Consider the following 72,089-nt stretch of genomic DNA (forward strand, 5'->3'; position numbering starts at 1 on the left):
TCTCGTTACTGGCAAGTCACTTTACTCGTACCGTAATGCATGATCCCGTGACCAAACACTTGGTCACATTGAGCTCATTATGATGATGCATTACCGAGTGGGCCCAGAGATACCTCTCCGTCATACGGAGTGACAAATCCTAGTCTCGATTCGTGCCAACCCAACAGACACTTTCGGAGATACCCGTAGTGCACCTTTATAGCCACCCAGTTATGTTGTGACGTTTGGCACACCCAAAGCACTCCTATGGTATCCGGGAGTTGCACAATCTCATGGTCTAAGGAAATGATACTTGACATTTGGAAAAGCTCTAGCAAACGAACTACACGATCTTTGTGCTATGCTTAGGATTGGGTCTTGTCCATCACATCATTCTCCTAATGATGTGATCCCGTTATCAATGACATCCAATGTCCATAGTCAGGAAACCATGACTATCTGTTGATCAACGAGCTAGTCAACTAGAGGCTCACTAGGGACATGTTGTGGTCTATGTATTCACACATGTATTACGATTTCCGGATAACACAATTATAGCATGAACAATTGACAATTATCATGAACAAGGAAATATAATAATAACCATTTTATTATTGCCTCTAGGGCATATTTCCAACAAGTTCATCGTTCTTGATTCAACCTATTATGAATGAAACATGTTTGCAATGACAATTAGAGATTATAGTTGCTCATGCCATGCTTAATTAGCTAGGAGTTTATAATGGTTTACCGTGCGTGCCAACATGCTATTAAAATGGTTGTGATGTGGTATGATAGGGTGGTATCCTCCTTTGAACGATTCGAGTGGCTTGACTTGGCACATGTTCACGCATGTAGTTGAAACGAAATCAACATAGCCTCCACGATATTTATGTTCATGGTGAACTATATCCTACTCATGCTTGCACTCAGTGTTGATTAATTTTAATGCATGTTCATGACTGTTGCCGCTCTCTAGTGGTCGCTTCCCAGTCTCTTTCTAGCCTTCACTTGTACTAAGCGGGAATATTGCTTGTGCATCCACTTCCATAAACCCCAAAGTTATTCCATATGAGTCCACCATACCTTCCTATAGGCGGTATCTACCTGCCGTTCCAAGTAAATTTGTATGTGCCAAACTCTAAACCTTCAAATGAAATTCTGTTTTGTATGCTCGAATAGCTCATGTATCAACTAGGGTTGTCTATATCTTCCATGCTAGGTGGGTTATTCTCACGATGAGTGGACTTCGCTCCTCATTCACGAGAAAATGGCCGGTAATCGGGATGCCCAGTCCCATGCTCAAATCAAAATAATTGCAAACAAAACTCCCCCAGGACTGTTGTTAGTTGGAGGCACCCGTTGTTTCGGACAAGCCAAGGATTGATGTTTGTTGGTGGTGGGGGAGTATAAACTTTACCATTCTATTTGGGAACCGCCTATAATGTGTGTAGCATGGAAGATATCAAGATCTCTTGGTTGTTATGTTGACAATGAAAGTATGCCGCTCAAAATATTATTTATCTCTATTTCAAAACTCGAGCTCTCGCACCTCTACAAATCCCTGCTTCCTACTGCGAAGGGCCTATCTTTTTACTTTTATGTTGAGTCATCATCCTCTTATTAAAAAGCACCAGTTGGAGAACACCGCTATCATTTGCATGCATTGCTATTAATTTACATTGAGTATGACTGTGACTGGATCTCTTTTACAATGAATTACGATGCCTAGTCAGTCCTTGATCTTCACAGGTGCTCTGCATTTATGTTTTGCGGTCTCAGAAAGGGCTAGCGAGATACCATCTTGTTATATCATATTATGATTGTTTTGAGAAAGTGTTGTCATCCGAGATTCATTATTATTGCTCGCTAGTTGATTATGCCATTGATATGAGTACACATGAGACCTAAATGTTATTGTGAATATGGTTCGTTCCTAATCTTTGCTGAAAACTTGAATGTTGGCTTTACATATTTGCAACAACAAGATCAAACAGAGTTTGTAAAAGTTTTTCTTTATCACTTTCAATTTGTCAACTGAATTGCTTGAGGACAAGCAAAGGTTTAAGCTTGGGGGAGTTGAGACGTCTCCAACGTATCTACTTTTCCAAACACTTTTGCCCTTGTTTTGGACTCTAACTTGCATGATTTGAATGGAGCTGATACGTCTCCGTCGTATCTACTTTTCCAAACACTTTTGCCCCTGTTTTGGACTGTAACTTGTATGATTTGAATGGAACTAACCCGGACTGACGCTGTTTTCAGCAGACTTTCCATGGTGTTATTTATGTGCAGAAACAAAAGTTCTCGGAATGACCCGAAACTCCACGGAACATATTTTTGGAAAATATTAAAAATACTGGAAGAAGAATCCACGTCAGGGGGCCCACACCCTGTCCACGAGGGTGGGGGCGCGCCCCCTGCCTCGTGGGCCCCCTGACGCTCCACCAACCTCAACTCCAACTCCATATATTCGTGTTCGGGGAGAAAAAAATCAGACAGAAGGATTCATCGCGTTTTACGATATGGAGCCGCCGCCAAGCCCTAAAACCTCTCGGGAGGGCTGATCTGGAGTCCGTTCGGGGCTTCGGAGAGGGGAATCCGTAGCCATCGTCATCATCAACCATCCTCCATCACCAATTTCATGATGCTCACTGCCGTGCGTGAGTAATTCCATCATAGGCTTGCTGGACGGTGATGGGTTGGATGAGATTTATCATGTAATCAAGTTAGTTTTGTTAGGGTTTGATCCCTAGTATCCACTATGTTCTGAGATTGATGTTGCTATGACTTTGCTATGCTTAATGCTTGTCACTAGGGCGCGAGTGCCATGATTTCAGATCTGAACCTATTATGTTTTCATGAATATATGTGAGTTCTTGATCCTATCTTGCAAGTCTATAGTCACCTACTATGTGTTATGATCCGGCAACCCCGAAGTGACAATAATCGGGACCACTCCCGATGATGACCGTAGTTTGAGGAGTTCATGTATTCACTATGTGTTAATGCTTTGGTCCGGTACTCTATTAAAAGGAGGCCTTAATATCCCTTAGTTTCCGTTAGGACCCCGCTGCCACGGGAGGGTAGGACAAAAGATGTCATGCAAGTTCTTTTCCATAAGCACGTATGACTATATTCGGAATACATGCCTACATTACATTGATGAATTGGAGCTAGTTCTGTGTCACCCTATGTTATGACTGTTACATGATCAACCGCATCCGGCATAATTCTCCATCACCGATCCAATGCCTATGAGCTTTTCACATATTGTTCTTCGCTTATTTACTTTTCCGTTGCTACTGTTACAATCACTACAAAACCCAAAAATATTACTTTTGCTATCGTTACCGTTACTTCCATATTACTTTGCTACTAAATACCTTGCTGCAGATACTAAGTTATCCAGGTGTTGTTGAATTGACAACTCAACTGCTAATACTTGAGAATATTCTTTGGCTCCCCTTGTGTCGAATCAATAAATTTGGGTTGAATACTCTACCCTCGAAAACTGTTGCGATCCCCTATACTTGTGGGTTATCAAGACTATTTTCTGGCGCCGTTGCCGGGGAGTATAGCTCTATTCTTTGAGTCACTTGGGATTTATATCTGCTGGTCACTATGAAGAACTTGAAAGACGAGAAAACAAAAATTTATCCCTCAACTACGAGTGGAGGTAAGGAACTGCCATCTAGCTCTGCACTTGATTCACCTTCTGTTTTAAGTAAGCTTGCGACACCTAAACCTGCTTCTGCTATTCATTCTGATATGTCGCATGTTGTTGATGATGCCACTTCTGCTATGCATGATACTTATGATGAAACTACTTCTATGCTTGATACTACTGTGCCACTCGGTGAATTTCTTGATGAACAACTTGCTAGGGCTAGAGAGAATGAAATTATTGAAACTGATAATATTAAAGATAGTGATGATGAAGACTCTCCCCTAATAAATATGAATTACCTGTTGTGCCTGAGGGTTATGTTCTGGATGAATAATCTGCTAGGGCCATTTTACCTTGCAATGATAGAAGTGATCTTAAGAAGTTATTAGCTAAATGGAAGCAACAATCTCTTAATGCTAGAATGAAACCTGACCCTGCTTTTGCTACTTCACCTATCTGTGTTACTGATAAGGATTATGAATTCTCTGTTGATCCTGATATAATTACTTTGGTTGAATCTGATCCTTTTTATGGCTATGAATCTGAAACTGTTGTGGCACATCTTACTAAATTAAATGATATAGCCACCCTGTTCACTAATGATGGGAGAACTCGCTACCTTTACATCCTTAAAATATTTCCGTTCTCATTAAAGGGTGATGCTAAGATATGGTTTAATTCTCTTGATCCTGGTTGTGTGCGTAGTCCCCAGGATATGATTTATTACTTCTCTGCTAAATATTTCCCTGCTCATAAGAAACAAGCTGCTTTAAGGGATATATACAATTTTGTGCAAATTGAAGAAGAGAGTCTCCCACAAGCTTGAGGGAGGCTTCTCCAATTACTTAATGCTTTGCTTGATCATCCTCTCAAGAAAAATGAAAAACTTGATATCTTTTATAATGGACTAACCGATGCTTCCAAAGATTACCTGGATAGTTGTGCTGGTTCTATTTTCAGGGAAAGAACACCGGATGAAGCTGAGATTCTATTGAATAATATGTTGACAAATGAAAATAATTGGACACTTCCTAAGCCAACTCCTTAGCCTATTCCTAAACCAACTCCGAAGAAGAGGGGTGTTCTATTTCTCAGTCCTGAAGATATGCAAGAGGCAAAGAAATCTATGAAAGAAAAAGGTATTAAAGCTGAAGATGTTAAGAATTTACCTCCTATTGAAGAAATACATTGTCTTAATTTACCGCCTGTTGAAGAAATATATGATCCTAATCCATTACCTATTAAAGAAACTCATGGTCTTGATAACCCGACACAGGTAGTAAAGGTAAATCCTCTCTATAGATTTGATGAAGGTGATATTCCTCACTATAAGTCTGCTAGACAATGCTTAGAAGAATTTGATAATTTTATTGTCAAACAAGAAAACTTCAATGCTTATTTTGGTAGACAATTGAAATACACTTCCGATACGCTTGAACACTTGGGGTGATTATATGTCTAGAGTTAAAGGTGAACTTATACTCATTAGTAAACATGCTTCTATGGTTACCACTCAAGTGGAACAAGTACTTAAAGCTCAAAATGATTTGCTCAATGAATTAAATAGTAAGAATAATGATTATGCTATTAGAGTGGCTACTAGAACTGGTAAAATGACTCAGGAACCTTTGTATCCTGAAGGCCACCCTAAGAGAACTGAGCAGGATTCTCAGAGAAATAATTTAGATGCACCTAGTCCTTCTAAAAAGAAGAAAAAGAAAAATGATAGGACTTTGCATGCTTCTAGTGAACCTATTGCTAAAACACCTGAGAATCCAAATGATATTTCTATTTCTGATGCTGAAACACAATCTGGTAATGAACATGAACCTAATGAAAATGTTAATGATAATGTTCATGATGATGCTCAACCTGGTAATGATAATGATGTAGAAATTGAACCTGCTGTTGATCTTGATAACCCACAATCAAAGAATCAATGTTATGATAAGAGAGACTTTGTTGCTAGGAAACATGGTAAAGAAAGAGAACCATGGGTTCAGAAACCCATGCCTTTTCCTCCCAAACCATCCAAGAAAAAGGATGATGAGGATTTTGAGCGCTTTGCTGAAATGATTATACCTATCTTCTTGCGTATGCGTTTGACTGATATGCTCAAAATGAATCCTTATGCTAAGTATATGAAAGAAATTGTTACTAATAAAAGAAAGATACCGGAAGCTGAAATTTCCACCATGCTTGCTAATTATACTTTTAAGGGGTGGAATACCTAAGAAACTTGGAGATCCAGGAGTACCAACTATACCATGCTCCATTAAAAGAAACTATGTTAAAACCGCTTTGTGTGATCTTGGAGCCGGTGTTAGTTTTATGCCTCTCTCTTTATATCGTAGACTTTATTTGAATAAGTTGACACCTACTGAAATATCTTTGCAAATGGCTGGTAAATCAACTGCTATACCCGTTGGTATTTGTGAGGATGTGCCTGTTGTGGTTGCAAACGTTACTATTTTAACGGACTTTGTTATTCTTGATATTCCCGAGGACGATAGTATGTCTATTATTCTTGGAAGACCTTTTTTTAATACTGCAGGGGCTGTTATTGATTGCAACAAAGGCAATGTCACTTTTCATGTTAATGGTAATGAGCATACGGTACACTTTCCGAGGAAACAACCTCAAGTCCACAGTATCAATTCTATTGGAAAAAATCCATCGATTATTTTTGGAGGCTTTGAATTTCCTCTTCCTACTGTCAAGAAGAAATATGATATTCTTATTATTGGGGATGTGCATATCCCCATTGAGGTAACATAGTTTTATTCGAAATTTCTCCGGCTCCATGTTATTCAGAATGGGTTTGTTAACAAGACTTGATCAACCTTGTTAGTGGATTCCTTTTGATGAGCATGAGATGGATGAAACTAGAAGGCACAACCTTCTGTACCCTCTCTCTACTTTCTGTTATTTAGTTGAAATAAAGTAAAAATAGTATTTTCCTGTCTATTTTCTGAATTATCCGTGCAATATAAAAATACCCCAAAAATAAAAGTTCTCCAAATGCCCTGCCAATTTAATATGATTTTTTTGGAATATTTGAGAATATCTGGAACTGAGAACACATCAGGGGGAGCAAGCACCTGGCCACGAGGGTCCAGGGCGCGCCCACCCCTATAGGGCGCGCCCCCTGCCTCGTGGGCCCACGGTGGCTCCCCTCCACTTATTCCTGCACCCACACACTTCTTCTTCCTCCCAAAAAAATCACCATCCAGCTCAAGCACGAGTTCTAGGTCATTTTGCTGTGATTTTCGATCTCCTTGCTCAAAGCACCTCTCAGAAAACTGCTTGGGGGATTGTTCCTTGGTATGTGACTCCTCCATTGGTCCAATTAGTTTTTGTTCTAGTGCTTTATTCGTTGCAAATTTGTGCTGCCTAGGTGACCATGTTCTTGAGCTTGCATGTCAAATTTATATGGTTGCAAGTAGTTCTAATGCATGATATAGGCTCTAGGAACTTGTAGGGGTAGTTGCTATCAATTTTGTTGAGCTTGGTTCACTTTTATTTGAAGTTACTAAAAATTTCAGAATTTTTCAGAAAATAATGAATAGATTTTTGAGGGGCTCATCGAGCCGAAGCTCGAAGGAAAAGCAAAGTGAAGAAGCACAGAGGCCCAAATATAATTTGCCTCGCACCGCAGAGGTCCAGCCGTGTGAATGGCCTTCCAATGATTTCTTGAGAGCAGCCGGGATTCATGATGATTTTTATGAATTGGCTGAGAATGCAGGCCTCACCGACTTCCTCCACGACCAACGCGAACAGTATCTCTTACTCACCAATACTTTTGTGCAAAACTTCTACTATTATCCTAAGGAATCACCTCCTTCAGTAGAGTTTCATTTATATGATGTGGTTAAGAAGATGCCACTAGATGAATTTTGCAAGGTTTGCAAAATACCTTTCGAGGGTAGTTTAGAGGAACCACATCGTAAAGATGTGGATGGGTTTATTGACACTATTACTGTAGGGGGAACTAGGAAGGTTTCCGATGCAAGAATCACTAGCATACATTTTCCTGTTTTACGCTACTTTGCCATATTTGCTAGACGTTGCTTAATTGGTCGCGGAAACTGCGGAAACCTTAGTGTTCCTGATATTATCATTTTGTTCCATGGTTTATTCTGTGATAACACTGTTAGTATGGGCGGTATTATTGCTAAACGGTTAAGTTTGAACCGTACAAAGGGCCCCATCTTTGGAGATATTTACGCTTCACGCCTTGCTGCACATTATAACATACCTATTAGGCACTATGAAAAAGAAGAAAAATTGCTGCCCACTGCTTATTTAGATTATAAGAGTATGGTAGCGCATGACTTTATTGTTAAGAATAGGGAAGGGGCGCTTAAATACAAATTGTTCTTTGATAAACATCACCCTGAGACTATTACCTTGCCTGCTCCCTCCTTGTTTAATTTACTGCAGGTCCGTATCTCGTTCCGTTGGCAGCCATTCACGCCTATCGGAACCCTACACCAGCCACGGAGCCGGAACCACAATTTGAACCTCCACGACAGTCTAATTACCAGTGGGATCCGGGATGATTGCCAACCAGTGGCAATCAGGGTCTTCTTCATCTCAGTACGACCCCAGCTACAACTATGGATATCCGCCAGGCCATCCGTGGCAATAAACCAACTTAGCCCAAAGGCCTAAGCTTGGGGGAGTACGTATTTCTCACCGACATTACATTCATGTTCACACACTCATTGCTAGATGTCGGTGCTCATACTTTTTCACTGTAATATCCTTGCTAGTTTATTTTTCTTGCTTTCTTCTTGTGTGATTGATAAACCTTAAGAAAAACCCAAAAAATTAGTTGTAGCTTTAGCTAGTTTACTTTCTTGCTGTAGTAGTAATAATTAAAAAGAAAACCCAAAAAGATTTCTCGTTCTTCTTTTGCTTGTTGGGAGCTTTCCCGTGTAAATAGTTTTTATTTCTTTTCTTTGGGGGTCGATAGGAGAAGACCATACTTAAATTGTTGAAGTGGCTCTTATATGCTTTGTTGTTGATTTAACCAAGAGCCCATATTGCCTTGTCTTCTCCTGTTTATTGAATGCTCGCAGATTCCAGCTTAGTCCAATGCACGTGCACTCTTATTATTATTCACATCGCTCGGTCGTGCAAGTGAAAGGCAATTATGACGATATATGATGGACTGATTGAGATGAGAGAAGCTGGTATGAACTCGACCTCTCTTGTTTTTGTAAATATGATTAGTTCATTGTTCCTAATTCAGCCTATTATGAATAAACATGTTTGCAATGACAATTAGAGATCATAGTTGCTTATGCCATGCTTGATTAGCTATGAGTTATAATGGTTTACCTTGTGTGCCAGCATGCTATTAAAATGGTTGTGATGTGGTATAGTGGGGTGGTATCCTCCTTTGAATGATTTAAATGACTCGACTTGGCACATGTTCACACATGTAGTTGAAACAAATCAACATAGCCTTCACGATATTTATGTTCATGGTGGATTATATCCTGCTCATGCTTGCACTCAATGTTTATTAATTTTAATGCATGTTCATGACTGTTGCCGCTCTCTAGTTGGTCGCTTCCCAGTCTTTTGCTAGCCTTCACTTGTACTAAGCAGGAATACTGCTTGTGCATCCAATCCCTTAAACCCCAAAGTTATTCCATATGAGTCCACTATACCTTCCTATATGCGGTATCTACCTGTCGTTCCAAGTAAATTTGTATGTGCCAAACTCCAAACCTTCAAATGAAATTCTGTTTTGTATGCTCGAATAGCTCATATATCAACTAGGGTTGTTCGTATCTTCCATGCTAGGCGGGTTATTCTCAAGAGGAGTGGACTCCGCTCCTCACTCACGAGAAAATGGCTGGTCACCGGGATGCCCAGTCCCATGCTTTATGCAAACTAAATCAAAATAATTGCAAACAAAACTCCCCCAGGGCTGTTGCTAGTTGGAGGCACTCGTTGTTTCGAGCAAGCCATGGATTGATGCTTGTTGGTGGAGGGGGAGTATAAACTTTACCATTCTGTTTGAGAACCGCCTATAATGTGTGTAGCATGGAAGATATCGCCATCTCTTGGTTGTTATGTTGACAATGAAAGTATGCCGCTCAAAATATTATTTATCTCTATTTCAAAATCGAGCTCTGGCACCTCTACAAATCCCTGCTTCCCTCCACGAAGGGCCTATCTATTTACTTTTATGTTGAGTCATCACCCTCTTATTAAAAAGCACTAGCTGGAGAGCGCTGTTGTCATTTGCATCCATTACTATTAATTTACATTGGGTATGACTATGATTGGATCTCTTTTACCATGAATTACAATGTCTAGTTAGTCCTTGATCTTTAAAGGTGCTCTGCATTTATGTTTTGCGGTCTCAGAAAGGGCTAGCGAGATACCATCCTATTATATCATATCATGATTGTTTTGAGAAAGTGTTGTCATCCGAGATTTATTACTATTGCTCGTTAGTTGATTATGCCATTGATATGAGTAAACATGAGACCTAAGAGTTATTGTGAATGTGGTTAGTCATAATCTTTGCTGAAAACTTGAATGCTGGCTTTACATATTTACAACAACAAGAGCAAACAGAGTTTGTAAAAGTTTTTCTTTATCACTTTCAGTTTGTCAACTGAATTGCTTGAGGACAAGCAAAGGTTTAAGCTTGGGGGAGTTGATACGTCTCCGTCGTATCTACTTTCCCAAACACTTTTGCCCTTGTTTTCGACTCTAAATTGTATGATTTGAATGGAACTAACCCGGACTGACGCTGTTTTCAGCACACTTTCCATGGTGTTATTTATGTGCAGAAACAAAAGCTCTCGGAATGACCTGAAACTCCACGGAACATATTTTTGGAAATTATTAAAAATACTGGAAGAAGAATCCACGTTAGGGGGCCCACACCCTGTCCACGAGGGTGGGGGGCACGCCCCTGCCTCGTGGGCCCCCTAACGCTGCACCGACCTCAACTCCAACTCCATATATTCGTGTTCGGGGAGAAAAAATTAGAGAGAAGGATTCATCGCGTTTTACGATACGGAGCCGCCGCCAAGCCCTAAAACCTCTCGGGAGGGTTGATCTGGAGTCCGTTCGGGGCTCCGGAGAGGGGAATCCGTCGCCATCGTCATCATCAACTATCCTCCATCACCAATTTCATGATGGTCACCGTCGTGCGTGAGTAATTCCATCGTAGGCTTGCTGGACGGTGATGGGTTGGATGAGATTTATGATGTAATCGAGTTAGTTTTGTTAGGGTTTGATCCCTAGTATCCACTATGTTCTGAGATTGATGTTGCTATGACTTTGCTATGCTTAATGCTTGTCACTAGGGCCCGAGTGCCATGATTTCAGATCTGAACCTATTATGTTTTCATGAATATATGTGAGTTCTTGATCCTATCTTGCAAGTCTATAGTCACCTACTATGTGTTATGATCCGGCAACCCCGAAGTGACAATAATCGAGACCACTCCCGGTGATGACCGTAGTTTGAGGAGTTAATGTATTCACTATGTGTTAATGCTTTGGTCCGGTACTCTATTAAAAGGAGGCCTTAATATCCCTTAGTTTCCATTATGACCCCGCTGCCACGGGAGGGTAGGACAAAAGATGTCATGCAAGTTCTTTTCCATAAGCACGTATGACTATATTCGGAATACATGCCTACATTACATTGATGAATTGGAGCTAGTTCTGTGTCACCCTATGTTATGACTGTTACATGATGAACCGCATCCGGCATAATTCTCCATCACCGATCCAATGCCTACGAGCTTTTCACATATTGTTCCTCGCTTATTTACTTTTCCGTTGCTACTGTTACAATCACTACAAAACCGAAAAATATTACTTTTGCTATCGTTACCGTTACTTCCATATTACTTTGCTACTAAATACCTTGCTGCAGATACTGAGTTATCCAGGTGTGGTTGAATTGACAACTCAACTGCTAATACTTGAGAATATTCTTTGGCTCCCCTTGTGTCGAATCAATAAATTTGGGTTGAATACTCTACCCTCGAAAACTGTTGCGATCCCCTATACTTGTGGGTTATTAGGAGCTAACCCGGACTGACGCTGTTTTCAGCAGAATTGCCATGGTGTTATTTTTGTGGAGAAACAAAAGTTCTCGGAATGACCTGAAACTCTATGGAACATATTTTTGGAAAATATTAAAAATACTGGAAGAAGAATCCACATTAGGGGGCCCACACCTTGTCCACGAGGGTGGGGGCGCACCGCCTACCTCGTGGGCCCCCTGACGCTCCACCGACCTCAACTCCAACTCCATATATTCGTGTTCGGGGAGAAAAAAAATCAGAGAGAAGGATTCATCGCGTTTTACGATACGGAGCCGCCGCCAAGCCCTAAAACCTCTCGGGAGGGCTGATCTGGAGTCCGTTCAGGGCTCCGGAGAGGGGAATCCGTCGCCATCGTCATCATCAACCATCCTCCATCACCAATTTCATGATGCTCATCACCGTGCGTGAGTAATTCCATCGTAGGCTTGCTGGACGGTGATGGGTTGGATGAGATTTATCATGTAATCGAGTTAGTTTTGTTAGGGTTTGATCCCTAGTATCCACTATGTTCTGAGATTGGTGTTGCTATGACTTTGCTATGCTTAATGCTTGTCACTAGGGCCCGAGTGCCATGATTTCAGATCTGAACCTATTATGTTTTCATGAATATATGTGAGTTCTTGATCCTATCTTGCAAGTCTATAGTCACCTACTATGTGTTATGATCCGGCAACCCCGAAGTGACAATAATCGGGACCACTCCCGGTGATGACCGTAGTTTGAGGAGTTAATGTATTCACTATGTGTTAATGCTTTGGTCCGGTACTCTATTAAAAGGAGGCCTTAATATCCCTTAGTTTCCATTATGACCCCGCTGCCACGGGAGGGTAGGACAAAAGATGTCATGCAAGTTCTTTTCCATAAGCATGTATGTTTATATTCGGAATACATGCCTACATTACATTGATGAATTGGAGCTAGTTCTGTGTCACCCTATGTTATGACTGTTACATGATGAACCGCATCCGGCATAATTCTCCATCACCGATCCAATGCCTACGAGCTTTTCACATATTGTTCTTCGCTTATTTACTTTTCCGTTGCTACTGTTACAATCACTACAAAACCCAAAAATATTACTTTTGCTATCGTTACCGTTACTTCCATATTACTTTGCTACTAAATACCTTGCTGCAGATACTGAGTTATCCAGGTGTGGTTGAATTGACAACTCAACTGCTAATACTTGAGAATATTCTTTGGCTCCCCTTGTGTCGAATCAATAAATTTGGGTTGAATACTCTACCCTCGAAAACTGTTGCGATCCCCTATACTTGTGGGTTATTAGGAGCTAACCCGGACTGACGCTGTTTTCAGCAAAATTGCCATGGTGTTATTTTTGTGCAGAAATAAAAGTTCTCGGAATGCACTGAAACTTTACGGAGAATATTTTTGGAATAAATAAAAAATACTGGCGAAAGAAGCAACATCAGGGGCCCCACACCCTATCCACGAGGGTGCAGGGCGCGCCCCCCTGCCTCGTGGGCCCCCTGAGACTCCACCGACCTCAACTCCAACTCCATATATCCACGTTCGGGGAGAAAAAAATCAGGGAGAAGGATTCATCGCATTTTACGATACGGAGCCACCGCCAAGCCCTAATCTTCCTCGGGAGGGCTAATTTGGAGTCCGTTCGGGGCTCCGGAGAGGGGAATCCGTCGTCGTTGTCATCATCAACCATCCTCCATCACCAATTTCATGATGCTCACCGCCGTGCGTGAGTAATTCCATCGTAGGCTTGCTAGACGGTGATGGGTTGGATGAGATTTATCATGTAACCGAGTTAGTTTTGTTAGGGATTGATCCCTAGTATCGATTGTGTTCTGAGATTGATGTTGCGATGACTTTTCTATGCTTAATGCTTGTCACTAGGGCCCGAGTGCCATGATTTCAGATCTGAACCTATTATGTTTTCATGAATATATGTGAGTTCTTGATCCTATCTTGCAAGTCTATAGTCACCTACTATGTGTTATGATCCGGCAACCCCGAAGTGACAATAATCGGGCCCACTCCCGGCGATGACCATAGTTTGAGGAGTTAATGTATTCACTATGTGTTAATGCTTTGGTCCGGTACTCTATTAAAAGGAGGCCTTAATATCCCTTAGTTTCCATTATGACCCCGCTGCCATGGGAGGGTAGGACAAAAGATGTCATGCAAGTTCTTTTCCATAAGCACGTATGACTATATTCGGAATACATGCCTACATTACATTGATGAATTGGAGCTAGTTCTGTGTCACCCTATGTTATGACTGTTACATGATGAACCGCATCCGGCATAATTCTCCATCACCGATCCAATGCCTACGAGCTTTTCACATATTGTTCTTCGCTTATTTACTTTTCCGTTGCTACTGTTACAATCACTACAAAACCCAAAAATATTACTTTTGCTATCGTTACCGTTACTTCCATATTACTTTGCTACTAAATACCTTGCTGCAGATACTAAGTTATCCAGGTGTGGTTGAATTGACAACTCAACTGCTAATACTTGAGACTATTCTTTGGCTCCCCTTGTGTCGAATCAATAAATTTGGGTTGAATACTCTACCCTCGAAAACTGTTGCGATCCCCTATACTTGTGGGTTATCAGGAGCTAACCCGGACTGACGCTGTTTTCAGCAGAATTGCCATGGTGTTATTTTTGTGCAGAAATAAAAGTTCTCGGAATGACCTAAAACTTCACGGAGAATATTTTTGGAATAAATAAAAAATACTGGCGAAAGAAGCAACATCAGGGGGCCCACACCCTGTCCACGAGGGTGCAGGGCGCGCCCCTTGCCTCGTGGGCCCCCTGAGACTCCACCGACCTCAATTCCAACTCCATATATTCATGTTCGGGGAGAAAAAAATCAGGGAGAAGGATTCATCGCGTTTTACGATACGGAGCCGCCGCCAAGCCCTAATCTTCCTCGGGAGGGCTAATTTGGAGTCCGTTCGGGGCTTCGGAGAGGGGAATCCGTCGTCGTTGTCATCATCAACCATCCTCCATCACCAATTTCATGATGCTCACCGCCGTGCGTGAGTAATTCCATCGTAGGCTTGCTAGACGGTGATGGGTTGGATGAGATTTATCATGTAACCGAGTTAGTTTTGTTAGGGTTTGATCCCTAGTATCGATTGTGTTCTGAGATTGATGTTGCGATGACTTTTCTATGCTTAATGCTTGTCACTAGGGCCCGAGTGCCATGATTTCAGATCTGAATCTATTATGTTTTCATGAATATATGTGAGTTCTTGATCCTATCTTGCAAGTCAATAGTCACCTACTATGTGTTATGATCCGGCAACCCCGAAGTGACAATAATTGGGACCACTCCAGGTGATGACCGTAGTTTGAGGAGTTCATGTATTCACTATGTGTTAATGCTTTGGTCCGGTACTCTATTAAAAGGAGGCCTTAATATCCCTTAGTTTCCAATAGGACCCCGCTGCCACGGGAGGGTAGGACAAAAGATGTCATGCAAGCTCTTTTCCATGACTATATTCGGAATACATGCCTACATTACATTGATGAACTGGAGCTAGTTCTGTGTCACCCTATGTTAAAACTGTTGCATGAGGAATCACATCCGACATAATTATCCATCATTGATCCATTGCCTACGAGCTTTTCACATATTGATCTTTGCTTAGTTACTTTTTCGTTGCCATTGTTACGATTGCTACAAAACTACTATTGTTACTTTTGCCATAGTTACAGTTACTTCCATACTACTTTGCTACTAAATACTTTGCCGCAGATATTAAGTCTTTTAGGTGTGGTTGAATTGACAACTCATCTTCTAATACTTGAGAATATTCTTTGGCTCCCCTTGTGTTGAATCAATAAATTTGGGTTGAATACTCTACCCTCGAAAACTGTTGCAATCACCTATACTTGTGGGTTATCATTGTGTTGTTTGACCGATAAAGATCTTCGTAGAATATGTAGGAGCCAATATGAGCATCCAGGTTCCGCTATTGGTTATTGACCGGAGATGTGTCTCGGTCATGTCTACATAGTTCTCGAACCCGTAGGGTCCGCACGCTTAACGTTCTATGACGATTTGATTATATGAGTTATGTGATTTGGTGAGCGAATGTTGTTCGGAGTCCCGGATGAGATCACGGACATGACGAGGAGTCTCAAAATGGCTGAGAGGTAAAGATTCATATATAGGACGATAGTATTCGGGCACCGGAAGTGTTATGGGGGTATCGGGTACATATCGGGTCACCGGAAGGGGTTCCGGGCACCCCCCGGCAAATATATGGGCCTATTGGGCCAAGGGCGGGACGAACCAGCCCCTAGTGGGCTGGTGCGCCCCATATATGCCAAATAGAAGGAGAAGGGAGGAGGGGAAGAGAGAAAGGAAAGAGGAGGATTCGGCCTCCCCTTCCCTTCTCTCCCCCATCTCTTTCCTCCCCCCTCCAACACTTTTGGAAGGGGGGAGGCCGAATTGGACAAGGCCTCAAGTAGGATTCCTCCTACTTGGGCGCGCCCTTGCTACTCCCCTCCCCCTCCCACCTATATATACGTGGGGACGGGGCGCCTAGAACACACAACAAACATTGTTAGCCGTGTGCGGCGCCCCCCTCCACTGTTTACGCCTCCGGTCATATTCGTGTAGTGCTTAGGCAAAGCCCTGCGCGGATTACTTCACCATCACCGTCACCACGCCGTTGTGCTGACGGAACTCTCCCTCGACACTTTGTTGGATCAATAGTTCGAGGGACGTCATCGAGTTGAACGTGTGCAGAACTCGGAGGTGCCGTACGTTTGGTGCTTGGATCGGTCGGATCCTGAAGACGTTCGACTACATCAACCGCGTTACTAAACGCTTCCGCTTTCGGTGTACGAGGGTACGTGGACACACTCTCCCCCCTCATTGCTATGCTTCTCCTAGGTAGATCTTGCGTGATTGTAGGCAAAATTTTGAAATACTACGTTCCCCAACAATGGAGGCCGCCGGGATGATGAAGATGGCCTCCGGTGATGGTTTCCCCCTCCGGCAGGGTGCCAGAACGGGCTCCTGATTGGTTTTTCATGGCTACAGAGGCTTACGGCGGCGGAAATCCCGATCTAGGGTTCTTTTCGGAGGTTTCTATATTTATAAGAATTTTTGGCGTCGGAAACAAGTCAAGGAGGCGTCCGAGGGGCCCACAAACCCTCAAGGCGCGCCAGGGGGGGGGTAGGGCGTGCCCCTAGCTTGTGGGCTCCTTGCAACTCTTCTGGTCCAGCTCCGGTGCTTCGGGGGTCTCTTTTGGTCCATCAAAATCACCATAATTTTTTAGCCCATTCCGAGAACTTTTATTTCTGCAAAAAAACGACACCACGGTAGTTCTGCTGAAGACAGCGTCAGTCCGGGTTAGTTCTAATAAAATCATACCAAAACCATATAAAATTGTTGCAAACATGGCCTTAATACTTCATAAATTATAGATACGTTGGAGACGTATCAACAGTGCCCACGGCGGTCGCGCACGTAGATAAAACAAGGCACGTGGCGGTTTTTCGGGGTGTAGATCGAGGTGTCATGCCCCACTTTCCTCACTAGTCGCGGCGTAACCGCTTCCGCGCATGCATGCACGATTTCAAATCCCGATACTTCAACAGTAAATCGATCTGATTGATTACCCTCTGTCCCTTTCCTAAAAGGACACTCGTCGGCCCGACGGACCACCCTCCAAGGGTCACCGTGCACTCAGACACGTAAAACACCTGACTGAAGTCATCTTCAGAATTGTGATGGTATGAGCTCGACGCCCCTTTGCGGGTTAACTTCGCCCTTTTTCTAGGCTCCAAGGCGTGAGCCTCATAAACTTGGACTCGAAGATGGCCCATGCTTGTGTTCCCCTCGGATAATGAGTGGCATCTCTCTAGAGAATCAGATCACGCGTCGGCGTACTCAGGTTTCATGGCATGCCCTCATTCGGACCCCTAGTCTATCTCTCCCGAGAGACACATGAATGCCACCAAGTTTTGCCCAACAATAACCATGATCCGATCACTCGAAAACCTTTAGTCCAGGATCTGCTGTGGTTTCGCCCAGGTCACAATAGGTAACCACTTGGCAACAGATCCCGGGTGCTCCCGAAGCACTCGGACCAAGCCAATGATTCAACCCATTCGTCCTACAAAACCTCATCCAATTCGGGGGCTAATGATGGGGTCACCTACTACTGGTAGGGTCAAGGACCTGACATCTAAGGCCCACCTAGGGTCTCACACCATCATTGGAAGGTCCCTGGACCGCAGGCGCATTCGGATGCGCACGCCTAGAAATCCACTCGGATATTCCATCAGCAGTCAGACGTCTTCCCCTAGCCGGTCTCGCCAACATCACTTGGACAGCGTGAGGCGTGGAGGCGACGTGGGAACCGCAACGGTCGGGTGCCTTAAGCTCGGTCTTCAAGTGTAGTTATAGCTGTCGTTACCAGTAACTGTTGTAGTTGTGCTCATTTAACCTCTTGTAACGTGACATTAATGGGTCGGGGCACACTCTATATAAGCCTCCCCTCATCTCCATGCAAGGGTTCAACACCCATTGTAATCATACACCCAACAGAAAACACAAGCCCCCGGACAAGAGACGTAGGGTTGCCTCTCCGAGAAGGGCCCGGACTCGCTAAATTCGAGTGATACACTTGCGTCGTAGGTAGGCTTTGCCCTTACTTCATACCCCTACTACTCATTGTCAGGTTCGTTGCCTCGACAACCGCAGCCATCCTCCTCCGATCCCGTTCTCCTCTCTGCACCACACCATGGCCTCCTCGCGCTCCAAAGTCCTCTGGGTCACCCTCTCCTCGGAGCAAAAGAAGGAGATGGCCGCCATTACTGCCATCCAACAGGCTGGCCAGCAGACAGAGGCCGATGACGCCCCAATGGAGGACGAGGCGGCGCCACCCTCCTCGCTAGTGCATGCGGGCCTCACCATCGGTAAGGCCCGTGTGCACTACACGAACATGCCGCGGGAGGAGGAGGAGGCCAAGTTCCGGCAGGTGCAGGTCGACCAGGCCTACAACCTTCGCCTCCTAGAGGAGGACCGACGCGCGGAGGAGCTGCTCGTTGCCGGCACATCCATCGTGCCATACATGGACATGCTCGAGCAAGAGGCGTTGCTCGAGTACTACCGCTCCGCCTGCGAGATCGGCGGCGCCCGTTGGTGCTTCTGCCAACACCAGGCTGAATTAGAAGCCGCCTACAGGGAGTTTGACGAGGCGGAGGATGAGGTGTAGGGCAAAGCGACGAGGAGGAGGATATCACCAGCTCCGCCCTGCCCGCGCCCCGCCACCATGACCATGAAGCCGACACATTCACCGACGCCGCCGGTAGCAAGGAAGAGTAGTGCATGGTAGGACGCGACCACTTGGGTCCCAAGAAGGCCACTGCTCCCCCTCCCGTTGAAAGCAAGCTTGGTGGGCTAAACATCTTCGATCGATTAGCTGCTTGTCAGCGACATGGAGGTGGACAGTTTCACTTCCGAAGGCTCCAAAGGTGAAGCTGGAGAGCGCCGAGGCGGAATTGGAGAAGGCGAAGCTTCAGTTCTCGGGGCTCATGGTCAGACATGGGGAACGGGCGCCGACGATCATTTAGTTTAGGTTTAGAGTAGGGTTTACTATGGTTTATATGAAAAATGTAATGAATTTCATCCGGTTTATATGAAAAATGTTTAAAATGTAATGAATTTCGTCCGGTTTACATGAAATCCGCCGTGTTTGCACGGATTTCGTCATGTTAGTTCAAACAGAGATTGAAATGTATGCGGGCAGCGTTGGATGGCCGCCTTCGGCATCAGCGTCCGTGGCCTGGTCCCTCCTTGTCCGTGGACGGACGTCAGAGCAAATTTACGGGGAGAGCGTTGCAGATGCCTTTAGTCGGATTTCGGGTCGGCGCTGCAAAGCAACAACGCGACGTTATTCCTGGTGCTCCCCAGCCCACCAGGGTTCAAGTCCTGGTGCCCGCATTATTCCTGGTTTTATTTCAGGATTTCTGGCGATGCATGCTACCTCTTGAGCATGCGTTGGTTTTCCCTTGAAGAGGAAAGGGTGATGCAGCAAAGTAGCGTAAGTATTTCCCTCAGTTTTTGAGAACCAAGGTATCAATCCAGTAGGAGATAACACGCAAGTCACCTAGTACCTGCACAAACAATCAAGAACCTTGCAACCAACGCGATAAAGGGGTTGTCAATCCCTTCACGGTCACTCGCAAAAGTGAGATCTAATAAAGATAATAAGATAAATATTTTTGGTATTTTTGCTGTATAGATCGGAAAGTAAAGATTGCAAAATAAAATAAATAGGAAACTAGAATTGTAGATCGGAAACTTATATGATGTAAAATAGAAGATTATATGATGGAAAATAGACTCGTGGGGCCATAGGTTTCACTAGTGGCTTCTCTCAAGATAGCATAGTGGGTGAACAAATTACTGCCGAGCAATTGATAGAAGAGCGCATAGTTATGAGAATATCTAGGCAATGATCATGAATATAGGCATCACGTCCGTGTCAAGTAGACCGAAACGATTCTGCATCTACTACTATTACTCCACACATCGACCGCTATCCAGCATGCATCTAGAGTATTAAGTTCATAAGAACAGAGTAATGCATTAAGCAAGATGACATTATGTAGAGGGATAAACTCAAGCAATATGATATAAACCCCATCTTTTTATCCTCGATGGCAACAATACAATACGTGCCTTGCTGCCCCTACTGTCACTGGGAAAGGACACCGCAAGATTGAACCCAAAGCTAAGCACTTCTCCCATTGCAAGAAAGAGCAATCTAGTAGGCCAAACTAAACCGATAATTCGAAGAGACTTGTAAAGATATCAAATCATGCATATAAGAATTCAGAGAAGAACCAAATATTATTTATAGATAAACTTGATCATAAATCCACAATTCATCGGATCACGACAAACACACCGAAAAAGAGTATTACATCGAATAGATCTCCAAGAACATCGAGGAGAACTTTGTATTGAGAACCAAAGAGAGAGAAGAAACCATCTAGCTAATAACTATGGACCCGAAGGTATGTGGTAAACTACTCACACATCATCGGAGAAGCTATGGTGTTGATGTAGAAGCCCTCCGTGATCGATTCCCCCTCCGGCAGATCGCCGGAAAAGGCCCCAAGATGGGATCTCATGGTACAGAAGGTTGCGGCGGTGGAAAAGTGGTTTCGTGGCTCCCCTTGATGTTTTTAGGGTATAAGAGTATAGGCGAAAGAAGTACATCGGTGGAGCTCCGTGGGATCCATGAGGGGGGGCGCCTACACCCCTGGGCGCGCCCTCCTGCCTCGTGGCCGCCTTGCGGAGTTCCAGACTCCAACTCCAAGTCTTCTGGATTTCTTTCGTTCCAAGAAAGATCATCGCGAATGTTTCATTCCGTTTGGATTCCCTTTGGTATTCCTTTTATGCAAAACACAGAAATAGGCAAAAAAACAAAAACTGGCAGTGGGCCTTCGGTTAATAGGTTAGTCCCAAAAATAATATAAAAGAGCATATTAAAGCCCATTAAACATCCAAAACAGATAATATAATAGCATGGAACAATAAAAAATTATAGATACGTTGGAGATGTATCAATGCACTTTCAGTGGGAGGAGACTATCCCGTCGACGACGAGGCGCCTACGGTGACTTCGTAAATCTGAAGATCCCCCAGGGCGACTTTTTTCGTGCCGGCACTAAAAAAAACCCCAGCCGCGCCCCCAAGACGCCGAAATCCGCCGGCTCGGCCCGTTTTTGGGCCTGGCGATCGCAGGCCGAACCCAGCGCATTGGGGGCGCTCGGGGGCTCCGGCGGAAGGGGAAAACACGCCTAGGCCACACTGTCAGGCGAAAAGTCAAGGCAATCGTTCAGATTCGCCCCCACCCCCGCGTGCTCGGCCACCACCCTGCCGATCCCAGCGCCGCCCACCGCCCAGCACCGCTAGATAGGCTATTCCCCGCCGGAAAAGAGAGAAGGTTTCGCCGCGACAACCTCTCCACCACCGTCCGGGCGAGTTTTCCGGCGCTCCAACCGCGTAGGGTGGTATACCGGCGGCTGTGCGCCCACCACGCCTGCCAGGTGTTCGGCGATTTGTCTGCTCAGCGATGGACTCGGACGACGAGGAGGCGCTCGATGCGCTGCTGCAGGAGGAACCGGATGCCGACGTCCAGGGCGAGGAACATCTCATGGTCCTCGCCGCCCTCGCCGGCCTGCTCGTGAGCAATGAAAAGCCGCGGCGAGGTTGCTTGGAAGCATCGATTGCATGCATTGAAAATGGAAGAACTGTCCATTTGCTTGGCAGGGGATGTACAAAGGCGCCAAAGGCGGTTGCAGTGTGGTACTTGAGGCAGTGGCCACACAGGACCTCTGGATTTGACACTCCTTATTTGGTATGTCAGGAACTCACAATGACATCAACGTGCTGCAGTGCTCCCCTGTCTTTGCCAAACTTGTTGAAGGTCATTCTCCGCCGGTGAACTTCGAGGTCAATGGGCGGCATTACAACAAGGCGTACTACCTAGCTGATGGCATCTATCCAGATGGTCTACATTTGTGAAGACTATCTCAAACGCTGTGCCAGGAGGCAAGAAGTCCCACTTTGCGAAGGTTCAGGAGGCTTGCAGGAAGGATGTCGAGCGGACATTTGGTGTACTCCAAACTCAATTTGCTGTTGTCCGGTACCCTGCTCAGACCTGGTCGAAAGATCAAATGTGGGAGATCATGACTTGTTGTGTCATCTTGCACAACATGATCATTGAGAGCGAGCAGGAAGAGCCAGTGTTTGACACTGAACCATATTACAGGCATGGTCCTCTTGCGCAAGTTGATCACTAACTACCGGCAACCTGGACTGCCTTCCTCAATATGCGTCAGGAGATCCGAGACCCACAGGTGCATCAACAACTGCAGCAGGATCTGGTGGAGCACCTATGGAGGCTCAAGGGCAACGCCTAGCTCGACGTGTGATGAAATATGAGTTTTTATTGTTGAACTATATAATTTGTATTGAACTATTTGTTGTTGAACTATTTGATTTCTATTGATTTTCTATGATGAACTATTTGATAAAAAATTACTTTTGTTGAATTTGCGTCGAACCACGACGAATATGAGCTGATTTGCGCCGATATCAGGCTGAATTTTTGCCGAAAAGCGGGCACATTTGCGTAAAAAATAGACCAATATCAACGCCTGGGGGCGATCTGGGAGCGGTGAGCCGATTTTAGCGCCGGCTCGCCCTCCAACGACGATTTTTATGCCTCGTGGGGGGCCAACAGGTGGAGATGCTCTAAGAGCATCTCCAGCCACGCCCCCAACAAGGCCCCCAGGCGATTTTTCGGCCACCGGCGCCGAAAAATCGACCCAGTCACGCCCCCAAAGGCCGAATTTTTGCTGGCTCGGGGCCGAAATTGGCGCCGGCGGACCCAGGGCGAACCCGGCACGCTGGAGGCGCTTGGGGGCGCCGGCCGAATCGTTTTTGGCGCGAAAATCGGCGGGCCCTCCTTGGCAGCGACCCGGCTCTTCTCGTCGCTTCGTCGTCTTCATCGCCTCGGTTCCTGCGGCGGAATCAATTCCAAAGCTGCCGGGCGCTGCCGCGCCGGTCAGCCTCCTCCATTGATGCCTCATAGGCGGCGCAGTGAAGACCGGACGACGCACGTCCCTCGCCCGCCACGCGTACACACGGCGGCTCCGTCTATATAAGCCGCCCCCTCCCGCACCGGTGACGTACAGACTCTCCACCGCCGATGCCCCCGTTCCTCCCTCTCTTCTCGCCGTTTCCAGTTCACCCAATGGCCGAGCGCTTTCCAGGTGGTGGCGCGGCGGCGAACGGCTTCGGTCGCCGCCACCTTCACGAGGACGAAGCTCGGCTTCTCTATGAGGCCGAGTACCCGGTCCCGCCGGACATGCGGGTGCCCCCGGCGTGGAGGATCACCGCCGGTGGGGTCCCGGTGCCACCGCCGCCCACCGGGGCGGCGCGTCGTGCGGAGATCGCCCGTATCCGGTCCTCTCTGCCGCAGGCGGCGAGGGAAGGGCCGAGGTACATCCCCGACAGCCCGCTGTGGGAGCAGTACTTTCGTCGCCGCCACGCCGAGCAGCTCGAGGCCACCAACGGCGTCGTGCCCTCCGAAAGGCTCAACTCCGACGGCGGCCGCCGATGGTGGGGCATGCTCGACCGCACGCTGGAGGCCGTCCTCGAGTACATCGAGGGCGGCAACACGCCCATGCTGGAGTACCCCGCTCCCCCTCCTTCTCCCGCCGGCGGGGGAGCTCGTGGACGCCGAGACGCATGGACCCGACGTCCTCCTCCTCGTCCGGCCGCTTGTCCGGCTCTCCCTCCCTCCTTCCCGTCAAGCCGGAGCCCCAGGACACGCCGATCAGTCAGCGCACCCGCAGCTCCGGCGTCCGCATCGCCGAGTCCCCCACCTCTGCCCGGCTCGTCAGGCCGAAGGTGGAGCCCGGCCTCCCCGCGGAGTACGAGGCCATAGTCCGGCGCGACTTCTCCGACGAGGCCGCCCTAAAGTGGGCGCGGGACGACTACCTCCGCGACAAGATGGTCCGACAGCGCCGAGCCCTGCAGGAGATAGCCGCCCGCCAGCGTGGGCGCGAGGACGAGAAACAGCGTGGTGATCCTCGACAGCGACGAGGACGAGGACGCCCCCGGACCGTCCAACCCGCCGCGCGTCCCTCGGAAGGGGAGCAGCAGGGACGGCGGCTGCGGAGGAGGCGACGACGACGACAACGGCGACGACGGCGGCGACTACACGCAGTTCTATAGGCTCCTCGGCATGTGGAGCTTCAAGGGCGTCGGGCGGTGAGGAACGGCGAGGGCGACGGCGGGTCTATTAGTGTTTTTTTCTTCTTTTGCAAAATATTTTTATATATGTATGAACTCGTCGAAATTTGATTAAATTTGTGCTTTGTTTGTACCGGATTTTGTTAAAAAAAAAACATGGGGCGGCGACCTGGAAGCATCACGCTCCCAGCTCGCGGTTAGAGCCGGTACGTCGATTTTCACCGCGGTAGGCCACGGCTGGAGATGCTCTAATAAGCAGCCCGAAACTCCCGTCTCCAAAACCCAGAAGCCCGCCACGAGCTCCCCTAGGGTTTAATCCGTCCCCCTCCCATTCCGCCGGCCACCGCCGATTTATAGGGTTACGACGGGAGAGCTCACCGGCCATGGCGCCGCCACCGCCGCGCGAGCTCCTGGCCGTCGTCGAGGCGGCGCTGCTCGGTCCCGCACCGGCGTCGCCGACGCAGCGCGTGGAGCTCCTCCACGCCGTCCGCGATGCCGCCCCCGCATTCCGCGCGCTCCTCTCTTACCCGGTTCGTCCCGTGCCCTCCTCGTTGTATAATTAGGCTGGTGTGAGCTCGGTTTGATTCGGCTCGGTTTTGGTGTCTCTGCCGTGTGCGCGCGTGCAGGGGCCAAAGGCGTCCGATCGAACTCAGGTGGAGGCCAAGGAGGTTCGGCTCTCGGACATGCCACCAATCACGCTCGATGACACCGACGTGCAGACTGTAAGTTTCCCCCCTCAGTCCAGATATATTGGTGCGAGACACGCAAGGAACGCTTGCAAATTGCATAATTTGCTATATATGCTGCTTATGTTGATCACTGTGTGACATTTTGTGCTGTTAATTGGAGCTCAAGAATAGAGATGACAACTTACTATAGTTAGCTCTTGATTCCTGGAGTAAACTTGTAACTTTGATTAGTCTGTGGACCGTGGTAGATAACTGAGTGGGATTAGCTATTGCAAATGCATGAATTTTGTTGGGATTTTAAGGACGGGTTTGATTGATGTTTTCTCAGGTGGTGATTGTGGTGCTAAGTAGCTTATTCAACAATGTTGCATGAACAGATGGGTCTACTTTTGGTAGGCCATGCACAATTTTTTAAACCTACGAGTTGTGAATTTGGCTTATAGCGCTCAATTGAGATCGTGTACAATCGTCTTAGCTTAAGGTGCCTATTGAACCATGGAAAACTGCTGTTCACGTGTCCTGTAATTTCATACCTTCTAATTATACTTACGTTTCTTTACATTCAGTTTGTAGTATGGCTCCTGGCATCCTTTTTGGTAGCTTTGTTGATGCTAAGATTTGCATCTATGATTTTTTCAGGCCCTTAAGCTGAGTGATGAACTCAATCTTAATGAAATTGAGTGTGTTCGCTTGCTAGTTTCTGCCAACAGAGAGGTATAATTTGCAGAACTAAAGTTTACTTTATGTCCACATGTTATCTATGTTTGTATTTGACCATTTGCCTTACATGCACGCCTTGTTGTGATTTTGTAGTGGGTTCTATATGGTCGGGAGCCACTGGAAATATATAGGCTTGCAGCTGGCCTTTGGTACATGGAGAGGAGAGATCTGATAACTTCTCTGTACATTTTGTTGCGGGTAGTCTACCAATCGAGTTCATCCTAGCTACATCCAAATTTGAGATTAAAGGGCGCTTTCATTGGTTTTCTTTATCTTCTGTAGTCTGTTGTACTTGACCAAGGGCTTGATGCTGATCTGATGTATGAAATCCAAAATCAAATGGAGGCTCTTTTTAGCGACGGTCTCCGACAGCGGATAATCACCCTTGTAAAGGTTGGACTTTATGGAACTTGAATATGCCATATGCTGCATCCTTCACATTTTATTTTCCAAGCAATATTGACACACATTATATTACAATCATGGGAGGTAAGAGTGTAACGATTTGGCTCCTAAGTCTTGGCCCGAGTTAAAACATGCGATATTAGATATTAGAAAATTCTGAAAGAAAACACACATACAAATGCTTGAGTACTTGATGCATAGCAACTGAATTTAGTCGCAAAGTTGCTAGATTTTCTGCCTTTTTATGCACAGGGCACACAATTTTTTTCATGAATATTTGCAGGCAACATAAATTACACACACATCTACAGGTTCTTTCTATTTTTTTTGAAACATACTTATGTTTCCAGTGGCAACAAGTGAACACAGGCTCCATTTGCTGATTTTGTGTACCTCCCTCCTCCTTATGAGTAGTTGGAGTTTGCTCTTGCTGAGCTCAAGCTTCAAGATTAATTTAAAATCAACTAAAATAGTGGACAATAGGAGGGGGCTTATGCAGCAACTTCACCATAACCTGGCCCTGTTGCTGTTGCTGGCATTGCCCCCTTCAAATTCTTGTAGTTGTATTCCTAGTCAGACCATAAAAGTCATGTCTTAGTGTCTACTCTGTTAATAATATATATATTACATTCGAAAATGTGTAGCCAGTTTTCTCATACCGTGTCCACAAATAAAGAGCCATCTAATTTGACACTGCGAACTAGTGCCATTTAATTTACCACCAGAAGTACTTCCATACTATAGATATTTACATTATTTTGTCAATACATTACTATTACAGAAAGTGATAGTCTTAACATATCACGGATTGCCATATCCAAAGCACCGTATATCTTTGAAGTTTGAATAATAGGAGTAGAGTATTGAACAAGTCATTCCAGGATGATGCATTAGTACAGGTGTCATTTCTCTTTAATTTCTATGATGCACCTCTCTTTCACTCTATTGAAAAACGGCTACTGACAGTTTTATCTTTTTCCCCATAAAGGAGCTTAACCGAGAAGAACCATCTGGTATTGGCCGACCAAGCTCTGAGCGCTATGTGCTTGATTTCAGAGGAGCTCTTGTCGAGAGGCGTGCCATTGTCTCCCGAGAGAGATTAAGTTTGAGTCACTGCCTTGCTCTTTCTGCACTTATCAAACTAATGGGTGAGTTAAATGCAATATGAATTTGAATTTGCCATATCACCTGCTATGATCTTCTGATACGTTTGTGCGATGACTTAAGTTGTTATTCTTTCTGAGGGAAATGAATCATTGTTATTCATTAGCCTTCCTGGACTGGAAATGTAGGTGTATCCTTCTGTTCACTTCAAGTTAAAGCGAACCACCACTAATGATCTGCAACTTCATGTAGGTCCCAAGGAGGTTAAGGATACATTTTCAATATTAAAAGACTGCGCAGCTGAAGTAAATGAAAATTCTACTGTCGAGCTTCAGGTTTGAAGTTTGAATTAGTTACTTTGACATTTGTAGACATGGTATTTGTGCAATTTTTAATTGTTTGTGCTCTCAACTTGTGATGCAATGCATAACTATCATTTACCTTTGCAGATCACCTATGGTGTCCTATTCTCTCTTGTAATAACTTTTGTTTCTGATGCCCTAAGTAATTCCCATGAGAAAACATCTCTGCCATCGTCTGATTCCTCGTTCAGACATGAATTTCATGAACTAGTAAGCTTCTTAAAAATATGCTTAAATTTACATATTAAACTAATCTATGTTGGAACATATAGCAAGATTTATGCTCATTGCAAGCTGGTATTGTTGTCATTGCCAGGTGATGAAGACATGTAACGATACCACCGCTGAAGGATTTGTTGGTGTTGTGCGGCTTGCATGGACTGTTCTTTTGATGTTAACACAAGATCGAAATAGCGCAAGAGACTCAGTCATTAATGCTTTCTCCAGAGCTGTGACTGATATTTGGTCATGTCTGGATATTATCTGTCGCCTGAATGCTTTTAAATTTTTACGGGAGCGAGTTATGCAAGCAGCTGCTTACCAGGTATGGCAACTCTGCTCTTGCACTCTGAGACCATCTGGTATTCTGATTTGGTAATGGTATACCCAATTAACCATTATGACCACCACTGGTTGAGCACAGCAAGCTTGTTTTGTACATATGAATATAAATGTTTCTCATTCAGTATTTGTATTTGTACAACCGTGTCACCTTAGGGTCACTTAGAATGTTAGATAGACATATAAAACACATGACTAAAAAAAAAGGGAACTTAGGGCCTGTCCGATCCTCTCTATGTAACACCCCCGTTATGGGCTGTCACCCTATGCTTCGTAACTGGGCCTGGCTACGAGATGGGCCGATCATCGGAGGCTGGTTCCCACACGGCACATGCTACATATACAACCGGGAGAGCAGAGGAGAAGGCCAGTGAATGAATGAATGTTCTGAATCCTATCTTGTGTTCTTCTGGTCCTCACTCCCTTCTCTGATTTCTCACCCAATTCTCTCAAATTACCCCAAATCTATCCAAATACTGAGCTGATTTGTGCGTCCTCGATCCATCCACGACCGGGTCGTGACACTCTGGCTCCGCGCTTAACCAAATCTGCGCGTGGTGCTGGCCCGAATGCTGCAGCTCCGCGAAGCCCATGCCTCTTGCAGTGTAATTTCGTGGAGCTGCGTTTGCCCAACTTCGCCAAAAGAGGAAGCGTGGAGTTGCTTGAAATTACGTGTGAATGCCCTCCCGAAGTTGTGCTTACCGTCTCGTCTTGCTAGAAGGCACCCTCGACCTCGCTCAGTTAGACCGACGCCAGCGCCTCTCTTCGCGTGCTAACCCTAGGCAGCCGCCACCCCCATCGCCCGCCGTCGTTCTCCTCTCCCCAGGGCTCACCTGAAGTCGTCGTCCCAGGCTGTCCGGATCCCAGTCGCCTTCCTCTCCTACGGGAGGAGGCGTGCTGTAGAGAGGCATGCCGCCGACTCACATTTGGAGGAACCATAGAAGCCCAATGTCAACGCACGGAGGTGGAAGAAGACGTAGTAGCCGCTGGATATGGTGAGGTGGACGAATCACGGCCATCCACGCCTTTCACCCCAAATTGGGTCTGTAGCCCATGTCTCCATCTGCCTTCCCTAACTGGCTATTTGCCTGCAGCCCATCCACAGCCCATGCAGCGTGGGGATAAGCTGACCACATCCTCCTGAGCGGACGCAGCTCCTCGTGGGAAGCCGGCGCACGAAGCCGGAGTCGTGGATTTGATGAAGCTAAGAGACATCCGAATGGGGCCTTAGTGTCATGCTGCCCAGTTCATTGTACTGTTCTGCAGAAACTGGCGTTAAAGAAAATATTAAAATATTCAAAATATGTGTTTGATGCACCACTAAAAATGCAGGAATTTTGAAGAATATGTGACGAAAGTAGAGATAGAAAGGAGAGATATATTGCACTTGCCCTTACACCCCATATGGATGCTGGAATTGAGCTGAGAATTTGGCAATTGGAGTTGTATTGCAGCCATATCTGCTGTTTGGATGGGCAGGGCCAGGACTGGATTTCGAGCCCAATTCGACAGGCTTTGCTGAACAACGAGGACCAATAGTGAGCTTGACACTCTGTATCGTTTGGAAACAGCCACCTCTCATTTCCTTCAATAACTCATGTCGACCCGCCACCACTGCCGCCAAGCTCCTGTGACACGCCACCGCCACCTTTTTTTTTTGAACGGTCACCGGGGGGAGAGCTTCCCCACCTGAATATATTACCACTCAAAGGGTTCAGGGGAATACAGGCAAGTTATTGTTACAAGTTCAGCTGGAGGGAATTGCAGAGGAGAGAAAATTTAGCCACTGTCTAGCCGAACCACTGTCCTCAGATTTTTTGAACCGGAAAACCCAGAGAGAGAAGTCTGCTACAATATTTCTTAGCGTTAATCTGTGAGAGTGATCCTCGTTCCTGAACACGAGAGCATTTCTTGAGTCCCAGAGCTTCCAAGTTATGGTGAGGGCCACCGATGGCCAGATGTTGGGGTTGAGGCCCCTGAATCGGTGGGTGTTGGTGAAGAGCAGTGAGAGATGTCGGAGCAGACAGGCCCATGCTGGACCAAACTTGTGTAGCATAGGAGCAGGTGGAGATGAGATGAAGAGCATCCTCATATGGGTCTTGACATCGAGGGCACGCTGCGGATTGAGCCACATTTTTGTGAAACATGTTGGCCTTCGTATTTAGCCGATCGTGGAGAAGCCAAGCGAAAATCTTGACTTTGATCGGAACCTTAGAGGCCCAAACAAAATCATGGTGTGGATCGAAGGGGTCATCAGCAACAATGGAAGAGTAAGCATTCTTGGCAGAGAAAGCAAGCCCATGCGTGAGGGACCGCTCGTCTGGTCGGTCCACCTGCTGGAAATCCTGCAACAACAACAACAGACAGTCCAACTCTCGAGCAGCAGCATTAGTAAGACGGTTCCGCAGGTTCGATAATAAGCTGGTTTGCCAAACTGTAGCCACTAGAACCTTGTCATCTATGGAGTGGGAGTATAGGTGGGGGAAAACTTTTTGTAGAGGTGAGTCAAGAAGCCATTTATCTAGCCAAAAGAAAGTGGAGAGGCCGTTGTAGGTAATCACGAAGGAGTGCTCAATTAGGAGAGGCAGGTTTTTGTTTATAATCTTCCAAAGGAAAGAAGGCCTAGGGGTTTTTGTTGCAATCCCAAGTGGATATTGTTGATGATACCACTGGGTCCAGGGGATGTTTGGGTGTTGCAAAATTTTGAAGGAAAATTTCATAAGTAGGCAGCGGTTCTGAATTTCAAGATTTTTAATGCCTAGACCACCTAGTTCTTTAGGCTTGCAAACGTTTTTCCACGCGACCAGACACTTTGCACCCGTGCAAGTTTCTTCGTTGGACCAGAAAAAAGCTCTCCGGATGGCGTCTAGCTTAACTAGGATAGACTTCGGTAGGCGAAAAACGGACATGAAGTAAATAGTTAAGGAATCGAGGACAGCAGTGAGCAAGGTTAGTCTTGCTCCACGAGAGAGCAGACGCGCAACCCAACCGAAAAGGAGTTTTCGAAAGCTATCTAGTATAGGGTCGAAAGCTGAGAGTGGTAGTTTGATAGGGGAGAGAGGGAGGCCTAGGTAGATTAACGGGAAGGAGGAGAGATTGCATCCAATAGTTGCAGCGATGTTGTTTGGGTGAGGTCATCTGTGGCAATGGTGAGAAGCGAGGTTTTTTGGAAGTTGATGACTAGGCCAGTCGCTAGGGCGAAATCATGCAGGGTGTTTTTGAGAATAGTGGTTGCTGCGACGCTGGCAGCAGCAATAATAAGTGTGTCATCGGCGTATTGTAGGGTTACTGGTGGTTCATTCGAACGGAGGGGGTGGCATAGTTCGTTTTGCTTGAAAGCCTGTGCGATCAGTCTTTGAAGGACATCTGCGACGATGATGAATAAATACGGCGAAAAGGGATCACCTTGTCGAAGGCCAGCTCTACATTGGATCCAGGACCCCGGAGTGCCATTGAGGAGAATAGCCGTTTTGCCAGTGTGGAGAATGTTTTGGACCCATGCACAGAAGATAGGAGGGAAACCTCTCGCTTGTAGGATCGATGTGAGAGAGGACCAAGAAATGGAGTCAGAAGCTTTTCTGAAGTCCAGCTTGATGACCATGGTGGGGGCCTTTCTTGTGTGGCAAGCGCTGAGAATATCAGCAGCGTAAATAAAAGTTTCTGCAATGTTGCGGCCATGAAGAAATCCTGTTTGGTCGTAGTGAATGAGTAGACCCTGTTTGTAAGAACTTTGGCCACCGCTTTTGGGGTACAGTTTTGCAGAGAGATTGGTCTAAATGCATCGGGGGAGGTTGGGGCTAGTGTTTTTGGAAGGAGGACCATGTATGCTCGGTTAAATCGATCGAGGGAAGCTGTTTGATCATGGAAAGCAGCAAAGAACGTGAGGAGATGTAATCATGGCGAGCCCAAAACACCGGAGCCCGAAGCGATATCAGCTGCCACCTCCGGCGGAGCACCGCAGGCAGTAGCAATGGCCGCGAGATCCTCTGGCGAGGCAGGACCACGGGCCGAGTCGTCGATGAATCCATCCATATCGCAGAGACGAGCGTGGACAAGGGCGTCCGAGAGATCCTTGGAAGCAGCTGAGAGGTCGAGCTTTTTCGCCTTGGAGCGCATGGCCTTGGCAGTCATGGAGGAGTAGTTTGGGGGCTCGATTTTGGCCAATCGAGCGCTGCGTCTGGCCTTAACACCAGAGATGGCGGGGCGAAGGACGACACCGGAGGAGAGGCGTTGGAGGCTCGAGGACCGAAGATGAGAGGGAGGCGGAAAGGAGGGAGGTCGTTGGTGAGGACGCAGTGGGAGCCGAACTAGATGGGAGCGCCGTCCGAGTGCCAGGATCCGGCCGACGAGCCGGAGGCGGTGTGGGTGCCCGTCGTGTGCGCCATTGAGCTGCATGGCGGACGTACAAACGCAGGGTTAATACGCGGAGAGGGGGGCATAGGGGGGAAGAAAGGAAGGAAGCGGACGGCTTTGCACCTGAAACTTCGGCGACCGGAGCACCAGCAGCGAGAGCAGCGGACGGGATCACGGCAGTCAGAGACGGTGTGGTCACTGGCGAGACACCGGAAGCATCTGGGCTTTTGCTTTCGGGGCTGGCCGTCCGGGGAGGGGCTGATTTATAGGCCGGAGAGGCCAGAGGATGGGAGGGGGCGATTGCAGCGGCCGGAGCTGGGGAGCTGAGCAAAACCTCCCGGTAGGAGCGCGGGCACGCAGGGGTGGCAGGGGTGGCAGCAGCGTGGCACTAGTCCATGGCGGTCTCGGGACGAAGCTGAGGGGACGGGGCGGTGTGTAGGCTGACGGAGGTAGGGGAGGCAGGTGGTGGAGTAGACGTGATGATGGGCGCATGCGTGTGCATGCAAGCGTTGGTTGGTGCGAGCGGTGAGGGCGAGCGGGTGAGGGAGGATGGGTCCCGCAAATCAGCGACAGTAGGGTATGCTTTTGGGTCAGCGCAGGCGGTGGCAAGATCGAGCAGCCCCGGGAGCCGACCGGGGGGCGGCTGCGGCGACGGCAGCGGGTCCAGGCAGTCAGTGGTGGATAGAGGGCGTGGGGGCGGATGGTCTAGCGTTTTAGGGTTTAAAGAACTGGGTAGGCTGGGAGGGGAGGGGGAGGGGACGGCGCAGACCGCACCCAGTTTTTGTTTTCTTTCCTTGGAAAGGTTTCGGGGAGACGTGACGGGAGAGGCCAAGCTGGCCGAGAGGTCCACGTGTCCCAGGCCATCGAGTGGATTTTGGTCAACCGGGGACGATGCAGGAGAATCCTCGCCTAGAACAGTGAGATGAATCCCCGGGTTCAGAGGGGATAGATTTTGTGTGTTTATTCTAGTTGACGGGTGTGGTCCAAGCAAGGACGTGGAGTGGGTAGGCCGGACGGTGTGGGACGGGTCAATTGAGCCTGGTTCGAATACAGTTGGCAATGGTACTGATCGCACTGTTTGTGATGCATGGTCAAAAGAGTCAAAGAGCAGAATTTTGAAATTTGAAACCTCTAGTGGCGCGCAACGGAGAACCTCTCCTCTGACCAAGACCGAGAACACATGCACTAAGAACAGGTTCGGAGCAAGCGTGGTTGCGTGGAAGACACATTTAAAGGAGAACTGGTGGTCTAAGGCATTATTAATCAGTGTTTCATTAGCGCAAACCGAGCCAGAGTGGAAGACAACCCATATAGGGGTGGTTGGTTTATGTGTGAGGCATGTAGTGGGCGTGGTGACAAGGCAGTGGTACTTAGAAAAAATCAGCTTATTAAACGAGATCCCAGGACGGAACGGTCGTACCTTTGCATGTGAACGCGAGAGGCTGAGTGTTAGGGAGGTCACAGGAGCCCCAAGTGGCGGACGACCGTTGGCGGTTGCGGGCCCCACATGCATGGAGGCCATGCACGGAGGAGAGGCTGGGGGCGGAGCGCCAGCAGGTTGAGGTGGCACGCCCTCAAGCAGGAGCGGCGAGGCCACCGGAGATGGAGGCAGGGCCGGCATCGCAAGCGGCGCGACCGTGACCGTGGCGAACATGCGAGGAGCAGCGATCGGCGAGCAGGCGGCCATGAGTGACGCAACGTGGTAAGACGATACCGACGCTGTGAACACCGCGTGGGATAGGCGCGTGATGGAAATGCTTCGTGGAGATCCACCAAAACTGAATGAGAGCAACACGGCGATGAGCGGTTCGTCAACCATGAAGTTAGCTTTGTGGACGAAGAAAATTATCCTAGTGGGCGAGGAGGAGTCTTGTGGCGAAGAGAAGACCTTGGTGGAGAACAGATCGAAGATGTTGCGTGAAAAATCGATGCTGGGCGAGGGGATGAACCCGAGTTGAGAGCGCAGGAAGGCATTTGCATGGCCAAAGCGGTCGCCGATGTCCAAGGTTGTTTGGATGTTGGTGGGTGGGTCATGAGTTTGTTGGGGCAGAGGAAAAGGCAGAAACTGGATCGAGTGGGTGGTGGCGACGAGCACGGGCTCGACGAGGAGAGCGTGAACAATGCGCACGTCGGAGACAGAGATTCGGAAGAGGTCATCTTGGAGGCGAGTCACCTGGAAGGCAGGAGCGTTGCCACCCAGACAAGCTTGCATGAGGACGGCAACGAGCTCCTCGTCGAGGTCGAGTGAGGAGTGGCGAACTTGCACGGAGAGGAAGCATGGTGGCTCGTGGTGGCGCGGGTTGATGTGCTTGGAGAGGCAGCGCCAGACCTGTGCTTGGAAGTCGTCACCCATGGCGTCCCCAACTCCAAGAGCCATGCGCAAGGCTCGGGAGGTGGGGGAGTCGTGCCATGGAATGGGGTCGTGGAAGGAGGCCGGGGCAAATGGTGCGGACGATGGTGCTGGAGAGTGGACGGTGGCCGGAGGTGTGGGCTGGGTGGAGCTGGGAGCGGCTGAGGGACCGCAGGGGAGGAGAGGAGGAGGAGACATCCCTCGGTCCGGAATGGTTCTTCGCCACCGCCACCTGATCCTCTTCTTCCCCATTGCTGGCCCACAACCTCTTCTTTCCCATTGTCGGTGCTCCGTCTTCTTCCCCGTCACAGGTGCCACCTCATCCTCTTTGTCTTTGCCGATTAAGCAGATGAGTGCAGAGTCTGTCATAATCCGAATCTGACTCCTGCATGTTATCTAGTGAGCTCAAGATCTGCACCTCCCCTTACCTCCCCGTCTCCATCTCTCGAGGTTACATCTGGAGGAAGTTCTCAATCTCTATCGTGTGCAGGGTGAGTTTACCGGAGTTCGGTCATGTTGCTAGAGTCGCAACTCAGGATGCTAGGGAAGCAATGGCCATGTATGAAATTGGGAAGAGCGACAGGGGGAAGATGAGAAGAGGAAGAGTGGCATGAGTTTTTAGGCGTATATATGGATAGCCAGCAACAAAACAGAAAATGGAACCAGGCTGTGATTTCATTTCCATGATAATATTCCTGAACCACAATAAAATAATATCAAAGTATGGGATGCTCCCATTTTCACATGAATCGAACTGGTACTCTGGTTTCAGTAGACCAATTCAATCCAAACGGACACTTAGGGTTTTCACCTGCACACACAGAGCCACGGCATGATGAGAAAGAGCTCGACACCATGGCAGTTAAGGGCACATTGCTGCCCTGATCTCGACGACAGCCATTCTCTCTCCCCCTCCTGCACTCGAGTCCCCTTAGCTAGTTGGCCACCTAGGTGAGCTGGGTGCTAGTTAGCCCTCTGCTGCCCGACCAGCACCTAGCACCATTTAGAACTTTGAGCTGATTAGGCGCTGTTCTGTTGCCTTGGTGAACAAATCATCTATATTATTTGCTGTTATATTGTTCATGAATACTTGTAATATGGACAGCTGAGGTTATCATTAGATGCCAAGTAATGGTTAATATTTTGTCGATACAATGCTACCATTTTCATATCAAAATTTGGCCAAATCTGACCACAACACATGCAGAAGTACGTAGATTTGGGCCATTGTGCACATGCAAAGTGAGATCAATATCTCTTTTGGCCCATCTTGATTTTTTGATATTATTCGTCAAATTTGTTGTGTAAGAATAGTTTTTGATATGGAGGTAATATATCATGTTCCTTTCCATTTGATGCAGAATGACGATGATGACATTGTTTACATGTACACTGGCTATGCGCACAAGTTGATGATGTGCTTTCTCTCCCATCCGACTTCTAGAGATAAGGTTAGAATAGTTCCTCAATGTATGTTGACACTTGCCACAACATGATTTCTAATTTCTTTGTTACAACCAAATGTGATCATTATTAGTAACTGTTATAACAATGCTTATAACGTGCTAAGTACCTTTAGTCACTCTTGTTACAGAAAAAGGAAAAGAAAACAATAACATTATCTTCTTTAACAGATAAAAGAAATCAAGGAAAAAGCAATGAATGCTCTCAGCCCATACTCTCTACCACAGGATCATAGAGAAGATCCTAATATAAGTGGGGAACAGATTGGTCAGCCTATTAACCAGCCTTTTGTATCCCTATTGGAACTAGTTGGGGAAATCTATCAGGTATTGCTTCATTCATTTATATGTTCTTCCAGTCAAATGTATGGACCTGAAAATGTACATGAGATAGCGCGATGTCATGGTGTTTAACCTGTCTTCTTGGTTCTATGATAATTTGTGTAATTAGCTATAGTACTTTAGTATTTCCTAAAGACACAGGGGTCATTAACTATCCTGTGCACCATACGATATGATGTGTGATTTCGGTTTCTTTGCTAAAGCTATGAAACTATTTATGTATGATGTGCATGTTTTTGGGATATTTTTGCACAGATTTGACATACTATTTAAATCACAGATAATGGTTCTGTCAATATTTCCATCCACTCCAGCAGTACCGACTCAAACCACAGTTTGCTTTCCTAGTTAGATGCAACCTTTGTTTTTATTGGTTAGGAAACTGTATCTACAAATATGAAGTGTTTGGCGCACCTAGATTCCTAGGCATCCAATTCAATACCTGCTGGTGTATATTGATGTCTGTAATGCTCAAAGATCTGCAATTTGTTTTTTGGTTGCCAATTGCAGTAATTTGACCAGGATTTAGTGTGGTCAAGCTAGTTGACACACTGCTTGTACTGACTGAATTAGTCAATGTTTTCTCTAAGTTGAGTTTAGGTTTAGGCTTCAGCAAACCTCTTCTTGACCAGTTTCATCTAGCAACTGCCACCAGCCGTTGCCTTTGTGACAATCGAATGAATGTTTTTGTATCAATTGCTTGACCTTAACATGGAATTCCTGTTTTACATTGAAGAAACTTCACTGCCTTTGTTATCTCTTTCTATGTACTTTTTAATTGTTGTCAGTAAAAGGACCTCCAAGTGTGCTCACATTTACGTTTAAAAAAATGTGCTCACATGATATTTTTCGTTGCTTTATAAGCTTAGTTTTGATAACTTGTTTCTATGATTACTCCATCCTTTTGTGTTCTCATCAGAAAGAGCCTGAGCTAGTGCATGGAAACGAGGAACTGTGGACCTTTGTCGTATATGCAGGCGAAGATCACACCAATACACAAACCCTCGTGGCCTTCCTTGGACTTCTAAGTACTTTGGTATGCAAAATGTTTACTATCTGTTGAATATTCCATCTTTTGCTCTGACTGAACTATTTGGACTTTCAGGCTTCCAGTGACGTTGGTGCCGCCAAGGTATATGAATTGCTCCAGGGAAAAATTTACCGCTCAGTTGGATGGAACACTTTGTTTGACTGCTTATCTATTTACGAAGAGAAGTTTAAGAAATCCCTTCAATCTTCCACAAGCATGTTGCCTGATTTTCCAGAGGGAGATGCACAGGCACTTGTTGCGTATTTAGCTGTCCTTCAGAAGGTTTGCAATGTTGGCTGCTCTTATTCTTGTGCCTTCTATCATCTTTCATAGTTGGAAATTTTCAAATCTCTATTTTTTCAGTATTAGCTCCCCCTGACATATTATACATGCTGTAATTCTCTAGTTCTGGACAAATGTTGTCAAGTGTATATTTTTCTAGTGAAGTTGAGAAATCGTAGTAAGATTATATGTTAGCAAATTCAATCTGTTTCTAACCTTTTAACTACTTCCCTCGTTTATGTTATTACCGGCATTCCAAAATAGTAGGATTTTCAATAAAGCTAATAAAACATTTGTCTTAGTTCTAAGTTATCTCACTGATCCCTGCTGCCTATCATGGTCCAAGTTGTCCTTCGCCTGATGTTCCTCTCTGTATATGTTGTATTTAAGCTAGACTGTCTTTTCTATAGGCTTGTTTATTTTTGCCAATGATGTATTAGTATTTAAATTCATGCTGCTTTTGGTACTTGTGCACATGCATCTGTTTCTCAATTAATCTGTTTCTGTTGTCTCAGTCTGCTTCTTAGATATGTTCTTTCTGAAGCAAGGAGCTATTTGTGGCTTGCCTAAAAAAGTATGTTTTTTGGTTACGAAGGAATACTCACTTCCGTTTTTTTGGAAATTGTCAACATACTGTAGGTGGTGGAAAATGGAAATCCATCTGAAAGAAGGAAATGGTTCCCTGACATTGAACCTTTGTTTAAGCTTCTAAGCTATGAAAATGTGCCCCCGTATTTGAAGGTACATGTTTTTTTTATGCCTACATGTGTACTTTTTGCATCTTTTTTTGTTGTTGCTTTTCATAATTTGTGCTAATTCATGTCCAGGGGGCTTTGCGGAATTCAATCACTGCATTTGTCAAAGTTTCACCCCAGTTGAAAGATGCTGTTTGGAGTTATCTTGAACAATATGATCTTCCGGTGGTTACGGTACCACCTGGGCAGCATGCGGCAACACAGGTACCCCCAAAGTTCACTGTGAAATTACTCATGTTTACCTCACATGGTTTATATTTGCTACTCAGCGACTTGAGTTCTAACTTGTCGTAAAGCAATACAAAGTGAAGGAAAAATAAATTATTCCTATTCTCTGTCCTGTATGTTAAGAACGTAAAATATAATATACTCCCTCCGTTCCTAAATATTTGTACATAGACATATTTTAGAGTGTAGATTCACTCATTTTGCTCTGTATGTAGTCACTTGTTGAAATCTCTAGAAAGACAAATATTTAGTAACGGAGGGAGTACTACCCTTGACTACCCTTAAATGGACTGTAGTTCTTGGTAATTACATTTTTGCTTGTTCATATTGCTGTTGTTTAGCATGCTAGTGCATATTTTTGGTTCTTTTGAGGCATATTTGCGTCCTTTGACTACCCTTGCTACTTGCAAGTTGGCAATGCAATCACTGTTAGTGGAGGTGATCAATTTGTTTCTTCCTCAAAAGCAAGGAATTAAGGATGTCCTACCTCACTTTGCCAAAAGCAAAGATTACAAGTCGTAAAGTCAAGTGGAGTCGTGGGGGTACCGACTTGTGGATTGGTCAAGACTAGCTAAGATTAATCATGGCTGATCGTTTACTAGTCGTTGACTACTATATCCTACAAATACAATACCTAATAACAATAAATAGGAAAAATAGGGAGAATGACCGTTAGTTGTTGGGCCAGCCCAGCTAGTGCCATTTCCTCTCCCATTGTCAAGAGCCACTGGATGCTACAACTATTAATCTGCACCATCGACTCAAGCCCCTATCTCTCTCTGTTCTAACTCCGTGAGAAACTGTGACCAAGCCACCACTGCTCAGTCCTCACTTCCACACGATGGATCTCTCACGTCTCAGCTCCCTTGCAGCAGCTCTCTTGCCACCGCCCCTCCTCTCTTGCTGCTGCAGCGGGGGATGCGGTGGGGGCGCAGCAGCAGCAAACTAGCACAGCAGCAGCAGCAAACTAGCACAGCAGCAGCAGCTTGACGGCGTGGGTTCCTCCAGATCCAGCGCAGCCTCAAGTGGGACAACCAGGAATCTCTGATTAACAGCGCCTAATCGATGATTAGTCACCCAGTTGCGCAACCAGGACCGCAAGTGGAGTTGAGCCCAAGTCGAGGCTGCTTCTCTGGCCGGTGGATTAATCGACGATTAGTCGTCTAATTTTTTTCTTTTGCCAAAAGTAAAGCTAGGCAACAGAACCACACTTGTATCCGTTACCTCCCATTTGCTCTTGTTGTGGCCGTGAGCATGCTCACCTCCTTCTGTACGTATGCAGTGGGGGATGATGACCTATGTGTTGGAGCTGTTAACACTGCCACCACTGCTCCCTTCCTTTCCCCCTTACATTTCATCTTTCTTCATTTCACCCCCCTTCACTTTCCTGTCTTCTCCAAGCCAAGTCAACAACTTGGAGTTCAATTCGCCGGCTAGCTAACCTAGTCAAATCGCTAAGTCTAGCATGCTGGTCTGATACAGAAAGTGAGGTGGCACTTTTCTGGTCACTGGCAAGCCCAAATTGGTGAATAGAAGAGGTACACCGAAGGAGAGGAGCTCAGCAAATACCAGTTGTGTAGCTGCCAACATGGCAATGACCAGCGTACGAGTGATTTTGCACCAGTTTTGATAGTCTTAGGGTGTCGAACACCTGGTTTAGGGTGTCGAACACCTGGTTTTGGTTCTGGATTGTGACCAGGAGGTCACGGGTTCGAGTCCTGGAAACAGCCTCCTGAAGAAATGTAGGGAAAGATTGCGTACAATAGACCCAAAGTGGTCACGGGTTCGAGTCCTGGAAACAGCCTCCTGCAGAAATGTAGGGAAAGATTGCGTACAATAGACCCAAAGTGGTCGGACCCTTCCCCGGACCCTGCGCAAGAGGGAGCTACATGCACCGGGCTGCCCTTTATTGTTGGGCATGAATTGAGAACTTGAGGGGGTAAAATGGAGTTCTTACTAATTTCCTATATAATACTAGGTGTAGTAGCTTGGTTAGTGTTTTTCATTGTTGACGAAAGTATTTTTCATAGGTCTATGACATGAGGTTTGAGTTGAATGAAGTTGAAGCAAGGAGGGAAAGTTATCCATCAACCATATCATTTCTCAACTTGGTCAATGCTCTCATTGCAGAAGAAAGAAACATAAGTGACAAAGGCCGGAGGTAAGTCATCATCATCATATTCTGTACTTATGCTCAATTTTAAACATTTTGAATAGTAATATCTTTTCCTTCTAGGTTCATGGGTATCTTTAAATTTGTATATGAGGATGTCTTTGGGCCTTTTCCCCAAAGAGCCTATGCTGACCCTCGGGAAAAGTGGGAATTAGCACTGGCCTGCTTGGAGCACTTTCATATGTGAGTATAATGATTTATATCTCTCTCTTTATCTATAATTTGTTTATTTGCTAACAGTCGGGAGAGGCGTATTTATATTGTATTGAAAGACCAACTATATGCAAGTGGGAAATAACTCCTCTATGTTATCCCAGCCAGTGGGAAATATCTTCCTTAGTGAGAGAATTCAGCAGTTTTATTGTTGATGGAAGTTTCTATTACACTGAAGTTATTCTGCTACACAATGCAATTATTATGCTCTTCAAATAAGTTGGCTATTGTTTGAATCCAGGGTTTTGCGCATGTACGACATAAAGGATGATGATATTTATGCTGCTTTTAACACGTCTGGGCCTTCAACATCAAATGCCTCAGTCGAGAAACAGCTCCCGGTGCTAGAACTTGTGAAAGTATGTCCATTTTTTTTGCCCTTAGATCTTATATAATTTACATGTCAGTATTGTACCTGGGAGTTCATCAGAACTTTCGCCGTTTGGATCCCTTGTGAACGGTGCATAACTTTTGTCCTTACTCATTGTCCAATGCATTGATCTACAGTAGTATGTCCTATTATATTTGTAGTAGCCTTTCACTTTATTTTGGTCAAGGGTCATCTGGCATTATGCTATATATGTTTGTATAGTTTTCTTGATTATAGTGGCTGATAACTTTCTTGAGCACCCTACTAAAAGTAAAAAAAAAAGATCTTCCTCTACTGTATTTAGAAATTGAAGGCTGCAAGATAGTCTCTGGCACTTGTCATCAGGCGTGCTGTCAGTTTTCTTTCCGTATGTCGTACATCTTAGCAATATAATGATCCGAGAGAAAACTCTTTTCAGGAATTACTACCTGATTTAATTTGTTAATTCTCATACTTATCAATGTCAAGTACAGTGTACAGATTTATTTTCTTGACTACATATTTCTCAACGAAACAAAGGTTTAAAGCAGATGTGTATATATTCTGTGCTCTTGAATTTATATAATATACTCATGTTCTTTGCTCCAGTAGCTGATTGCTGCTTATGCTTTATGGTGTATCTCTGATGTCATAAATATATCTAGACATTGTTTCAAAGATCTAAAGATTTTTCATGAACTTGTACACAACAACCTTCATATGTGCAGGATTTCATGTGTGGGAAGGTTGCATTCCGCAATATTATGAACATCATACTAATGGGTGTTGACACTCTAATTAATGAACGGACTACCCAAACTTACGGGATTCTTCTGGAGAAAGCTGTCCATCTTTCACTTGAAATATTTATTCTCGTAATGGAGAGAGACCTGGTTCTTGCTGATGTTTTCCGTCCACTCTACCAGGTTTTTATTCTTTCTTATGCCATTTTCTAGTTTTTGTTGGTCATTATTCTTTCTATCTGATTGTTTTTTCCTTTGAATTATGCAGCCCTTGGAGATTATATTATCTCAGAATCATAGACAAATTATATCTTTGCTAGAGTTTGTTCGATATGATTATCTTCCTCAGATTCAGCAGTGTTCAATAAAGATTATGGGCATCCTGAGGTATGGATTTTCTCTAATATTTTGATAGAAGTATTTTCTGGAAATTTTCACTTGGGAATCCATATTACTTGCATTTTTTTTTGCTTCCGGCTGCCTGTTTCAGCTTGCTATATGTTGGAGACTACATTTCATTCCCTATCAACATCTACAATTTACTGAAGAGAAATATGCAAATTGCCAATGTGCTTACTAATTTCTTCCCATGAACGTTCTAGAATAGTTGGGCTTGTACTGCATTTCATTCCCTATAATCTACAATTTACTGAAGAGAAATATGCAAGTTGCCAATGTGTTTACTAGTTTCTTTCCATGACAGTTCTAGAATAGTTGGGCTTGTACAGTTGCTTCTGAAAGAAGATGTTGCTAAATCTGTAATTGAGGATTACGCTGCTTGCTTGGAGTTCCGTTTTGACGATTTCCAGGTCATAGAGAACACAAAAGATGACGTCGGTGTTCTAATACTGCAGGTTGCTATTTGTAGCTTTCTTTGAGTTTCTCTTACGGACTACTTAATATACCTGTCATTTTTAACTCTGCTAGACATGTTTCATGCAGCTACTTATTGACAATATTTGTCGTCCAGCTCCCAACATTACACATTTACTCCTAAGATTTGATGTCAATGGACCTATAGAACGAACTGTTCTAAAACCAAAATCCCACTACAGGTTAAATTCATGCCATGTGCTTACATATAGTGGTGTACTTTCTTGATGAACTGACTGTCATTGTACTACAGTTGTTTAAAGATAATCCTTGACAATCTCGAAAAGGTGACAAAGCCAGATATAAATGCTTTACTTCACGAGTTCAGTTTTCAGGTTTGTTTTCTGAGTTGACAGAAACCAGATAATCTTATTTAACAATTTTTGTCTTTTTGCACAAAAATCATTTGCCTTTGTCTGAATTCAGCTGATGTACGAGTCATGTCTTGATCCTTTAACTTGTGGACCTGTCATGGATCTCCTGAGTACAACGAAGTACCAGTTCTTTTCAAAGGTTCTCGTTTCTTGTTTCCTACTGTTCAATCAACATAGCTAAATGCTTAAATTGAAACTCATAGTTTTCTGTGCCTACTGATTTCAGCATGTTGGGACCATCGGTGTTTCACCACTTCCCAAAAGGAACAATAATCAGGCTCTTCGCATCAGCATGCTCCATGAGGTATATATCTCTGCACATCTATCTTTCTTGTTTTCTTTGTAGAAAAAATCTTTCTCGATCATCAATATTTAGAAGTCCTTTTTGAATAGTTAACAAAACTGAGAACCAATCTAGGTAAAAACTTGATGTCAATCCATTGAGCGATTAAGTCTTCCATTAAATTATTCTTTATATATATCAAATTATAGTTTGTCACGAAATGTAGGGAAGTACAATCTGAAAACAGTTAGGGACATGCTAGGTAGTTTAATAGCGACCTTCAGATATTCTCCATTTCAGGTAATTTGTTGCATTTGTGCAACTACTTGGACACTACCAAACTGCTAATACTTTGCAATAACTGAAAAGTGCTAGCAAGTTGGCAGCACAATTCTTTTATCTGATGGGATATGGGAAAACAACTGGATTTTTGGAGATCTTGTTTTGCTACTTAGCAATCATATATCAGTTGCGAAACCAAATGGCTGATTTTCAGGATATTATTGGTTTTGGTGGTTGACTGCTATTTTAGTCTTGTTGGTATTTTTGTTCTGTTATTAAACTGTAGTTTGTTGTTGGTTTCAGAGGGCGTGGTTGCTAAAGATACAAGCATTGGCACTACATGTATCTGATATATCATCATCTGTGTATCGGGAAGCTTGTCTGGCTATTCTTAGCGATGCTTTTGGTCACTGTGCTGAGAACATGAAGAATGCAAGCATGTTCCAATCTCCTGGCACTCCCATTTGCACTAGCAGTGGGCTGATGAATAGAAATAAGGTAAATGTGTGCTATTTTTGTTTGTTGACTTGCTTGTGTTTTGAATGAAGAAATAGTTCTGTGCGGTAGTGTCTGTAAATCTGTGATCTAGTGTGTATTGGATTATTGTCAGTATATTTTCATATTAAATGCAGCTTGTTAGAAGATGATCTGGTTACGAGAGTTGAACTTGATTTCCCGCTTCCAAGTGTACGGATTATACTGAACTACAAAATGTCCTGGGAACTGATGTCACCATTAGCATTCAGTTGGACATGTGTACTTAGATAAGTATGATGTTATCTCCATTGTGATGGAATGTTTTTTTCTGCGGCAGGACTTATTTTTTATTACCTCACTGTAGCTCTGCGCAATTATTGCAAGCCCTTAGTTTCTTAGTGAAAGCACCTCGAAATCTGTTGGTACCATTAAGGCTGTTAGCCTGAACCTCTCCTTTCTTTCTGGACACACACACACACACACAAGAAAGTTCTTGTTCTGGGCAACAGATGCCCTTGCTCAGGCTAACAGCTCTGCGCAATTATTGCAAGCCCTTAGTTTCTTAGTGAAAGCACCTCGAAATCTGTTGGTACCATTAAGGCTGTTAGCCTGAACCTCTCCTTTCTTTCTGGACACACACACACACACACACACAAGAAAGTTCTTGTTCTGGGCAACAGATGCCCTTGCTCAGGCTAACAGCTCTGCGCAATTATTGCAAGCCCTTAGTTTCTTAGTGAAAGCACCTCGAAATCTGTTGGTACCATTAAGGCTGTTAGCCTGAACCTCTCTTCTTTCTTTCTGGACACACACGAGAAAGTTCTTGTTCTGGGCAACAGATGCCCTTGCTCTTTCACTTAGTAACCAATGCTTATTTTTACATCCATGGGGCGCATGTCCTTATATAAGACTTTACTCAAACCGACCTAGCTAAACTACTCTTAGACAGCTAGCACATGATCAGTATCTTCTACCAAAACAAGAGTACAACTCTGACAACAACAACAACAACAACAACAAAGCCTTTAGTCCCAAACAAGTTGGGGTAGGCTAGAGGTGAAACCCATAAGATCTCGCAACCAACTCATGGCTCTGGCACATGGATAGCAAGCTTCCACGCACCCCTGTCCATAGCTAGCTCTTTGGTGATACTCCAATCCTTCAGGTCTCTCAACGGACTCCTCCCATGTCAAATTCGGTCTACCCCGCCCTCTCTTGACATTCTCCGCACGCTTTAGCCGTCCGCTATGCACTGGAGCTTCTGGAGGCCTGCGCTGAATATGCCCAAACCATCTCAGACGATGTTGGACAAGCTTCTCCTCAATTGGTGCTACCCCAACTCTATCTCGTATATCATCATTCCGGACTCGATCCTTCCTCGTGTGGCCACACATCCATCTCAACATACGCATCTCCGCCACACCTAACTGTTGAACATGTCGCCTTTTAGTCAGCCAACACTCCGCGCCATACAACATTGCGGGTCGAACCGCCGTCCTGTAGAACTTGCCTTTTAGCTTTTGTGGCACTCTCTTGTCACAGAGAATGCCAGAAGCTTGGCGCCACTTCATCCATCCGGCTTTGATTCGATGGTTCACATCTTCATCAATACCCCCATCCTCCTGCAACATTGACCCCAAATACCGAAAGGTGTCCTTCCGAGGTACCACCCGGCCATCAAGGCTAACCTCCTCACACCTAGTAGTACTGAAACCGCACATCATGTACTCGGTTTTAGTTCTACTAAGCCTAAACCCTTTCGATTCCAAGGTTTGTCTCCATAACTCTAACTTCCTATTTACCCCCGTCCGACTATCGTCAACTAGCACCACATCATCTGCAAAGAGCATACACCATGGGATATCTCCTTGTATATCCCTTGTGACCTCATCCATCACCAATGCAAAAAGATAAGGGCTCAAAGCTGACCCCTGATGTAGTCCTATCTTAATCGGGAAGTCATCGGTGTCGACATCACTTGTTCGAACACTTGTCACAACATTATCGTACATGTCCTTGATGAGGGTAATGTACTTTGCTGGGACTTTGTGTTTCTCCAAGGCCCACCACATGACATTCCGCGGTATCTTATCATAGGCCTTCTCCAAGTCAATGAACACCATATGCAAGTCCTTCTTTTGCTCCCTATATCTCTCCATAAGTTGTCGTACCAAGAAAATGGCTTCCATGGTCGACCTCCCAGGCATGAAACCAAACTGATTTTTGGTCACGCTTGTCATTCTTCTTAAGCGGTGCTCAATGACTCTCTCCCATAGCTTCATTGTATGGCTCATCAACTTAATTCCACGGTAATTAGTACAACTCTGAACATCCCCCTTGTTCTTGAAGATTGGTACTAATATACTCCGTCTCCATTCTTCTGGCATCTTGTTTGCCCGAAAAATGAGGTTGAAAAGCTTGGTTAGCCATACTATCGCTATGTCCCCGAGACCTTTCCACACCTGGGTCCATCACCTTGCCTTCTTTCATCCTTTTTAAAGCCTCCTTCACCTCAGACTCCTGGATTCGCCGCACAAAACGCATGCTGGTCTCATCAAAGGAGTCGTCCAGTTCAATGGTAGAACTCTCATTCTCCCCATTGAACAGCTTGTCGAAGTACTCCCGCCATCTATGCTTAATCTCCTCGTCCTTCACCAAGAGTTGGCCTGCTCCGTCCTTGATGCATTTGACTTGGCCAATATCCCTCGTCTTCCTCTCTCGGATCTTGGCCATCTTATAGATGTCCCTTTCACCTTCCTTCGTGCCTAACCGTTGGTAGAGGTCCTCATATGCCCGACCCCTTGCTTCACCAACAGCTCGCTTTGCGGCCTTCTTCGCCATCTTGTACTTCTCTATGTTGTCTGCACTCCTATCCAGGTATAGGCGTCTGAAGAGTACAACTCTGACACCTAATGTAAATTCCAACTTCGCTTTTACTACTGCTTGCTGCAGCCCTTTCTTACTCACTACTAACTACTAAGGCAACTAGCTAGCTGTTGCTGGCAGCTTCTGGCACGAACCCAACTTGGACTTATCTTCCTTGTTCAAGTCACAACAAGGTTAGCTCCAACAAACCACAGAAATGTGGCTAGAAATACGATGGCTACTGTTTTTCTCGTTGATCATCGTCCTAGATATAATTCTTGCTGCTGCCTTTAATAGTCCAACTTGATTTAGCTGCCTGCCTGCATTTTTGCCAGTTCCTTTTAGTAACCATAAGCTAGTATCACACCTAAGGTGCGTTTGGTTGGAGAATGTAGTGGATTGTAATGGGTTGGTTCCAGATTTGGGGCCATCCGGCTGTTTGGTTGGAGGAGTGGAATGCAATGAGGTGGTTCCACACAGAGGAATATTCCCTCAGATGCTGAGGTAACACCAAATCAGCCGGACTGTCTTGTTCTTGCTAGAATCTCATGTTCTGTGCTCTCATGCGACTTCCCAACCTCACCGCTCCATCCTCTCACCCAGTAACCTCTCACATACTCGCCTCCTCTCTCACCTGGGCGCACCTCAAGCATCGATGTGCAAATGTTGCGGAAGGGGGAGGCAGGGGGCCAGGGCTGGTTTTGGCCAGCGGTGGCCACACCTGGGTGGCAGCCCGGCAAGGTGAGCACGGCAAGGTGAGCACACACAAGATCCATTGGGAAGTCAACGGCTGCGCTGTGGAATCTCTGCAGGTGCTCTTGCGCTGGGAGACACACCGGTAGCAGGTGCCACACTGCATCGTTGGTGAGCCTGCCCAAGGCACTGTTTATGAGTTGAACGACTAGTCGTCGACTAGTCGATGAGTCGTAAAAAAATGTCGACTAGTCGACGAGTCGCGACTAGTCGCAACTACAGGGTCGACTATTCAAGAGTCGCTACCCCAAGGGCAAGGGTATCAAGCTCACCATCATCGAGGAACAGAGGAAGAGAATGCGGCCGCCCACCTCGCAGGCTTGATTTTGAGGCGTCAATTTGTTTTGCTATCGTGAGTCATCTGCAAGGATATAGAACCATGTTCCCAGAACTTCCGTTTCTAAGTTTTGGCTGTCTTTCTTGATTTGCGAACCCGAGGTTGCTAGGTGTAATGGGACAGTTTACATTATTTAAGTGCTATTCGAGGCATCCCTGGTTTTCTTGCATGTTCCAGTGATCAAGTTTCGGCATTCTCTATCGAGATGCGTTGGAAGTTTGGATCATAGGTTATATAATTTTACTTCTCAGGTACACTAGGAAGTAGCATGGTGTGGTCAATTATTTGAGGTGCTTGTTTCCAGGAAAGATAATGTTTTTTAGTCACATAGTAACCTTTTACTTTTTTGTGGTTGCTGAAATCGAGAAAACCTTGATCTGTTGTTAATGTTGACTTGTGTGGTTGTATGCACTAATTATTGGTACCATCTGGGTTATGATTGTTGAGAACTTGTGATTATACATAGCATATGAGAGAGGGGGGGGGGGGTAATCTCACCCTTCTTCCTATTGAAGGTATGGGATATCTCTCCAACAAAACACCGAGATGGAACCTTTCCATTATATTTTACTATTTTCGACCAAACAGAAGAATGGACCTGTTCCATTCCAGTTGGATGGAACCATTCCATTCCATTCCACTTGGTTCTCCAACCAAACACACCCCTAGTTGGGCATGCTTTATTTTACTAGGTACCATATACATGAAATCAAAAATCTATTAGAAATTCCTAGCACCTGTGCAACTACATCAGCTTAGAAGATTATGCATGGAGAATATTTTTGGACCAAAAAAGTGAATTATGGAGCAGTCTAGGTGCTCAATACCCTGAACATCGGTTTCAAAATTGAGTGGACCATGGACCACAAAGGACAGCTTCTTTGGATGAGGGACCATCTGGTGGCAACATCACTGGCTGGCTGGATTGCCTTTTAGACTTGGCAATGATTTGGGATTATTGATGGCCTAGCGACTGAACAGTGAACGACGGAGTCAGAGGTGGCTTGAAGCGCAAATGCTTCACCGGCGTTAATAAAACTCATGCCTGTACACCATTCAGGACACCAGAAAACTTCAGAAGTATCCGGACTTGCTAAACTTTTATTCCTTAACAGTGAGAGTAAGATGTCTTGACAATTTGTCAGCTAGAAAATCTTATGTGCTATTTGTTTCATGTAGGTTTTGGAATTGCTTGAAGTTGTACAGTTCAGATGTCCAGACACTTCAATGAAATACCCTCAGTTGCTTTCAAATCTGAGAGTTGAATCAAAGGTGTGCATTTGAACCTGTGAAATTATTATTTTGTTTTTTGGTATCTCATCAGTTTTTTGATACTTAGATTGAAGAGATCCTACGGAATTCTGCAACATCTGAATTTGGCGGTGTATATTATTTTTCGGAGAGAGGTGATCGACTGATTGATCTGGATGCGTTCCATCAAAAGCTTATCCAGGTTGCGTGTTCAGTCCTGTTCATATTGGGTTTTGAGATTATCATGTTCCTCAAGTTGCTTCTTTTGATGTTCAGATGTCACAAGAACTGCACACACAATTGAGCGAGTCTGAGAAAGGAGAGCTAAAAGAATCGTTCCATCGTATGCTGAAATGGGCCTGGAGATATAACAAAAATCTTGAAGAACAGGCAGCCCAGCTTCACATGTTAACTAGCTGGTCTCAAATTGTTGAAGTGAGTTGTGTTTGCATGACCACTTAATCTTTTCTGTTGTGAATTTGATATAGTAACCCGCTTGTTGTTAATTTCAGGTAGCTGTATCAAGAAGGATGTCATTGCTTGAGAATCGTTCACAGTTATTGTTTGAGTGAGTTTTTACTCTCTTCTCGTAGAATGTAAACTCTTGTTCTTGATAAGTGTAACAATCGTATTGGACACAATGCTGCAGGCTGCTTGACGCTTCATTGGGTGCCACATCATCTCCAGACTGTTCAGTGAAAATGGCGTATATTTTAACCAATGTAAGTTGTCCTTTAGCTGCTCTGTATCAATTATCATTCTCTTAATCGAGTACCATACCTTCTGTAGACTACTTAAATTTGTTCATGTGGCCATTTTCAAGGTAGCATTGACCTGTATGGCTAAACTGCGGGATGAAAGATTCATATGCCCAACTGGTGCAGATTCTGATGCAGTTACGTGCCTTGACATTATCTCGGCAAAACAGTTGTCAAATGCAGCCTGTAACTCATTGTTGTTCAAGCTCATTATGGCAATAATGAGAAATGAATCGTCTGAAACCTTGAGAAGACGGTAATTTCACCATCATTGGTGATTAGAGCACAAATAACCTTTTTTATCCAACTTGTTCTTTCCTTTTCCAGTATAAATGCTGACTTTGGATTGTCTTTTGCAGCCAATATGCATTACTATTGAGTTACTTCCAGTATTGTGGTAGCATTCTCGACTCTGATGTTCCTCCGTCAGTTATCCGTTTCTTGCTACTTGAAGAACAGGAGGGAGATGATGATGAACTCACTCTTCAAAATGTTCTGAAGGAGCAAAGTGAATTAGCACGTGCCAACTTTGCTATCATAAGGAAGGAAGCTCAAGCTGTCATCGATTTGGTTAGGCATTCTTCTGTTAATAAAAAATAATGGATGCTTTGTTTGATGCATAGTTAAAAAAGGCGCGCCTAAGCGAGCGCTTAAGGCCTAGGCTCTAGGCGTTGGCAAAACGCATTGCGCATAACTATGCTTAATCTGTGCATAAGCATGCGCTTTGGTCAGTAAAGCGCAAGGCGGTGGCAAAACACACAATTAACGCCTAGCGCTTTTTTGAACTATGGTTTGATGTGTTGCATCAGTCAGTTGAATTTTCTTTTAAAACCCTGTCATGTCTGAAGATGCATATGAGGTAGCTTGGGGCCATAATACTCAAAGGCCAGGTAGCTGAAGTGACAACTGACAGTTATTCAGTTGACACTAGGCTAAGTTTGCCATATGCTAGCCTGACAAAATTGTTTGGATAAATTGTAGATAATTTATGTATTATTTGTCATGCTTTAGATGATGCTCTTATTGGTGTTGGATAGCATTCCTTTCTCTGACCTTATGTTCTAATTAGAGATCTAGGCAAAATTTCTATTGCGATTATGTTAAAGAGAAGCATAAGGTATTGCAAGTTTGCTGTACATCTGTGACATGGTCCCAATCAAAGCGGCTGTGTAAACTTTTTATATGCATATCTCTGCCTGTCATCACCACACCAACATGGTTCTGGTCTTTTGTATGGCGAGATGGTTTTGGACAACATTCTCCAATTATACTTACTAAAGTGTGCATTGCTGTATTCTTATGTTGTCGACCAACCCTAATATTCATGAAATTTCATGTCTTATTGTAAGTTGACTACATTTACTAAGCACATTGTTGAATGTTATATGGTTCATTTTTATTTTGTTCCATTACAGGTTACTAAGGATGCTATCCATGGGAGCGAAACTGGGAAAGCAATTTCGTTTTATGTTCTTGATTCATTAGTTAGTATTGACCATGAAAAGTATTTCTTAAACCAGCTTCAAAGTCGAGGAATTCTCAGATCATGTCTAACTGATGTTAGCAACTATTTGTCAAAGGTGCAGACTTTGTTTCCAACTGCTGTAAATTTGTTTTTTGAGAATCTGCTGGCTAGTTTTAGGCATTATTTTATTATATACCACTGACTTATTGCTAACCTCCTTTGAAAATGAATCTGTGCTTGTGTTGTGAAGCTTTCTTTTTCCTTCTCACTCTCTATGTGGGATAGAGCTACCACTTGGGGGTGTATCTAATAATAACTACAAAAATAGGACAATGAGAAATAAAAACTAGTCTAGGCCACCATATCAGATTTGGGTAGTGCAATTCAAGCAGGGGTGTCTTCCATTTTACTAAAAGGTACACATGGATAGGAATTTAAAGGTGAAATTGTTATGGATTTTCTGGATAAATGTTGGTTGCTTTATTGGCCGTTTCAAACCACAAAGATATGGTTGTCCCTGGGTCTGACAGACAGTGTTGTTAAATCTGATTATTTTGTGGCTTTTATTTGTATCTGTCTGAACCATGAAGATATGGTCCCACAGCCAATGTTCTTACATCTGATTATTTATGGCTTTTATTTTATCTGTCTGAAACAAGAAACTCTAGGTATGCCTATGTTCTTTTTTTCTAGAAAGCAGTGATAACATATCTCTATTGTTTTATGAAGCCTGATAACTGCATTATTTTCCATTATCTTTGTCTTTTTGTACACATGGAGTATTAAAGATGAACAGCCACAGTAAGATGGGGTTTGTGTGGAAAAGTTTAGTGGAGTTTCTCTTTGAAAGATTTCGTTTATTGTCAGTGTGCTCGTGGTTTTGTAATTAGCATTAGCAATGAAGTTTGCTGCCTATAGTTCTTTGTCTTGCTTTTCCTACTGTCCTGTTTCATCAACTTTCTTTTGTTTTTGTAGGACATGTCATTCTCATCAGAGTTTTCACAGCGGTTTTGCACTATTGATGCTCAGTTTTCATTACTTCTGAGAATCACTCACCATTATGGCAAACATGGCTCTCAGATTTTGTTATCCATGGGTGCTTTACAAAATCTTTCATCGTGCAGCCTCTCGGGTTATCAGAAAAAGGTGTGCTATGAAGTCTGTACCGTTTAGCTGTTAAATGCTTATTGTTTATGCAGATGCACTTACAATATTTGTATATTATCAGGGAAGTTCAAGGCTAAACTCCAATGTTGTGAAGGAACGAGCTGGGGAAATTGACAAGAAGTGGTCTCTTACTGCACCAGTACTGCGGATAATCACATCTTTCACATCCCTCGTGGACTCAGCTGATTTTCTTGAGGTCAGTATGTCCTCATTTTCTTATGTCATCTGCGCCGAGCATTTGGAAACATAAATGTGTACTATTCTGGGTATCCACTTTTTTTTTTCATGCCATATGCCTAGTTACATTTGGGGAAAAAATTATTTGCACGAGAAGTAAACAATGAAGATTAAATGGCATTTGATCTCTGTGAAGTTCAATTTCTTTTTGATAGTCGTATACGGCAGGCAATGGCCCTGCAAAAAAAGCATTAAATAAAAGAATGTAAAAAGGAAAATTAGAAATATAAATTTTGATGAGCTATAAGCTAACATGAAGTACATAGCACTACTTCTAGGTATTTCTATATTGTTTCGTATTTAATTATGACGATCGATGGCTAAATATGATTAGCTTAACGATCTTGCTCTAGTCTTGCTATTTTGTCAATGGCCAGGGACATTTTACTGTTTAAGTTAAATAGCAATTCCTTCTAAGTAGCATTGGGCATAATCAATGGTCTTCATGGGGACCGTGGGCTATTGGTTGTGATGAGTTCCACTTGAGACGCATCCTTTGCTTTGATGTTAGTCTGTGAAATCTCTGTATTTCTGTTCCACTAGAAATTTAAATCTTGATTCAGGTGAAGAACAAAATTGTACGTGAGATAGTGGATTTTGCCAAGCAGCATCAGTCCATTTTTAATAGCATTTTAAGAGAGAACATATCTGGAGCTAATGCCTTCAGCTTGGAGCGGCTTAATATGGTGGTTTCTATTCTCAGCAAGGTTTGTTATTTGCTTCTCATTTGATTTTCGTCTTTTACATTATGGTGGGTTCACCTTCTTTGTATACTTTATAGATATGGGCATACGAGGAAAATGATGAATGCAGCTATGTCCAAGATCTATTCTCCATGATGCATTCTCTTTTTAGTCTTGATTTTGGATCTCTGAATTTCATTCAATCACCAAATATGATTGAGGCAAGTCCTAATCTTCTATTTGTGTACTCTTATGCACTTGGGTCTCTTCTAATACATGTAAATGTCACTGCCCACCAGAATCAGAAGTCAGAGTTGGTATTATTTGGTATCTGCTTTGGCCTAATCTCTTACCTATATTTTCTGGCTACAAAGAAGAACATGCGGTTTCAAGTAAGTGATGCTGTTTAAACCCCTATTATGTTTTTTGTTCATGGTCGTGTTCTCTGTACAGTCAGGTTTAAGTACAATAAAGGAAAAAAAAGTATTTTGGTGATTTTGCTATTTGGTTGCAGTCATCCTACTTTTTGATTGGTTAGAACCTTGCTCGTAATAATCTGTTAGTTAATAAACTCGTGCTTGTAGTGATCAGGCATGAGGCTTGTGAGTTGTGACGTCTTTCTCATAAATTTATATTCAATGCAACTTCAATGCTGCTTTCTACTCGATATTTCCAAAAAAAGGCGGTGAAAAAAAAACAATTTTGTCCCACATGTTACTGCACATGTCCCTAATGGTTGCTTTGGCAGTCTCCAGTATGGAACTTTGATTGTTTATTTTGAAGTAATATGCTGGTAAACACATAAACTTATGATATTGTCAAAATAAATACAAAAATCCTACACTTACGGACTACCAGCTACGGACTCGTCGTACGGACATACCTGTCCTCCCCACGCTAAACTCTCCCTCCCTGATTTTCGGTGGGGGCCCCAACGTGATCCAATAAGATAAGGCCGCCACCAGCCCGTGACTATAATCCGTAAGTATCACCCCGTAACTCTAGCAAAGCTCAAATAAATATACAAAAATTCTATCATGTCTGTCTGCAATCCTGCATAACGCTTGGGGAATTGAACTAAGTGACCAATGTAGTGTTATATGTGTATCACCATGTAAAAGTCAAATGCAGAGTCCAATTGTTTGGTGCTTTATATGTTTTCATACATTGTTGATTACATTCTGCAACCTGACCTTGCAGATTTCAGACGGTGATAACAACAAACTTGGCCAGCAGCAACCAACACTACAAATGGTTTCAAATCTTCTGAACTCTGTAACACTTGCTCTTGAGAGAGTAGGTGAAGAAAAATATTTGTTGTTGAATAAGGTATTTAATTTGCCAAGCTACCTTGACACTAAATATGTTACTTGGAGCGGATTCCAAGTAAGTAGCATATCCGCTGAATATGTAGTTGGAAGTTGAATACATATCTGGAGTTGATGGAAATGATCTGGTGGTTTAGTTCTTTGGATTTGAAAGTAACTATGTGTATGCTCTCAATCTTTGATTCCACAAGATTTAATTTGTCTGCTTCATCCTACAGGTTCGTGATTTGAATGAGTTATCTAGGAAGGAGGTCGATGAGATAATAAAAGTATGCATGAAGCAAGATTGCATCTCGCCCAATGATAACATCCGTAAAAGGTACCACTCTTTTGTTTCTGGATTCTTACCCACAATCTTGGTTCAGATGTACGCTATCTTGTCATTCAAACATCTCAGCAATAATGCGCACATTTCGAAGGGGAAAACATAATAGAGAACTAAACAAATATTCCTGGTCCTTTGACTAAATGTTCTTTATTCTGCTTGGGATGACAATAGCGAAAATATACAAGTACATCATTATTTGACCGTGGTAAAGTTTTTTCTCTCATGTGTTATCATGCTATTACTAGGCACTGTATCATGCATTAGCTATCCTGCAATGGTCGTAAGTTTATATTGTATCAATGGTTGATGCTATCTACTCATCAACAGCATTTCAGTAGGTAACCACGAGACTGTTTCTCTCTTTGTAGGAGATATATTGCAATGATAGATTTGTGTTGCATGGCTGGCAACCGAGACCAGCTTATAACACTTCTACTCCAAGTCGCCGAATGTGCCATCACTATTCTCCTTGTTCATTTCCACGATGAGTATGGATATTTATTGGTTTTGCAAACACTTTTTTTCTTACTGTTTATTCTTGAAGTCTGAAACACCATTACGTTCATATATTTGTAGAGCTTGTGCAGAAGACTTGTCTTCATTTTCCGATGAACTACTCCCTTTATTGGAGAGGCTAGAGCATCTAAAAGAGGTACGGAACTCATATAAATGTCTCAGTTCATTTGCTCAGCTTTAAATTAATGTATGTATGTAAGCAAAATTGGGCCAGGTGAATATAAAAACTTCTATTGAACTTGCTGAGAAGTTTGGGATCTACTTTCTCATGCTTGGCTTTGTTGGGGTTGGTGTGCTTTGAAAATGGAACAATTTCTTTGGCTGCCCTTTCAGGACAAAGTTGGACGTAATCTCAAGTTGTTCTACAGATCTGTTAGCACTCTGAAAGAGATGACCGTAAGAAGCATGACCATGTGATGGATATCGGGGAGCAGTATACAATAGAAATGATTTGTAGGATATGTGTAACAATGTTGTTGTATATGGTGACTTGCTGGCATATCGAAATGTTATTGCTCTGGTGAGAGGCCAATTTCTGCTTTGATATGTTGTTGATTGGGGAATTCAATAGTTTGGTCAAATTGTAAATTGATCTCCATCTTGACATTCATAATTTGGTGGATTTGTTGTTAAAGGTATGGACTATCCTTATTTTGGCTGTTTACATGAAGGGAAACACCTCCCTACAGTAGTCTGATGTGAATCATTTGTCGGACTTGTTGGAAAACGTCGTTTTGTATTTGATCTCATGGCTGAGAGAAGCCCTTAAATTAAGCCTGATGTTTTTTGGGTTTTTATCATTTATGCCACTAGTTGTGTCTCACTACTCAGTTTTGCCATTAGAAATTATAACTGCTCAAAAATGCCATCATTCCGTGAGATGTTTTCTCACAAATGACATTAGATATCTCAAAAATGCCATCGTTCCATTAGATGTTTGCTCAGAAATACCATTAAACATCGTTATTGTCAGGTCAAACTCGTTGACCATGTTATACGACAAAAATACCCCTATACCCACATGTCACCTCTCTCTATCTCATAATGATAAGTGTGGAGCAAGCGGATAATTTTATAGAAAATAAGAACGCTGTTGGCATCAGGTGGGACCCAAACTTTATTGTAGTGAGATAGAGGAAGAGCTGACATGTTGATCTATAGGTATTTTGGTCATTATGATATGGCAAACGGGATTTGAGCCGACAATCATGGTGTCGAGTGGCATTTTTGAGCATGCACCTACCGAAGCGATGGCATTTTTGAGCAGTTGAAATTGCTAGTGGCAAAACTGAGTAGTGATAAATGATAAAAACCCATGTTTTTTAGACTTTTTTCTTGAAACAAACAAGGTTTTTAGATTACAGACCACCCAACCAAAATACAAAGGACCACACTGTCCCAAATACGCGGAGAAATGGAACCAGTCTGACACGGAGGCAAAACAAGATACTACTCGGGGAACGTGAAACCCGTTTCGACAGACGCAAATACCAACAGGCTCAAACTGTCGGGGTGGTCTGGCGAGCCAGCTTCAGTGTGTTCTTGCTCCCTCATGCGCCCAGCATCGCGTGGCTTTCCCAACGGTGTCCACATCTGTAAGAAGAGGTGACATTTGAAAATAATATCAGCGGATGAGTGGGGAATTTCTTCTCTATTGCAATTTTGTTTCGGGTCGTCCAAAGAGACCACAACAGTGCTCCTATGCAGCCAAACTATCCTTGCATTCATTCCCCGCTGGGACGAGAGCAAGGCAAGCAGGTCCCCACTGGAGAGGGGATTTTAGTTTTGACTGAACATTTTCCGAACGGCGCTCCACGCAAATCTAGCTAGAACGCAGCTAAAGAAAACATGGTTTGCGTTCTCCCCTAGTCTGCAAACGGCACAAGAACCATCAACTGGTCCTTTGCGTTTGGCCATGTTATCCGTTGTCGGCAATCGGTTTCGAAACATTTGCCACATAAAGGTTTTGATTTTGAGTGGCAGGGCCACCTTCCATAGCCCCCTAGCTATGCCGAGCGAGTTGCCCTCGGTCATTTTATTGTAAAGAGATTTGATCAAGAACTTTTGAGAGGCGGCCATGCCCCATGTGACAGCATCGGCCCCCAGACTGAGTTGTCAGTCGCCTAGCAAAGCCACAAGATCAGCCCAGCTTGCCTCCTCAGCCGGGTCGAGTGTGCACATGGAGTGAATCGCTTGGGGGGGGGGTGAGACCTAAGGGCCTCGCCCACCAGAATATTAGTGTCCGTGGCAAGTTGAAAGATCGCAGTGTGGGATTGCCACAACGGCGTCTGATCCAACCAGCTATCAAGCTAGAACCGTGTGGACATGCCGTTATTTACGTTAAAACGGCCCCCTACCGAGAAAGCCGGTCTAACCGCTTGAATCCCATTCCAAAACGAAGAACCGAATGACTTGGCCTTGAACAGATTCCCATCCGGGAAATATTTTGCCCGAAGGAGATCCGCCCAGAGTCCCGACTCGTTTTGGTCAAGACGCCACCACCATTTGGTAAGAATAACAACATTCATTAACTTGGAGTTAGTAATCCCCAAGCCTCCGAATTTTTTTGGCCTACATACCGCCGCCCACTTGACCAAATGGTATTTGCGTTTAATTCCGGTTCCTTCCGAAAAGAACCGGGAGCGGGGGGTGTCAAGTTTTGCGTGGACACCATCCGCGAGAAGAAACATTCCCATTGTAAAAAGAGGCGGTGAGGAGAGGCTCGAGTTCGTGAGAATCAATCTAGCCGCTGAGGACATGAACCTCCCTCTCCACGGGCTTACCCCATTGGCCATTTTGCCATATAAAGGTTCCCATTCATAGATTGACAACTTCCAATGTGAGATCAGGAGGCCAAGGTATTTGATCGGGAAGCCCCCAAGCTTGCAGTTGAGTAAATTAGCCACCCGCACACTGTCCTGATCACCCATCCCTATGGTGATGACTTCGCTTTTTAGGAAATTAATTTTCAGCCTCGACAAAATCTCAAAGGCAAGGAGCAATAGCTTGATCGAGGCGATATTATGGTTGTCTGGCTCAAAGAGGAGCATCGTAACCCTTTGATGTGACCCGCAGCCCTTGCCTTGGAAAGCATGGCCGCCAAGGCATCCGCAACAAAGTTAAAAATGAGCGGGGAACTTGGATCTCCTTGGCGGAGTCCCCTTTTATTGCGGAAAAACTTGCCCATTGTGCCGTTTATCGTGACCGCCGTATGCCCGCTACTGATTAAGTGCATGATACGATGGACGAAACCTGCCTCAAAACCCTTTTTGAGGAGGACCTCCCGAACAAACTTCCAGTTCACACGGTCGTATGCTTTTTCGAAATCTAGCTTGAGCAGAACACCCTTCCTCTTGGTGCGCTTGAGTTGGTGGACAATCTCCAGTAGCGCGATTGACCCTTCTAGGATGTTACAACCCTTAAGAAAGGTGGTCTGGCTTTTGCTAATCACTCGTTGCGCTATAGGCGCTAAGCGAGTGGCATACGCTTTCGCACAAACTTTGAACGGAACGTTTATGAGAGTGATCAGCCTAAACAATTTAGTGTTGTCCGCACCTTTAACCTTAGGGATCAAACTAATAGCACCGTAGTTGAGGCGAGACAAGTCAACCGTACCCAGGGCAAACCCGTTCACGATAGCATAGAAGAGGTGCTTAAGGCATGACCAAAACTTTTTGGAAAACTCCACAGGCCACCCATCCGGGTCGGGCACCGCATCCGTCTTCATATCGGTCAAAGCTTTGTCAATCTCTTCCGGCAGGAAACACAGAGCGAGCCCATAGTTCTCCTCCTGCGATACCCGCTCCATTGGATCCCACAAATCCTCCCGCAGGCAGAGAGCCTTTTCATCAGCCGTCCCCAAAAGGCCAATGAAAAACTCATAAATATGGCTAACTATTTCACGCTGGGTCAGGATGAGGCCATTGTCGGACTGGAGACGCAAAATGGAACACTTGCGTTTCCGACCGTTAGCATACGCGCGAAAGTAGCCGGTATTCGCATCTCCTTTAGTCACCCATCTGACACCGCCTCTACGGCGCCAATATTCTTCTTCTGCTTGAAGAATCACGAGGACTTGGTTTTCTAGAGCGTATCTCTGGGCCCATTCACCTTCTGAGAATGGCCTAACATCCGCCTGGACGTCGAGCGACGCGATCTCGTCGACTATCCTAGCTCTCTCCCTCTTGGATTCACTCCCATGATCGCCCCCACCCACGAAGGAGCGCGCGCAGGGCGCCGGCCGCGGCAGTCCAGAACTCCGCCGGGGCGCGTTGCCGCCCTAGCTGCGAAATGATCAACTCCTAGCGATTGAAGACCATTTGAGCAAACCCCTCTGACTCAAACCAGGCCTTTTGGAAGTAAAATCTACTACTATGCCGAATGGAGTCCTCCCTGAGGATAGAATCAATGGGACGTGGTCAGAGCCAATTCTCGTCTCAGCCACCAGAGAACAGAGAGGAAAAAGAACCTCCCACTCTGGGGTGAAGAAGACCCGGTCTAAAATGCTGCGGACAAATCTCAGTTGCTTGTTAGTCCACGTAAACCTGGCCCCTTTTCGAGCAGCTTCACGGAGAGCGGCAGCTGCGATGGCATTATTAAACATGGACACCCTAACCCAGTCGATGTTATCATTGACATATCGAGGCTGATATTAACCACCCGATTTTCTGGCCCACGCCTCATATTCTTTCCCTGAATTAACGCTCTCCATCTCTCCTGTCCATCCCATGAAAATCGCCGAGCTTGCCATGCCCGTCTCCGCTTCTCCTCCATCGCCCAGCATGAGTTCCACCTCGTCATTGAGTCACCTTGTCCGGCGGCTGCGCGGGGAACCCACCACCTGCTCACCGACGAGCTGGTAGCCTCCCTCGTCGCAGTGCTTAATTCCGCTAGGATTGTGCCATGTTCCACTCCGCCAGGATTGGGCCCTGTTCCACCTGCAGTTTTGGCCTCCGATCCACCTCGTCTGAACGCTGTCTCGGTTTGGAAACGAGGCCATCTGGGATAGTCTCTTACGCCATGCAGGAGACAGGAGTGTGGATTTCCCGGTGATGTTGCATCTCTGCATTGTGATGACCCACAAGTATAGGGGATCAATTGTAGCTCTTTTCGATAAGTAAGAGTGTCGAAACCAACGAGGAGCAAAAGGAAATGACAAGTAGTTTTTAGTAAGGTAATGTCTGCAAGTGTTGAAATTGTAAGTAGCGAGTAGTTTGATAGCAAGATAATTTGTAACCAACAAGTAACGATAATAGTAACAAGTATGCAGCTGTTGGGGATCGTAGCAGAAATTAAAATTTTCTACGCATCACCAAGATCAATCTATGGAGTTTACTAGGAACGAGAGGGGAGGAGTGCATCTACATACCCTTGTAGATCGCGAGCGGAAGCGTTCAAGAGAACGAGGTTGATGGAGTCGTACTCGTCGTGATCCAAATCACCGATGATCCAAGCGCCGAACGGACGGCACCTCCGCGTTCAACACACGTATGGAGCAGTGACGTCTCCCACGCCTTGATCCAGCAAGGAGGAGGGAGAGGTTGAGGAAGAAGGCTCCAACAGCAGCACAACGGCGTGGTGGTGGTGGAGTGACAGTTCTCCGGCAGGGCTTCGCCAAGCACACGCGGAGGAGGAGAGGTGTTGGGGAGGGGAGGGGTTGCGCCTTCGGAAAAGTGTGGCTGCCCTCCCACCCCTCCACTATATATAGGGGCAAGGGAGAGGGGGGCCGGCCCCCTTAGATCCCATCTGGTGGGAGGGGCGGCGACCAGGGGGAGGTGGCTTGCCCCCCAAGCAAGGGGGGTGCCCCCCTTTAGGGTTCCCCCCAAACCCTAGGCGCATGGGCCCTAGGGGGGTTGGCGCCCAGCCCACTAAGGGCTGGTTCCCTTCCACCTACAGCCCATAAGGCCCTCCGAGGCAGGTGGACCCTCCCGGTGGACCCCCGGAACCCCTCCAGTGGTCCCGGTACAATACCGGTATACCCCCGAATATTTCCGGTGACCGTATGGTGACTTCCCATATATAAATCTTTACCTCCAGACCATTCCGGAACTCCTCGTGACGTCCGGGATCTCATCCGGGACTCCGAACAACATTCGGATCACATACAAACCTTCCTTATAACCCTAGCGTCATTGAACCTTAAGTGTGTAGACCCTACGGGTTCGGGAATCATGCAGACATGACCGAGACACCTCTCTAGCCAATAACCAATAGCGGGATCTGGATACCCATGTTGGCTCCCACATGTTCCACGATGATCTCATCGGATGAACCACGATGTCGAGGATTCAAGCAATCCCGTATACAATTCCCTTTATCAATCGGTACGTTACTTGCCCGAGATTCGATCGTCGGTATCCCAATACCTCGTTCAATCTCGTTACCGGCAAGTCACTTTACTCGTTCCGTAATGCATGATCCCGTGACTAACTACTTAGTCACATTGAGCTCATCATGATGATGCAATACCGAGTGGGCCCAAAGATACCTCTCCGTCATAAGGAGTGACAAATCCCAATCTCGATCCGAGCCAACCCAACAGACACTTTCGGAGATACCTGTAGTGCACCTTTATAGCCACCCAGTTATGTTGTGACGTTTGGTACTCCCAAAGCATTCCTACGGTATCCGGGAGTTGCACGATCTCATGGTCTAAGGAAATGATACTTGACACTAGAAAAGCTTTAGCAAATGAACTACACGATCTAGTGCTATGCTTAGGATTGGGTCTTGTCCATCACATCATTCTCCTAATGATGTGATCCCGTTATCAATGACATCCAATGTCCATGGTCAGGAAACCGTAACCATCTATTGATCAACGAGCTAGTCAACTAGAGGCTCACTAGGGACATGTTATGGTCTATGTATTCACACATGTATTACGATTTCCGGATAACACAATTAAAGCATGAACAATAGACAATTATCATGAACAAGGAAATATAATAATAACCATTTTATTATTGCCTCTAGGGCATATTTCCAACAGTCTCCCACTTGCACTAGAGTCAATAATCTAGTTACATTGTGATGAATCGTACACCGATAGAGTTCTGGTGTTGATCATGTTTCGCTCGTGGAAGAGGTTTAGTCAACGGATATGCGACATTCAAATCCGTATGCACTTTACAAATATCTATGTCTCCATTTTGAACATTTTCACGAATGGAGTTGAAGCGACGCTTGATGTGCCTGGTCTTCTTGTGAAACCTGGGCTCCTTGGCAAGGGCAATAGCTCCAGTGTTGTCACAGAAGAGAGTCATCGACCCCGATGCATTGGGAATAACTCCTAGGTCGGCAATGAACTCCTTCATCCAGATTGCTTCATGTGCTGCCTCCGAGGCTGCCATGTACTCCGCTTCACATGTAGATCCCGCCACGACGCTTTGCTTGCAACTGCACCAGCTGACTGCCCCACCATTCAAAATATACACGTATCCGGTTTGTGACTTAGAGTCATCCAGATCTGTGTCGAAGCTAGCATCGACGTAACCCTTTACGACGAGCTCTTTGTCACCTCCATAAACGAGAAACATATCCTTAGTCCTTTTCAGGTACTTCAGGATGTTCTTGACTGCTGTCCAGTGTTCCATGCCAGGATTACTTTGGTACTTTCCTACCAAACTTACGGCAAGGTTTACATCAGGTCTGGTACACAGCATGGCATACATAATAGACCCTATGGCCGAGGCATAGGGGGCGACACTCATCTTTTTCTCTATCTTCTGCCGTGGTCGGGCATTGAGCCGTGCTCAATCTCACACCTTGCAATACAGGCAAGAACCCCTTCTTGGACTGATCCATATTGAACTTCTTCAATATCTTGTCAAGGTATGTGCTTTGTGAAAGACCTATGAGGCGTCTCGATCTATCTCTATAGATCTTGATGCCTAATATGTAAGCAGCTTCTCCAAGGTCCTTCATTGAAAAACACTTATTCAAGTAGGCCTTTATACTTTCCAAGAATTCTATATCATTTCCCATCAATAGTATGTCATCCACATATAATAAGAGAAATGCTACAGAGCTCCCACTCACTTTCTTGTAAACACAGGCTTCTCCATAAGTCTGCGTAAACCTAAACGCTTTGATCATCTCATCAAAGCGAATGTTCCAACTCCGAGATGCCTGCACCAGCCCATAGATTGAGCGCTGGAGCTTGCATACTTTGTCAGCATTCTTAGGATCGACAAAACCTTCCGGCTGCATCATATACAATTCTTCCTTAAGGAAGCCGTTAAGGAATGCCGTTTTGACGTCCATTTGCCATATTTCATAATCGTAGAATGCGGCAATTGCTAACATGATTCGGATGGACTTCGAGTTCGCTACGGGTGAGAAGGTCTCATAGTAGTCAACTCCTTGAACTTGTCGATAACCCTTAGCGACAAGTCGAGCTTTATAGATGGTAACATTTCCATCCGCGTCCGTCTTCTTCTTAAAGATCCATTTATTTTCTATCGCTCGCCGATCATCAGGCAAGTCTGTCAAAGTCCATACTTTGTTTTCATACATGGATCCTATCTCGGATTGCATGGCTTCAAGCCATTTGTTGGAATCTGGACCCGCCATTGCTTCTTCATAGTTCGAAGGTTCACCGTTGTCCAACAACATGATTTCCAGGACAGGGTTGCCGTACCACTCTGGTGCGGAACGTGTCCTTGTGGACCTACGAAGTTCAGTGGTAACTTGATCATGATCGTCATCATTAACTTCCTCTCTAGTCGGTGCAGGCACCATAGAAACATTTTCTTGTGCTGCGCTACTTTTTGGTTCGAGAGGGGTCATCTCATCAAGTTCCACTTTCCTCCCACTTACTTCTTTCGAGAGAAACTCTTTCTCCAGAAAGGACCCGTTCTTGGCAACGAAGATCTTGCCTTCGGATATGAGGTAGAAGGTATACCCAATGGTTTCCTTAGGGTATCCTATGAAGATGCATTTTTCCGACTTGGGTTCGAGCTTTTCAGGTTGAAGTTTCTTGACATAAGCATCGCATCCCCAAACTTTAAGAAACGACAACTTAGGTTTCTTTCCAAACCATAATTCATACGGTGTCGTCTCAACGGATTTCGACGGAGCCCTATTTAAAGTGAATGCGGCAGTCTCTAAAGCATAACCCCAGAATGATAGCGGTAGATCGGTAAGAGACATCATAGATCGCACCATATCCAATAGAGTGCGATTACGACGTTCGGACACACCATTACACTGAGGTGTTCCAGGCGGCGTGAGTTGTGAAACAATTCCACATTTCCTTAAGTGTGTGCCAAATTCGTGACTCAAATATTCCCCTCCATGATCTGATCGTAAGAACTTTATTTTCCTGTCACGTTGATTCTCAACCTCACTCTGAAATTCCTTGAACTTTTCAAAGGTCTCAGACTTGTGTTTCATTAAGTAGACATACCCATATCTACTCAAGTCATCAGTGAGGGTGAGAACATAACGATAGCCACCGCGAGCCTCAACGCTCATTGGACCGCACACATCAGTATGTATGATTCCAATAAGTTGGTTGCTCGCTCCACTGTTCCGGAGAACGGAGTCTTGGTCATTTTGCCCATGAGGCATGGTTCGCACGTGTCAAATGATTCATAATCAAGAGACTCCAAAAGTCCATCTGCATGGAGTTTCTTCATGCGTTTGACACCAATGTGGCCAAGGTGGCAGTGCCACAAGTATGTGGGACTATCATTATCAACCTTACATTTCTTGGCATTCACACTATGAATATGTGTAACATCACGTTCGAGATTCATTAAGAATAAACCATTGACCAGCGGGGCATGACCATAAAACATATCTCTCATATAAATAGAACAACCATTATTCTCGGATTTAAATGAGTAGCCATCTCGCATTAAACGAGATCCAGATACAATGTTCATGCTCAAAGCTGGCACTAAATAACAATTATTGAGGTTTAAAACTAGTCCCGTAGGTAAATGTAGAGGTAGCATGCCGACGGCGATCACATCGACCTTGGAACCATTCCCGACGCGCATCGTCACCTCGTCCTTCGCCAGTCTCCGCTTATTCCGCAGCTCCTGCTTTGAGTTACAAATATGAGCAACCACACCGGTATCAAATACCCAGGAGCTACTACGAGCGCTGGTTAGGTACACATCTATAACATGTATATCACATATACCTTTGGTATTGCCGGCCTTCTTATCCGCTAAGTACTTGGGGCAGTTCCGCTTCCAGTGACCGTTTCCCTTGCAATAAAAGCACTCAGTCTCAGGCTTGGGTCCATTCTTTGTCTTCTTCCCGGCAGCTTGCTTACCGGGCGCGGCAACTCCCTTGCCGTCTTTCTTGAAGTTCTTCTTACCCTTGCCTTTCTTGAACTTAGTGGTTTTATTCACCATCAGCACTTGATGTTCCTTTTTGATCTCCACCTCCGCTGATTTCAGCATTGAATATACCTCAGGAATGGTCTTTTCCATACCCTGCATATTGAAGTTCATCACAAAGCTCTTGTAGCTAGGTGGGAGCGACTGAAGGATTCTGTCAACGACCGCGTCATCCGGGAGATTAACTCCCAGTTGAGACAAGCGGTTGTGCAACCCAGACATTTTGAGTATGTGTTCGCTGACGGAACTATTCTCCTCCATCTTACAACTGTAGAACTTGTCGGAGACTTCATATCTCTCGACCCGGGCATGAGCTTGGAAAACCATTTTCAGCTCTTGGAACATCTCATATGCTCCGTGTTGCTCAAAACGCTTTTGGAGCCCCGGTTCTAAGCTGTAAAGCATGCCGCACTGAACCAGGGAGTAATCATCACTACGTGACTGCCAGGCGTTCAGAACGTCTTGAGTTGCTGGGAAAACAGGTGCATCACCTAGCGGTGCTTCAAGGACATATGCTTTCTTGGCAGCTATGAGGATAATCCTCAGGTTACGGACCCAGTCCGTGTAGTTGCTACCATCGTCTTTCAGCTTGGTTTTCTCTAGGAACGCGTTGAAGTTGAGGGCAACATTAGCGTGGGCCATTTGATCTACAAGACATATTGTAAAGGTTTTTTAGACTAAGTTCATGATAATTAAGTTCATCTAATCAAATTATTAACGAACTCCCACTCAGACAGACATCCCTCTAGTCATCTAAGTGATACATGATCCGAGTCAACTAGGCCGTGTCCGATCATCACGTGAGACGGACTAGTTATCATCGGTGAACATCTTCATGTTGATCGTATCTGCTATACGACTCATGTTCGACCTTTCGGTCTCTTGTGTTCCGAGGCCATGTCTATACATGCTAGGCTCGTCAAGTCAACCTAAGTGTATTGCGTGTGTAAATCTGGCTTACACCCATTGTATGTGAACGTTAGAACCTATCACATCCGATCATCACGTGGTGCTTCGGAACAACGAACCTTCGCAACGGTGCACAGTTAGGGGGAACACTTTCTTGAAATTTTAGCGAGGGATCATCTTATTTATGCTACCGTCGTTCTAAGCAAATAAGATGTAAAACATGATAAACATCACATGCAATCAAATAGTGACATGATATGGCCAATATCATTTTGCTCCTTTTGATCTCCATCTTCGGGGCGCCATGTTCATCATCGTCACCGGCATGACACCATGATCTCCATCATCGTGTCTTCATGAAGTTGTCTCGCCAACTATTACTTCTACTACTATGGCTAACGGTTAGCAATAAAGTAAAGTAATTACATGACGTTCCAGTTGACACGCAGGTCATAAATAAATTAAGACAACTCCTATGGCTCCTGCCGGTTGTCATACTCATCGACATGCAAGTCGTGATTCCTATTACAAGAACATAATCAATCTCATACATCACATATATCATTCATCACATCCTTCTGGCCATATCACATCACATGACGCTTGCTGCAAAAACAAGTTAGACGTCCTCTAATTGTTGTTGCAAACTTTTACGTGGCTGCTATAGGTTTCTAGCAAGAACGATTCTTACCTACGCCAAAACCACAACGTGATATGCTCGAATCCGATCCGACTAAAGTGGGAGAGACAGACACCCGCTAGCCACCTTATGCAACTAGTGCTTGTCAGTCGGTGGAACCTGTCTCACGTAAGCGTACGTGTAAGGTCGGTCCGGGCCGCTTCATCCCACGATGCCGCCGAATCAAGATAAGACTAGTAACGGCAAGTAAATTGACAAAATCGACGCCCACAACAACTTGTGTTCTACTCGTGCATAGAAACTACGCATAGACCTAGCTCATGATGCCACTGTTGGGGATCGTAGCAGAAATTAAAATTTTCTACGCATCACCAAGATCAATCTATGGAGTTTACTAGCAACGAGAGGGGAGGAGTGCATCTACATCCCTTGTAGATCGCGAGCGGAAGCGTTCAAGAGAACGAGGTTGATGGAGTCGTACTCGTCGTGATCCAAATCACCGATGATCCAAGCGCCGAACGGACGACACCTTCGCGTTCAACACACGTACGGAGCGGTGACGTCTCCCACGCCTTGATCCAGCAAGGAGGAGGGAGAGGTTGAGGAAGAAGGCTCTAACAGCAGCACGACGGCGTGGTGGTGGTGGAGTGACAGTTCTCCGGCAGGGCTTCGCCAAGCACACGCGGAGGAGGAGAGGTGTTGGGGAGGGGAGGGGCTGCGCCTTCGGAAAAGTGTGGCTGCCCTCCTACGCCTCCACTATATATAGGGGCAAGGGAGAGGGGGCCGCCCCCCTTAGATCCCATCTGGTGGGAGGGGCGGCGGCCAGGGGGAGGTGGCTTGCCCCCCAAGCAAGGGGGGCGCCCCCCTTTAGGGTTCCCCCCAAACCCTAGGCGCATGGGCCCTAGGGGGGTTGGCGCCCAGCCCACTAAGGGCTGGTTCCCTTCCACCTACAGCCCATAAGGCCCTCCGGGGCAGGTGGACCCCCGGAACCCCTCCGGTGGTCCCGGTACAATACCGGTATACCCCCGAATATTTCCGGTGACCGTATGGTGACTTCCCATATATAAATCTTTACCTCCAGACCATTCCGGAACTCCTCGTGACGTCCGGGATCTCATCCGGGACTCCGAACAACATTCGGATCACATACAAACCTTCCTTATAAACCTAGCGTCATTGAACCTTAAGTGTGTAGACCCTACGGGTTCGGGAATCATGCAGACATGACCGAGACACCTCTCTAGCCAATAACCAACAGCGGGATCTGGATACCCATGTTGGCTCCCACATGTTCCACGATGATCTCATCGGATGAACCACGATGTCGAGGATTCAAGCAATCCCGTATACAATTCCCTTTATCAATCGGTACGTTACTTGCCCGAGATTCGATCGTCGGTATCCCAATACCTCGTTCAATCTCGTTACCGGCAAGTCACTTTACTCGTTCCGTAATGCATGATCCCGTGACTAACTACTTAGTCACATTGAGCTCATTATGATGATGCAATACCGAGTGGGCCCAGAGATACCTCTCCGTCATACGGAGTGACAAATCCCAGTCTCGATCCGAGCCAACCCAACAGACACTTTCGGAGATACCTGTAGTGCACCTTTATAGCCACCCAGTTACGTTGTGACGTTTGGTACACCCAAAGCATTCCTACGGTATCCGGGAGTTGCACGATCTCATGGTCTAAGTAAATGATACTTGACATTAGAAAAGCTTTAGCAAACGAACTACACGATCTAGTGCTATGCTTAGGATTGGGTCTTGTCCATCACATCATTCTCCTAATGATGTGATCCCGTTATCAATGACATCCAATGTCCATGGTCAGGAAACCGTAACCATCTATTGATCAACGAGCTAGTCAACTAGAGGCTCACTAGGGACATGTTATGGTCTATGTATTCACATATGTATTACGATTTCCGGATAACACAATTAAAGCATGAACAACAGACAATTATCATGAACAAGGAAATATAATAATAACCATTTTATTATTGCCTCTAGGGCATATTTCCAACAGCAGCAAGGTAGCCCAATCCTTTTGAGGCAAAGGGCGGGCCAAAACGGTCTCTTATGATAAGCAAAGCATTCTTGAGGGTACACAGGAATTTCATCTAGTCACTTTCATCATGTTGGTTTGATTTGTGTTCGCTACTTTGATAATTTGATATGTGGGTGGACCGGTGCTTAGGTGATGTTCTTACTTGAACAAACCTCCTACTTATGATTAACCCTCCCGCAAGCATCCGCAACTACGAGAAAAGTATTAAGAATAAATTCTAACCATAGCATTAAACTTTTGGATCCAATCAGTCCCTTACGGAATAGCGCATAAACTAGGGTTTAAGCTTCTGTCACTCTCGCAACCCATCATCTAATTGCTACTCCACAATGCATTCCCTTAGGCCCAAATATGGTGAAGTGTCATGTAGTCGACGTTCACATGACACCACTAAGGGAATCACAACATACATACTACGAAAATAACGAACACATATCAAGTTCACATGATTACTTGCAACATGATTTCTCCCGTGACCTCAAGAACAAAAGTAACTACTCACAAATGATAAACATGTTCATGATCAGAGGGGTATTAAATAGCATAATGGATCTGAACATATAATCTTCCACCAAATAAACTATATAGTAATCAACTACAAGATGTAATCAACACTACTAGTCACCCACAAGCACCAATCTATAGTTCCGGTAACAAGATTGAATACAAGAGATGCACTAGGGTTTGAGATGAGATGGTGCTGTTGAAGATGTTGATGGAGATTGCCCTCCCCAAGATGGGAGAGTTGTTGGTGATGATGATGACGATGATTTCCCCCTTCGGGATGGAAGTTCCCCTGGCAGAATCGCTCCGCCGGAGGGCAGAAGTGCTCCCGCCCAAGTTTCGCCTTGAGACGGCGGCGCTCCGTCCCGAAAGCCTTCTCCTTATTTTTTCTAGGTCAAAATGACCTATATACCAGAAGATGGGCACCGGAGGTGGGCCGAGGAGGCCACAACCCACCAGGGCGCGCCAGGGGGCCCTGGCGCACCCAGGTGGGTTGTGCCCACCTGTTGTCCCCCTCTGGTAGTTATTTGCTCCAGTAATTCTTATATATTCCATAAAAAATCCCCGTGAAGTTTCAGTTGTTTGGAGTTGTGCAGAATAGGTGGCCTGACGTAGCTTTTCTAGGTCCAGATTTCCAGCTGCCGGAATTCTCCCTCTTTGTGTGTACCTTGTAAATTATGAGAGAAAAGGCATTAGAATTACTCCAAAAAGCATTATTATTGATAAAACATTATAAATAACAGTAAGAAAACATGATGCAAAATGGACGTATCAACTCCCCCAAGCTTAGACCTCGCTTGTCCTCAAGCAAAAACCAAAACCGAAAAACATGTCCACATGCTTTGAGAGAGAGGTGTCGATAAAAACAAAATACGGACATAGAAGCATCATGCTGATTATTATAACAGCAACAAAATTAAACATAGGACTTTTATCATACACTTCTCATGAATAAGTAACAGTTCATCACAT

At 45.1% G+C, this 72,089-nt stretch overlaps 1 protein-coding gene across 1 annotated transcript; it reads left to right on the top strand.

The window, feature by feature from the left end:
• The first annotated feature begins 24,766 nt into the window (after positions 1–24,766).
• Positions 24,767–57,282, top strand: LOC109773767 (nuclear pore complex protein NUP205). The gene is made up of 44 exons (XM_020332481.4): positions 24,767–25,062; positions 25,159–25,254; positions 25,861–25,935; positions 26,035–26,139; positions 26,224–26,334; positions 27,335–27,494; positions 27,703–27,785; positions 27,900–28,022; positions 28,129–28,356; positions 36,438–36,527; positions 36,711–36,866; positions 37,801–37,917; positions 37,987–38,193; positions 38,833–38,934; positions 39,021–39,152; positions 41,207–41,337; positions 41,413–41,532; positions 41,804–41,921; positions 42,640–42,837; positions 42,923–43,041; positions 43,358–43,508; positions 43,597–43,709; positions 43,781–43,862; positions 43,954–44,040; positions 44,128–44,205; positions 44,770–44,964; positions 50,078–50,170; positions 50,238–50,351; positions 50,426–50,584; positions 50,662–50,717; positions 50,799–50,871; positions 50,973–51,163; positions 51,267–51,477; positions 52,323–52,487; positions 53,348–53,518; positions 53,601–53,735; positions 54,340–54,483; positions 54,558–54,680; positions 54,759–54,851; positions 55,660–55,788; positions 56,006–56,106; positions 56,484–56,603; positions 56,692–56,767; positions 56,965–57,282. The coding sequence occupies exons 1-44, from the start codon at positions 24,916–24,918 to the stop codon at positions 57,046–57,048; spliced, it is 5,562 nt and encodes a 1,853-aa protein (XP_020188070.1). The 5' UTR covers positions 24,767–24,915; the 3' UTR covers positions 57,049–57,282.
• The last annotated feature ends 14,807 nt before the right edge of the window (positions 57,283–72,089 follow it).

The sequence above is a fragment of the Aegilops tauschii genome, chromosome 6, assembly GCF_002575655.3.
Source record: "Aegilops tauschii subsp. strangulata cultivar AL8/78 chromosome 6, Aet v6.0, whole genome shotgun sequence".
In the NCBI taxonomy this organism is placed as follows: Eukaryota; Viridiplantae; Streptophyta; class Magnoliopsida; order Poales; family Poaceae; genus Aegilops; species Aegilops tauschii.

Bases quoted from the DNA above. Each gene is read 5' to 3' on its own strand.
- LOC109773767 (XM_020332481.4), top strand. From the start codon at position 24,916: ATGGCGCCGCCACCGCCGCGCGAGCTCCTGGCCGTCGTCGAGGCGGCG. The intron at 25,255-25,860 runs GTAAGTTTCCCC...TGATTTTTTCAG, and splicing joins ATGACACCGACGTGCAGACT to GCCCTTAAGCTGAGTGATGA. The intron at 54,484-54,557 runs GTTTGTTATTTG...TATACTTTATAG, and splicing joins TGGTTTCTATTCTCAGCAAG to ATATGGGCATACGAGGAAAA.